Raw genomic sequence first — 61,057 nt, forward strand, 5'->3', positions numbered from 1 at the left:
AAATGACTAGAGGACGAGTAATCATCAACAGAAAGATAACTGGCAACTGAACCCACCATGGCTTTCATTTTGTTTCCCCACCACCATTTTGGCCTGTGGATCACGTGGCTCCATTCAGTGTCATGTGGATCTGTTGCTAAAAATGTTCTCCAACAAGGTTTCTGATTTGTCCTGAGGTTCATCTAATTGTTATTCTCTTTAATTAATCTTATAAGATTTTCTTGCATATCACTATTACCTCCTCCATATGACTTCTATCCTTGCCTATTTGTCTTTTCTAGGTCTGATTCCTGGCTCAGATTGCCCCTTAGAAAGGAGTCTTCCCTCCACCTGAACTATCTTTCAAAACGTTTTAACTTTGGCCTTCCACATCATCATGATTTAGATGACAGTCGAACTTGGAAGGCATCTTTGCCCCTCCGCTAGTGCTTTTCTACTTCCTGGCTGTCACAAGTTGGTTTTCACACCACTTGTGGTCTAGGAAAGCTCTCACGTGCTCCTTTGGGTCAGGCCGCAGTCCCACTCATCTTTGTAGCTACTCTGTTCCCTTCCTCACCCTGCATTCAAACTGTACAGAACTGTCTAGGATACCCTTGGCAAAGTGGACTGCTTTGTGGTTCCATGCCTGTATTCTGGCTGTTCTCTTGGCTGAGAATACCTTATACCCCTGTCTACATGGCGGATATCTACTCAACTGTTGAGGAACATCTTCACTCTCTCACTGTTTCAGGCACTTGGAAACAGTGAACAAAACAGATTTCTGCCCTGCAGAGCTCACGTTCTAGTGTGTGAATGTAGGGGGTGGAGACAGAAAAGAAACAGACAAGAAGATACAAAACATGTCAAATAGTGGTAAGTGCTTTGGAGAAAAATAAAGCTGGTCAGGAGGATGGGGGGTGCAGGAGGCTCAGTTAGCCCTACTGTAGCCAATCTTTGCATGCCCATTATTAAGCAGCCTTTTCTCATTTGAGCATTTTCTGATGTTATTATGTATTCATTACAACCACAATCCTTCCCACAACTTCATCAGTACTGTTATTATCTTTATCATATTGGTAAACAAACTGTGTCTTAGAGATGTAAATCATACGGTTAGGAGGGGCAGAGCTAGGATTCAAACCTTGACCTGTCTGACCACAAAACCTGTACTCATAACCTCGAAGCCACTGTGCCCCCAGTAAGCCTTGCAACAACTCTCTGAGATTGGAATTAGTATACCTATTTTATAGTTGAGGAAGCTGAGGTTCAGAGAGGAGAATGGATTCACCCATGGTTGTACAGCAAATAAACAGATTTGAACCAGATCTGTTTAAGACTCAAAGTTAGGCCCTTCTACCAACGTTGAGGCCTAGGGACCTATGGACTTGCCTGCTTCTATGTTTATGTGGCCCATACAAGGTACCAGTTGAGGCCATTAGCCCTTTCCCCTTCTCTCACCACTTGTAGCTCATATGGAACCTTGAGATGTATATGGATATCCCAGCCCACATCCAAGCCCTGACTATTTTCCTTTCCCATTGGCCACCCTAGCAGATGGACCTGGATAATAAGACCACACAATTCCTGCAAGTCAGCTCAAGAAATAAAGACAGGGAATTCTGGGTTCTGAGTACCTGCGTGAAGTCTAGAAGGGAAAAGGCCAGAGATCCTAATGGGCATATTCTGTTGCCCCACAGACCGTTTACCTCACAGGAAGGGGCCTCTAAAGTGTGATATCCAGTGTAGGAGCGTCTGTTTCCCAGTACAGCTTATGATATTGCAATTTGTAATAAGCCGAACTCCATGATCCTCCTTTGGCTTCCTGAACTAGGTCCTGCTTTGCAGTGGGGGCAGGGACTGGGCCTTCTGTGTCTCTGGTCAGTGAAGGCCAAAGCCTTCCTGGGTCCTCTTCACAATATTTTATTCATGAGTATCTCAGGATTCTTACCTTCATTTCTTAGGAAATTTTAAAAAATTATGCATTTAATACATTCTTCCATTTGAAAATTTAGAAAAGTAGAGGAGAAAAACATTATCCATAATTACAACACACAGAGGCAGCTACTCTGGACATTTGATGTATTTCCTTTATTCTCTGAATTCTTTTCATATGCTTGAAATAATACAGCAGGTGTAATTTTTTCTTGCTTTGTTCATTTGAACATTTCCCCATGTAATTGCATATTCTTTAGAAGCATCATTTTTAATGGCAACTGATATACCATAATGTACTTAACCATCCTCTCAATGTAGGGCATAGACACTGGGCCTGTTTTTTTCACTGGTTTAAATCAACTGCAGTAGGCATCTTTGCACGTAACAGCTTTTAGGGAACTTAGAGCTTTTAGGGAACTGGTCTTGTATAGGAACAATTATGTTCAGCTTATTTCCCTTTCTAGATGGTCCCTCTGGCTAGGTCTGATTCATACTTATAGTCATTTATTTATTCATTCATTCCATCCCCACATATTTACTGTGTACCCCCGTGGATCAGACCCTGGGAACTGGGGAACAGGCATGACTAAGACATGGCCCAGACTGCCAGGAGATCCCAGTAAGCAGGGAGAGCCAGGCTTGGAAACGGACACTTTCAAAACAGTTCGATCAGGGCTGTGATAGAGGCAAGAAAAGGATCTTGTGGGAGAACAGAGGAGGGGTTCCTCATCCAGGAGGGGATATTAAGATAAGCTTCCTGGAGAAGGTCTTGCCTAAATGAGTCACGGAGGATGAATAAGAGTTGGCTGGAATAAGAAGGGGAGCTTCCTGTTAAATACAACAAGTTGAATAAACTTATTTATCTCTGCTGCTTTCACAAATTCCACTGAAATATGAGTAAAGGAATAAAAAAGGTAGAAACATGAAGTCTGGGATGCTAACCAGAAGTAAACTATTCCATGCAATGAGCCCCAGAAATGCTTGGGGATCAGAGGTACCATGAAGCATGGAAAGTAGGATGAGGCATAGAACCAAAAACAGGGAGAATATTGAAAGACTGTGAACAGACCATGTTGGCTCCTCCCCAACCCCATTCAGTCAGGGGCACCCCCTGCCTCCACTGGCTCCAGTCTCTGCAGATGGAGGGTGATTCTTTGGCAAAATTGAAGTTATGAGCCTCTGGGGGTGAAACAGGGCTGCAAGCAAAGTGACCTGCACCCCCAAAACAGTGGAACCCCAAACTCTTTCCATTTACCTACTTCAGGACACCAAAGTCAGGAGCACACAAGAGAAAAGGATTCTTCTCTGGGGAAACTGAAAGACCCCAGGCAAAGGCCTCTTAAAGATGATATTTGGGAGTCTTCCATTAAAGAATAGGCTCTTAGTCCATTAACTCTCTAGTAAAGCCCATCACCTGGCCAGCTCCACCTACACACAGAGATTGTTAGTGTCATTGGAACTGATCACCAGGGCTCACCAGCTGAGGACCCTTAAAATAGGTATATTTCATTTTATGTAAATTAAACCTTAATGTAACTGACATTTAAAAAAAAGGCTTAGGTAGCCAGAGATGATCAGGTAGTACAGAGCTTTTTGAGGAAGACCATCAACCTGCAAGAATGACCCAAAAAGTAAACAAACCAAAAAAGCTTGGAGCAGAGGTAATGAAGGGAGAAGATACCTGGGAAATTTAAGATAACAAGAGCCAACTCAAAATTTTAGCCGAAGGGTTAGAAAATAAAAGTTGAGGAAGTATCTGAGGAAGCAGAAAAACAGGATGAAGAGATGGACAACAGAAAAGATGAAAGCATGGAAGGATCAGCTGAGGAACTCCAACATCCAACAATAAGAGTTCTGGAAATAGAGTATGGAGGGAACAGCAGGAAGGAAAGGATCAAAGAACATGTCTCAGAACCAAAGGAGTGAAAATCCCACCGAGTAACCAGCAAAATAAATGACAAAAAGACCCTCACCAAGGTACATCACTGCACAATTTTGGAATAGCAGAATAAAGAGAAGATTCTGAAAGTTTCCAAGGGACTCTAAGCGTCCCTTGGACAGCAAGGAGATAAACCAGTCAATTCTAAAGGAAATCAACCCTGAATATTAATTGGAAGGACTGATGCTGAAGTTCCAATACTTTGGCCACCTGATGCAAAGAGCCAACTCATTGGAATAGACCCTGATGCTGGGAAAGATTGAGGGCAAAAGGAGAAGGGAGCAGCAGAGGATGAGATGGTTGGATGATGTCACCAACTCAATGGACATGAGTTTGAGCTAACTCCAGGAGATAGTGAAGGACAGGGAAGCCTGGCGAACAGCAATAGCAACTAAAAGCTTCCAGAGAAAAAACATATCATGTACTAAGGATCAGGAAAAAGAAGGGTATTGGACTTCTCAATAGCAGCACTGGAAGCTGGGAGACAATGGAGCAACATTCTCAAAATTCTGTAGGACCATAATTTCCAACCTAGAAGCCTGTACAGAGTTGAATTATCAATCAAGGGTGAGAGCATAATAAAGACATTTTCAGACAGGAGATCTAAAGATTTTATGTCCTAGGTCTCCTTTCTCAGGAAGCACTGGAGAATGTGCTCCAGCAAAATGCAAGCATAAACTCAGAAAAAAAAGGCCAAGAAATTGAGGAAGCAAAAAATTAACACAGAAGAGAATTGAAGGGAATCCCAAAGTGATGGAGGAGATCTTAGTGCAACTTTGTGCAGGCCTGGAGAGCAACCAGTCTGGATTGCAGTAAGGACGATGTCTCAAAGGAAAAAAAAAGTCTGATGGCTTATGGGATGTGTCAGATTGCATTGAGAGGAGAAATGCACTTCTCACAGAGTTTAGGGAGAATTGATCATACAACTGAAAAAAACTGGGCTTCCCAGGTGGCCCTAGTGGGAAAGAACCCGCCTGCCAATGTAGGAGACGTAGGAGACTCAGGTTCAATCCCTGGGTTGGGAAGATCCCCTGGAGGAGGGCACGTCAACCCACTGCAGTATTCTTGCCTGGAGAATCCAATGGACAGAGGATCCTGGCGGTCAACGGTCCATGGAGTTGAAAAGAGTTGGACATGACTGAAGCAACTTAGCACACATGCATGATTTGTGCTTGAGAAATGTTCCTTTGGCAGCCAGTGAGAGAACGTTGTTGTCCATTGAAGAGACTTGCAGTTAGACAAGTTGATGTTTGGGAGATGAGGTCTCTGGTTGTGCCAAGCCAGGTTCTTAGCTTTTAGAGATGCTTCTCTGGACCAGGGCACACCCCTTCTCCTCAGGATGCTTCCGGGAAGAGCCCTATACACAGTAGGTCTTCAAGTCTCCTTTGAAAATATGTACCTTCTCTTTGTGTCCAATCTCCTTTCTGTTGGACAGCTGATCTTGTAGACATGTTGCCCAAATGCTGTTAAGAAACCATCTCTTTCAGGTAACTGCATATCTCGTTTCTGATGCATTTCTCATAGCTCTCAGAGGACAGCCTTGTTTATATAATTGTGGGTTGTTGGGAGAGAGGCACCTTATTTCCTCCCCAGGTACTTTTTATAGATGACTTGGAGGAGCAAGATGAGAGGCAGGGGATCCAAGAGGCGAGAGCAGAAACCCCAGTATGGCATTTCAAAGGCTTATATTCTTTTCAGTTATTCTGCCCTGCTGTCCCTATACATCCCCCAAAGGTTCAAGACTGTCAATATTTTGCCATTTATTCTCCCATCTGCCAGATTGCCCCTTGTACCTGGAAGCAGCAATGTCAAAATCCTTGTTCTCATTACATGCCTGAGTTTTAGGTTCAGTAGAGATTCCCTGGTGGCTCAGACAGTAAAGAGTCTGCCTGGAATGTGGGAGACCTGGGTTCGATCCCTGGGTCTGCAAGATCCCCTGGAGAAGGCAATGGCACCCACTCCAGTACTCTTGCCTGGAGAATCCCATGGATGGAGGAGCCTGGCAGGCTACAGTCCATGGGGTCGCAAAGAATCAGACACGACTGAGCGACTTCACTTTCTTAGGTTCAAAAAGTATGGTCACTATACTCACAGACTTCAGTCAGTTACTGTTTATTGAGCATCACTCTTGAGGATGGGAGTTAGTATAGCCAAGCCTTTTGAGAACTCTGGGGTCCAGGCCAGGCCCCCCTACTTGTGTGCTATGGGGCAACTCATTTCAACTTCTGTGAGTCTCCGTTTCATCATCTTAGAAGTGGATGAGTAATTCCCACTTTGCAGGATCAAAGGAGATCATGTATCAAAAGAGCCCACCACCTTGCCTGGTACATAGTAGGTGCTCAGTGATTGTTCACACGTCAGTGCAGGTTACTATATATGTGGCTTATGCCCTAAAGTAGATCGAGGCAGGGGGCCGGTCTGTGAGCAACTTGAGGGCTTGTATTCCTGACTTGGGGCCTGTTATATAGTAGATTGAATACATGTGTGCTGGAGATTTTGGGGTGGAGTGGTGAGGAGACCAGCCTGCCCAGAGTAGAGGGTTCGTGTTAGGGAGAGACACTGAGGGGCTTAGCCTCCATTCTGTCGACAGCTGGGGAGTCATTGAATTAGGCCTATCCAATCTGGTACCTGCAAATGATTGAGCCAGGCCTCAGAAGCAATCTTGTTGTGGCAGGGTGAGATGGAAGTTTTAATAAACGTGAAAAGGTGCTCCGTGGCCCTAATCCTCTGTCCCTTTAGAGGGCTGCAGAGGCTAAAGATTGGACCTACTGTTGTCTACTGTGCCAGGCTGAACCTCACAGCCACCCCACCCTCCTGCCCCCCTCCCTTCCCCTGTCATGTCATTTTACAAGTGAGAAAGCTGAGGCGGGACATCGACAGTGCCTTCCCCGGGATTATGTGGCTAGTAAGTAGCAGAACTGGAAGCACTGGCCTCACCCACTGTCTGTGCTCCTGCAACCAGATGCTTGCCTGCCCTCCCTGGCCGGTGGGTGCTCCATTCACTCTGCAGCAGATACTCACGCTGAGCTGCATCTCCCTTCCCGCGTGTCCCTCTCACTTTACACCCAGCATAGATGACTCTCCCCTGACTCAGGGCCTCACTCGGTGTGCTTCTCGCTTTCAGTTCTCTCACCTGAGGACAGAGCCTGTGATGTGTTCATCTCTGTCTCCTCCGAAGTGGAGGTGGGAGGGGGGGTGGGGAGGGAGGGGAGAAAAGGAGGAAGAGGACAGAGAGGGGACAAGGAGGTCGCTTCACACACTCTCTTCTTCCTAGCACCCTGGTTCTTCTTCCTCCTCCTCCCCACCCCTAATGACAGCCCCAGTGTCCCTCCCCTACACACACACACACAGACACACAGACACAGACACACACACACACACACACACACACACACACACACACACACACACACACACACTCTCTCTTTTAGGGAGGAGTAGCCGGAGGGGTGTGGTTCCGATTTCACTCTTTCTCTCAGTCCCCTCGGCGCTGTGTCCCCAATGCTATTCTCTTCTCTTGTCCTTCCTTTGCCTCCGAGGGGGCCTCACAATGAAGAAGGCAGACCAGTGTAGTAGAAAGGAGCCCAGCAGCTGACTCACTCACCCTCTCAGCCTCATTTTCTTCATCCGGAAAATAAGCAGGTTGGACCAGGCAATTGGCAAAGCCTTTTCTGTGTTGTTAATAATACCTGGCATTTGTCTGCTGGGTTCCAAAGGGCTTAATCATCCTACCAGCCCTTCGGGGATTGGCCTCGTGTTACAAGTGGGGAGACTGAGGCTCAGATTCCAAGCAAGGGGGTGATTTGCCCAGGTCACAGGGCTGTTAAGTGGCAGAGCCAGTATCTGAGGCTCCATCTCTCTGGATTTAAACCTCAGACTCTGCCCCTGCCCGCAGCCACTCCAAGGAAGGCTCCTCACCATGACCCAGTAGGCTAGAACATTGTTGGTCCCTGGCACTTCCTTGACCTCAGCTCCAACCACTCTTCCCCTCACTCACTCCACCCTTGCCACACTTTCCTCCTCCTTATCCCAACAACTGGCCAGCCCCTCCTCCATCTCATGGCCTCTGCACTGGCTATTCTCTCTGCATGAAATGCCCCACCCCTCATTTTCATGATGTATAAAAGGTGTCAAGGCCACTGTGTAGAGCAGAGAGAGGAAAGGAGTAGAGCATATACTGACTGTTGTTGGTTTTTTTTCTGTGTTTCTCTTTCAGATCTGATGGTGAGAATTCCAGAACAGTCAGGTCAGTACCTCCTTTCTTTAGCAGTAGTTGGGAGATGGGGCAAGAACTGGGGTGGGGGCAGGGACTGGGGTGGGGGCCTCTGGTTTGTCATTTCGGGATTCATGGGAAGGGCGGGGGCCAACTCCAGGGGTTTTGTCCCATTAGTATTAGGGGTGGGGATGGAATGGAGTGGGAGGGCCAGGGTGAATGTGGCAAGCATGGGGAGGGGGTTGAAAACTCTTCCTTAGTCTTTCTGACCCTCACTGACTTGGGGGCTTGGCTGAACACTGGAGCGGCCCATGTGGGAAAGCTGGACCAGGAACCTTCTCCCTCTCTCCTCCCAGGAGAAGGGGACACAAGGGAAATGGAGCTTCCCTTGTCTGGCGTTTGTGCTGCACCCTGGCCTGCACTAGCCCTGAGTAGTGGGGTTTGGATGGACTTTTTGATGTGACACAATCTAGACATTAGAAATATACCTTATGGTAACCAGTGGATTTTTTTTTTTGCATGCTTGGTGAAAAAGGCTTACAAGCATCACTGAGTTTTCAGGGTGTGATCAATTTGCCATTTGAGGAGGTGGGGGTCAAACTGGGATAGAGACAAGAACTATTAGTACATTTCCCAGGCCTTAACCCATCAGAAGCTTCATGAAAACACAAGTGTCAAGGAGAGGAACCATGTGGGAATGATAGGGGACTCAGGATATGGCCCAGTTAGGCAGCATCCAGGCCAGGGGTGGGCCTCTGAAAGGAGATGGGTCCCAGCAGCAGAGGCATGAGATGGGTCATTCCGTTCCAGTCAGGGCTGCGGCTAACATACACAGCACCTATGTGAAGAGTGGAATCCACTGAGTGGATCAGTTGGAGGAATGTTCCCGTTCCACTGGGCTCCTGCAGCCCCTCACCAGGGTTCCTGGCTCAGTGAGCAGAGCACAGGTTGAATTTCAGCCCAAACTCATGCCCTCTTGGTTGTAAAGCTTTGTGCAAGGCACAGCTTGTCCAACCATATGCAGCAGCCCAGGTCCTGGCATCCAGGCAGTGGATATGGGAGAGGCAGAGGATCCCAGCATTCAAACGGAGGTGCATTAATGAGACACGCTGTGTCCTAGCATCCCAGGCAGGGGGTACGGGATGAGCATACTGGTGCCCTGTGCCAAGGTACGGGCTGTGGGATGGGAGCACACTTGGGCCAACAGGGAAGTGGGAAGCGTGATGGATGCAGTCAGGCCCAGTGTCTAGGCAAGGGGTATATGATGAGACACAATTAGTCCTGGCCTGCAGCCAAAGAATATGGCCTTAGTACAACCTGTCCTAGCATTTAGGAAGGCACTGGTCTAGCAAAGAACACTGATTCCAGTGTCCCACTGTGGGTTTGGAAGAAGACAACTTGGGCTGACTCTGAGCAAGGCCCCTAGGCAGCCCCATTGATATGCCTGCGACTTGTCAAGGAACCCGATGGAAGGCGTCTCTAGCTCTTCCCGGCACGGGTGTTCCAAGGACCTATAGCTCAGGGCATTTAATAGCATAATCATATATCATATGATAGTGTACGTTGGCCCTTTACAACTCACAGAAGTTGTCAGGGGCTTTCTTTCGTTTGATCCTCCCAGTGACACTGTAAGTGGAAGCTGGGTTGGCCTTATCATCATTCTTTTACAGTTGAGGAAACTGAGGCTCAGGCTGGTTATAGGTTTTGCCCACAGCCATGCAGCCAATTTATGGCTGAGCCACCACGGCAGGAGCTCTCAACAGCCTTGCAGATAATAATAGCCATCTCATCCTCATCCTAGTATTAGTAGTCATAGCAGCTATCATTTGCTCCTCACCTACTAAGAACTCTGAACATGATCTTATTTAATACTCACAACAGTCCCATTAGGCACGGATTGTTACAGATGAAGAAAACGGGGTTCCCCAGATGGTCAGCGCCTTGCCCAAGGAAATAAGAGCAATGGGCGGGGCAGCATCACTCTGACTCACACTCTGGGCTGCCTGCTTCCAAAGCTGGCATTTGTTTTACTAAGATGTGCTTCCGGACATCCACACTGGACCTACAGTCAAGGAGACTACAGGGACCTTGAGGACTCAGCAACTGTGGAAGCAAGGGTTAAACTTGGACTGTGGAAGGGGCTGGCCTGAAATAGCACTTGTGGGGCAAAATCTTGTAAACATGGTGGGACGATCCTTTAACTTGGAACCTGGGCTGGCTGGGATCAGCTGAGGATGCTCTCAGGCCCCACGTGTAAATTCTTGAGCTCACTTCACTTAGGCATCAGGGAAAGCTTCCTGGAGAAGGTGGTGTCTGAGCTGGGTCATAGAGGACTGACACACGGATTTTGTGTAAGGAGGGCATCCTTGGAAAAGAAACCAGCAGGCATCAGAGGTGAGGGGGGCTGGGTGGGGGCAGTCGGTCAGACTAAAACAGATCTGGGCAGGAAAGGAGATGTTAAAAGCTCCTTAACAAAGGACTAGTTTGGTTGGGGCTGGGTCACAGACACCTTCTTTCATCAGTGAGAGCCAGAGGAGGTTAGAGGAGGGAGGCTGGGATCTGCAACATAAGAGCAGCAACTGGATCTGAGCAAAGGGTTCCATTTATGGCCAGGTCGCCTTCTAGTTACATGACTTTGAACAGATCTATTTCCCCCCCAGGAGCCCCAGGGTCCTACCTCATCTAATAAACATTGTGTATGTGGAGGGGAAACGTTAGGAGGGAAGAAGGAAAACATCAAGGAAAGGAGTTAGACCTTGGCTGTTGTGAAAGTGAAACAGGAAGGAGTGAGTAGGGTCAGTGGATTGAAAACCCACTATGGCAAGGCCCCAGGCATAAGGGCTTTCAAGTATGGGGTGCCAGAGGAAGTGTGGAGTCTAATTAGAGCTGAACAGCTGGTGTTGTGAGAGGGCTGTGGGCAGAAGAAGGTGCCTGGACTTCCTGTGGATCCATGAGAAGTTGTCAGACCTAGAGATACCTTAAATCCAGGTCCAGAAAGGGATAGACAATGGCTCAAGGTCACAAACTAGTGCTCAGCAGAGCCTGCCTCTTAGCTGTGTGTTGTTTGCAAAGTCACTTACAGCTTCTCTGATCCTTACTTTCCTCATCTGTAAAATGAGGTCAATAATTCTGACTTCTTTGGGTTAATGAGAGAACTTAAAACAATGCTCAGCATAAAATGGTGGTACAACACATTGTAGTGCCCTTAGCCAACGCCTAACCCAGTCCATTGTCATTTATGGGGTATTCAAGCTTGAGAAATGTGGAGCGTAGAACTTGAAAACAGAGGGGCAGGAGGAACTGATACCCCTGCTACCCAGAAGGGGAGGAAGCCCAGGCCTAGAGGCACCGCCACTGCAGTGAGGGTGAAGCTGCAACTTGGGGGCCCTGGGCACCAGGCTGGGGTTGCCAGGCAAGCAAGGATGAGAGCCAGAGGAGGTGGCCTGTTGCTAGGGAAGGAGGGAGCGGGTGGGGGAGCTGTTGACACCCGCAGAGCCAGGGACGTCCCCATGGCAACGGAGCCACTGCTGTTGGGAGGAGAAGTGGGAGGAGGAGCCAGCGCTGGCTCTGTTCCCAGAGGAGGCCTCCCACTCTGGGCCTCAGTGCCCCCATCTATCCAACCGGAGCTTGGATTAGATAATTTCTGAAAGATTCTTCCTTGTTTTGACCTCCTGGCAATCTGGGGTGGCTGAGACCTCACAGACCTTCCATGGCTCCCCCACATGCCCAAGACACCACCAGACACCAGAGCTGCCTCAGCTGCTTCCAAAATCTTCCCTCCATGCGGCCTCCTGTTCAGTGCAGCCTGGTCGCTGGCCCCGCCCAGCTCTTTGTTGATACCACTTCCTTTGCCTGGAACCTTGTCACTTACCGCCTGCTCAGTGCTCTCAGGTTCTGGTGGGCCCAACTCCAGCCCTGTGCACTCTGGAGAGCCTTCCCTGGCTGCCCTAGCCTGCTCAGGCTGCTTCCTCCCTCCTGGGTTCCTTTGGCCCTACAGGTCTATGCTTCTCCTGTTCTCCTTGGTAATTTGCTGCTGCATTGCATTGAGCTACTTCTGAGAGCTTGGGCTCCCCATGACAGATTCAGATCTTTTCTGTAAATTTATGATGTCATATTGCAAATCCCCATTTTATATATGAGCCAGTGCTCTGAGAACTTATGTGGCTTGTCTGAGCTCCCCAGGTCCTATGTGGTGGAGCCAGGCTTGGAACTTAGCTCTGTGTAATTGCTGCTGCCCCAGGCCTAAGGTAGGTTATGATTTATCAGCTGCAGCAGTGCTTGTTAGGTGATAGGTAAAGTCCGTATACGCTGGCCACCATGCTGGTCACTTAACCTGTGTTTTCTTATTTCATCTTCACAATAATCCTATAGAGTATATATTCTAGTCACTTTACAGGTGAGAAAACTAAGGCTTAGAAAGTTAAAATAATCTATTCCCCCCCCCCCCCCATAGAACTCAAATACAAATTCAGAGTTGTGGTCACCACGCTATACCAGAGTTAACCCAGTTGTATTCCAGAAGCACGTACAGAGTATTCCCTATGTACCAGTCTTGTGTTGGGAGATCCATGGTGGAGATGGAAGTGGGCTACAGACACAGATGAACCAGCTCTGGCAAGCTAAAATGGGAGTTTGTTGATGAGAAGCCAGTTCTAAGGACAAGAGGCTGGAAGAGGTAGCACTTGACTGATAGTGGGATGGAGGAAGAGGGTAGGGGTGGGGAGGGAGATGGGTAATTTTCCCAAAGAACATACCTTTTCCCAGGAAGCTCACAAGGAGAAAGAAGAGGTAACGGGGGTTCTCCCTCTCCTTCCTGTTTATGTTCCCCTGCCCCCTCTTGGCCCAGCCCCAGGAAGTGGGTGACCCCTAAGCTGGCTGCATGCCTGGTTGGCACCAAAATAAACTTGCCTTCTCTCTCTTCCCCTCCCCTTGTCTCCGTCCCCTCTGTCCTGGCTTTAATTAGCAGCCCTGGGGATGAGTCACTTGGCAGCTGGGGAGGGAGGCTGCTGAGAGCCCAGTTGAGCCTGAGTTCCTGGCCCTCACCTCGCAGGCAGCACTGCTGTGTTCTTGGTGTGGCTCCACGTCTGTGCGGGTGTGAGGAGTACAGGGACAGTGCTGCGTAGCAGGCTGTCTGTATAGAAGCAGATCTGGTTGCTGCTGTATTTGTCTCGGTGTCCCCTGAATGTTGATGTGTGTGTGTGCGCGGCTGTAGGACATATCTGTGGTCACAAGTGTCAGGAAATGAGGGAGCGTTTGGGTGAACAAATGCAAACGCTTTGTAATTGTATTCACCCCTCCCTACCTAAGTGTTCTTTATGCGTTTTTGCTTATGCAAGCCCTGCACTTATATCCCTGATTTTTCCCTTGTCTTAGTCTGGGTACACTTTGTTGCAGGGAACTGAAACCCACTCAGACATGCTCAAGAATAAAGGGTGGGGAGGGGGAGACCGTTGTGAGGCTACATCTCACAGAATCTAAGAGCAGTAAATGACATATAGCCCGGCCTCATGCCAACTGGAAATAGGACCAAGAAGTGAAGGAGCAAGACTGCCCGCCACCCCAGCTCCCCCTCTCTCTGCATCTCCCTGGCCCGTGCCTGTCTCTCTCCGTCTTTCATGACTTGCCTGGTCCCTGTCATCTTTTTGTCACTGACTTCTCTCTCTGGAGTGCCTTCCTCTGCTCTCAGGTGGGCTGATGTGGCCATCAACCTTGAAGTTATATGACCTTCCAGCTCTGAGGCCCACCCCCAGGTGACTGCAGCGTTTTTGTCCATCCTATGGTAAATTGAGGCAACAAGGGGTTGTAGGTGGGAATGGATTCTCCTAGAGGTGGGTGAGTGTGTGCCCGTGCGTGCTCAGTTGTGTCCAACTCTTTGCAACCCTATGGACTGTAGCCCGCCAGGCTCCTCTGCCCACGGGATTTTACAGGCAGAAATACTGGAGTGGGTTGCTATTCCCTCCTCCAGGGGGTCTTCCTGACCCAGGGATCAAACCTGAATTTCCCATGTCTCCTGCATTGGCAGGCAGATTCTTTACCACTGAGCCACCTGGGAAGCCCAGGAGTGGGTGAGGGTAGAGGTCAAATACTAAGGACTTGGTGTTTCTTCTATAGTGCCCACAGCTTTTATGTGTTCACAAGCGAGGTCAGAGCCTGGGGAGCAATCTACTCAGAGGCCTACTATTGTCAGCTTGCTCATCCATCAAGGTTGTGGTTCATACTCTAATGCAAGTCGACCTTTGCTCACTATGCTTTCAAGTTCCACGCTCTTGAATCAGAACATGCTATTTTATCTAAAAATTTCCCCTTATTTTGTGCCAAAACAGCCTTTAAGTGCATGGTGGGTATTACCATTACTCCCAGTGTACGGTGATTTTCATAGCCTCAGAACAACTGGCATACTACTACTCATGATACAACTATTCTCAAGTTCTTCGTTGTTTCAGGAATTTGCACATTTTATTAGTACAGCGACTGAATTTATAGTTATCTGAAGTATATAACTACAAGCACACATTATCAATATTATCAGCTTGACGCTTAAGCTTACTTTTCCATTAATACAAACCCTGCTGTTTTTACATTAATTACAGAGGGAATTAATGACCCCTTAGACAGGTTTTCATCTATGAGTAAGGAGTTTGGAACCAGCTGTGTGCATAATGACTGTTCTCCAGAAGCAGGCACAATTCCCATGACTCTGACCTCGGCCCTGGCCTCCCATCCTCTGGCTGAGACTGGAGGCTGCCCCCTACCTCCTTGGGGAGTGCCTACTTCAGGTCTGGCACATATCAGGTGCTCTTGTTATTTTTTAATAAAAATGATAGTTTTCTTATTGTTAAAGCTATCTTCCACACATAGATGGTAAACCTGAGTAGGAGAGATCATTCCAGGCTCAGGACAAAGCCTCTTTCAACCTAACAAATGCTTTGATTTAGAAAATGTGTACTATGTATCGGGCACTGTTAGGGAGCATTCCACACACCTTTATCTTTAATCTTCCTGGCAGCTCTACCAAGTAGGGGTGATTGGATCCACTTTACAGAGGGGGGAAACCAAAATCTTCAGAGGTAAGATGACTTGCCCGCGGTCATCCATCCATCTGCCTATCCATCCATCCATCCATCCATTTAGTCATTCATTGACTCAAAGATAATTTCTTGAGTACCTACAACATGCTAGTTTAGTTTCGCATACAGAATGTGTGAAACTAAATGCGGTTGATACAGTGATGAATAGTAGAATCCTCCTGTGAGGAAACTCACCCTCTCTTAGGAAAACAGAGAAGGAAACAGACAATTAACAGAGGAAGTATAGGGTGCTGTGGGAGACCCTCAGAAGTATACCTAACCCAGCCTGAGGGTCAAGGAGTCTTCTCCAAACTGACCTCTAAACTGAGACTTGGTGAATGAGTTGAAGTTAGCCTGGTTTTTCCAGTGGTCATGTATGGATGTGAGAGTTGGACTATAAAGAGAGCTGAGTGCTGAAGAATTGATGCTTTCGAACTACGGTGTTGGAGAACTCTTGAGAGTCCCTTGGACTTCAAGGAGATCCAACCAGTAAAGCTTAAAGGAAATCAACCCTGAATATTCATTGGAAGGACTGATGCTGAAGCTCCAATACTTTGTCCACCTGATGTGAAGAACTAACTCATTGGAAAAGACCCTGATGCTGGAAAAGATTGAAGGCAGGAGGAAAAGGGGATGACAAAGGATAAGATGGTTGGATGGCATCACCAACTCGATGGACATGAGTTTGAGCAGGCCCCAGGAGTGGGTGATGGACAGGGAGGCCTGGCTTGCTGCAGTCCATGGGGTCTCAGAGTCGGACACAGCTGAGCAACTGAACTGGTGAGGGATGGAGGTGGGGTGAGGTGAAGTGGAGCATTTTGCAGGCAGAGCAAAAAAGTGTGCCAAGGCTGTGGGAGCAGTATTTGGTACCTGCATTTGTGAAGAACTATAGCTGTATCTGTGGGATCCCCAGGTGGCTCAAGTGGTAAAGAATCTACCTGCCAATGCAGGTGACGCAGGCTCGATTCGATTCCTGAGTCAGGAAGATGCTCTGGAGGAGAAAATGGCAACCCACTCAAGTATTCTCGCCTGGGAAGTCCCATGGACAGAGGAGCCTGGAGGCTTACAGTCCCTGGGGTCAGAAAGAATTGGACATGACTTAGCAACTGAGCACACAGCTGTATCTGTAGTGGGATGGGGCTATCATGAGAAATAGTTTGAAAAGGGGGTAGAAGGTATATTGGGAGACTGGGGTCGGGACCCTGGTCAGTCAGACCCAGAGCCAAGGAGCTGCAGGACCCAGGAGTAGAGTTTCCATGATTCCCTGCTTGCCTCTTCCCAGCACCAGCCTGGGTGGGCCTGGCCAGTGCCAGCAGCAGGCCAGGATTCCAGTGGCCACAGTGCCCTCTAGTGTCCAACAGCCTGTCTTGCAGTTTCCACCTCTGTGTGGTTTGTCTGTCTCCCAATACCAGCTGACCTTTGTGACTAGGTGCCTGTGCCGGATGCTGGAAACACTGGGATGAATAAGACACGGCCCCTGTCCCCACCAAGCTCCTGGCCAGAAGGGGAAACAGCATGTGAACAGACAGCGCTGGAGAAACGCAGGGTGGGAAGGACGCAGGGGAGTCAGGTTCCCAGAGGGCACCACTTCTGAGCAGACTCCATCTCTCACGAGGTGGAGAGATGGCAGTGGGGGCAGGGTGGTGGGGAAGAGTCTTCTGAACAGAGGCAAAGGTGAGGACAGAGAGCAGAGTGTGGCAGACAATTGCAGGCACTTTTGTCTGGGTGGAGCACAGGTTGAAGATATGAGGGGAGGCTGAGACCACCTGGAGGTCAGGTGGAGGGGGGGCAGCTCACAGAAGGTCCTGGGATGCCTGACAGGCAGTTAGTGAATGGAATCATATAAGGAGCTTCCCTGCCCTTTTGGGATCACAGACCCATCTGAGGATCTGATAAAAACAATGTTCTCCCAAGAAATGCACTCATACTCATGTTTTTCATACAACTTAAGGGACTTCAGAGACACTCTGCACTCCAGGTCTATCCACGAACCACAGGCTTCGAAATTCCTCTTAGTATAAATACTGAAACCTTACCATGGCTTCTGGACTCTGCGTGATTGGGCCCCCGCCTATATCCCTAATCTCCCCTTTGCTTTTTTCCAGTCAACAATGTTGGCCTCCTTGAAGTTCCTGGAAATACCACCTCAGGTCTTTTGCCCAGGTTGTTTCCTCTTCCTGGAACACTCTCCCCCTGCTACCTCCAATTTTGCCCAGTTTAATTCCACTAGTGGTTGAATAATGTCTGTCTCCTCTCACTTGGATATGAGCTCCGTGAGATCAGGACCTTGACTGCCCTTAGTCACTGCCATATCCATTCCCCTGCCAGTGCCCTGTGGTTGGGTTAGGCTCCTCACCCTTAATTCCTTCCCTTCAACCCCTAGAGGATTATCACATGAGTTGCGCCAACAGGCTCAGATATGTCTGAATTTCAAGAGTGGCCCAAATGAAAAGGTATCTTCCTAGAAATCTTCCCCTGCCTCAAACAAACAGGTTTCCCAAGAGCCTCCCCTACCTCCCTGGCAGAAGGACCATGCTCTCTCAGGCTCCAACTGAGACTTTTCAGCATGTGCCTATCTGTCTTACTGAAACTTCACAAAAACCTGTGAGAGAGGAGTTGCCACTCACCTTTTACAGATGAACAAACCGAGCCTCAGAGGGGTTACCCAGTGGAAAAGTAGTAGAGCCAGGATTTGTACCCAGCTCTGCCAGGCACCAAAGTGTAAGCTCTTTGCCTCACCAGAGAGGGGAAGGGGCTTGGCCAAGGTCACACAGCATCGGCCTTAGGGCCAGAACTAGAATTTATGTCTCTTGACTTCTGCCAGGCCAAGATGAATGTTTGGGCCACAGATGCCACTTTTAAGACAGTAACTGAAAATGGGCACAAGGTGTGGCTGCCACAGGGGCCAAGAGAGTTGCTGAGGGAGAGAGTGAGAAAAAAAAGCAGGGGCTGAGACCAGAGCCTAAGGACCATGGGGCTTTAGGGGGTGGGCTGAGGAAGAAGAGGCCACGAAGGGCCCACGGATGCCAACTTTGTGGTGGTCTGGAGGGCCAGTCTCTCTCAGCAGCTTTGGCTTTCTTGAGAGGAACCAGCTGCCCCAGCAGGAAGGCAGGAAGACTGGCCTGTGGCCTGTCAGCTCCTATTCCTTCTAGATCACTGGCCCCCTGGCCCCTCCCAGGGCCGCCTTCTGCTCAGAACAGCCAGGGGCCTGGGCTCTGGGGCTATGAAAGGACAGGAGCCCTCTGAGCTGGATCTGGAATACTCTTCAGGAACCTCACACCCTTCAGATCCTCCAAATTCTCTCCTTTCTCCAGCCCCCACATAAGGAGGAGAGAGAGGTTACTGTGATAGGTCAGTGGGGAGTCAGGCTACCTGGATTCTAGTCTGACAGGCGGTATGAACTTCAGTAAGACTCTTCCCTTCTCCAGGCCTCAATTTCCCCCTCTGTAAAGTCAGGAGGGGCAGTTTCCTTAGAACAGCCTCTAGATTGTGAATGGCATTTCTTCTGATTTTTGCTTTTCTGTTCAGGGAGCATTTCTCTTAGCCAGTCCAGAAAACAATGCAGAAGACAGTGAGAGCTTATTGCAATGGTCAAGAATATTGGCTAGGGCCTCATCTTGATTTCCCAAAATGGGTGATTTGAATTTTACTTGATCTGGAACATCCTAGCATAACCACCACACAGAGTCTCTTTAAATCTGTGGAAGATGAGAATGTTTGTGAAAAGCTTCTATGGAAAGGTTTCTGTATTTACAGGGCAACCATATGGCCAAGGGGATGGAGTCCTGATTTGGGAATGGCGAAAACAGATCCTGACCTTGGGGTTCCGCTACTTACTAGCTCTATGACCTGTGCCGAGTTACTTAGATGTTTCTGTGTCTCATTTTACTCTTCAGGAAAATACGGCTAATAACATATACTTGACAGGGTACTTGGGGAGGTTCCAACAGAGGTGCACGTAGTGAGACCAGCCTGAGGTTTGGCCCAGGGGAGTCTCTTCAAGCTCTCAAAGCTGCTTCCTCTTACTAGGAGTTCCCAGCCCTCCTGGGGGAGCAGGGGAAGGAGCAAAGTTTCCAGTTGCAGTCTGGCCCCAAGCCCAGCCGGCCTGGCCCCGCCTCCTTGGTTCCTCCTTCTAGGGAAGGGCTGGGGAGGAGGGGGTGGTGACACAGTGGAGGCACCGCCCTGGCCAGGGGGCCTGCCCTCGGGACAGGTCCAGACCCATGGAGCCCCCCGGGAGGAGTAGCAGGTAGGAACCTGGCCCCCAGCCTCAGCCCTGCAGCCTGACCCCCTCCCTTCCTGCCCAGGCCTCGACCTGGTCCCTGGGCTGCTGATTCAGCAGCCTCCTGGCTTCCTGGTTCCTGGCTCCCCTCTTGGACTCTTGGAGGCCTTTGGCTTGGGGGAGGGAGGCAGCTCGAGTGGGTGAGCCCAGGGACATTTGGGTGCCCAGCTCTGTGAGGACCCTGGAGCCCTGAGCAGCACAGTCTGTGACCCAGGAGGGGTGTGATTGGTGGCTGCCCGGGCACCTAGCCTGACGCTGTGGGGCTGTCTATAGCAGCTGAGACTCTAATACCAACATTCCAGCAGCCTGTGGGTCTCTGAGTCTCAGGTTTAATGAGTCAAGGACTTGGGCCGGTAACTGGCACCTAAATGCTCCTGGAGAAACAGTCATTCTGCTGCTGCTGATTATTCCAGAGTCTCTGATAAGAGTATCAGATTCCAGGATTCTCTGTAAGGTTCTAAGATTTAGGCATCCTCTAATTTGCAGCAAGCAAGATAGTGGGCAGCTGGCCTGGCCTGCAGCTGCATCTCCTGGCCTTTACTTGGGCTCTTGAATGGCCAGGCCCTGACCAAAACCAGCCTTCAGGGGCTCGTGGGGGACAGGGGCTGGCTGACTGGGGACTCACTCCCAGCATCTGCCCTGCACTGGGGAGGCCAGGGACTGGGCCCTTGGCCTCACTACCCTGCTGTCTCTCCTCCTCCTTCCCATTCACTGGACTTTTCATCTTGGGAAGCAGGAGGCAGAGGGGCCTTTGGACCCCGCTCTAGGGGTAGGGGACAGCGCTGGGGGTGGGGCTTGGGCCTTGCCCCAGGCTGGGGGTGCAGCACTGGCCTTGGAAGCAAAGAACCCCCTATCCCCTGGCTCGCTGGGCCCCATCCTCCCGCTCAGTCCTATCCTGTCACCAGGACCACTGAGACCTTGTCAGCTCTCCTCCGCCCTCACCTCTCCTGTCCTTTGCTCTGGCACTCTGCCTCTGCCCCGTCTTCTTTCTGTGTCTTTTGTCTTGCCCTTTCACTGTCTTCCTCCTCTGTCTCTCCTTTTCTGTCTCACCCTTTTCTTGTCTCTTTCAGTTTCTCTCTGTCTCTTTTCCTCTCCTCCTCCAGTGTCTCCCACACCCTCCCCCGCCCTGCCCCAGCCTGGGTTCTTCACCCTCTTTGGACCCAGAGCCTCTTTTCTCCCCATCCTTCCCTCCCTTCTTGTGAGGGCTCTTCCATAAGGGGGAACAACCCCCTCCCCACACACCTTTTCCCTTTCTCTTTCACCCACCCGTCCCCCTCCCTCTTCCATCCCCGTGTGGCATCTGGTGCGAGGAGGGCCCCCTCCCCCTTCCCTACTGTGGTGTCCCAGTGTCTCCGTGGCTGAGGTCCCCACGGAGTCACCTGGAACACAGGAGGCCCAGCCCAGCTCTTTCGTCTCTGCTGCCCCCTGTTGTCGTTGTGTTCTGTTTGTGGTTCGAGTGCCGTCCTCTCTTTCTTGACTTTGTGGTTTTTTCTTTTTTTCTTCCTTCCTTCCTTCCTTCCCTCCCTCCCTCCCTGCCTCCCACCCCTCCTCCTCCACCACCCATTCCTCCCAGTCTTCCCCTTTCCCATACCCCACTCGCTTTCACCTCCTTGTCCCCATTCCCCACCCTGCCTCTCCCCTCCCTCCCTGTCTCTCTCTCTGTATCTCTTTCTCTCTCTGTCTCTCGCTGTCTCTCAGGTCCACAGCGTCTCATACTCTACACCAGTATTGCTGTCCTACTCAGGTCCTTGACTCCATGAAGCTTACCCCCTCAGGCAGGCTGGCAGAGAGCAGGTAAGAGCTAGACCCACCCCTCCCCCAACCCCTCACCCCTCCAGACAAATATGAATATCATTGCCAGCCCCTCCCCATCTTCCTCCAGCCCCTGGAGTGATTGTGGAATGGGTGTCTGAGCGGGTGAGGAGAGCGACTGGGGGACCAGGCCAGGAGACCAAAGAGGACATTCACAGCCTGTTTGTACCTTGTCCTTCCTTAAAAATCCTTCTCTAGATACTTTCCCCCCAAAGTGGGAGTGGTTGGTCCTAGAATATGTAATATTTGAGCTGTTTTGTAGGATGAGTAAGAGTCTGCCAGTTGGATAGGATAGGTTAGGGTGTTTAGGCAGAGGAAACCATCTGCCTACACTTTTGTAGAAGGAGATTATTTCCAAGATAATTTGAAATAAATACATTTTACATTTTCTGATTATAATGTATAAAATGAAATCTTAATAGCAATGGCAAAAAAAGGCTAGGCCCATTTGAAAGTTTGAAAATACTTGTGTTAAAGAGGAAACAAGAATGGAATTTATGGACTGTTTCGAGTAGATGTCAATTGAGAATATTATAGAACAAAACCTATGGGACATGACCAAGGGGGTTCCCAGAAGAAAGCTTGTAGTCTTAAGTGCTTTTATTAGAGGACAAGACAGCTTAAATGAACTAGCTATTCCAATCAAGACTCTAGACAACCAAAAGAAAGTAGAATTACGTAATTACTCTAGATAAAACCAGAAATTGGGCTTCCCGCATGGTCCAGTGGTTAAGAATCATCCCTGCTCCAGGAAGATCCCACATGCAGTGGGGCATCTAAGCCTGTGTGTAGCAATTACTGCAGCCTGAATGTCCTAGAGTCTATGCTCTGCAAAAAGAGAAGCCCACGCGCCACAACTAGAGAGTAGCCTCCACTTGCTGCAACTAGAGAAAGCCTTGGCACAGCAACGGTGACCCAGTGCAGCCAAAGTAAGCAGATAAATATCTTTAAAAAGACCGAAATTAATGAAATAGAAAACAAAAGGTTTGATAAACTAAGAGATGTTTTTCGAAAAGACCAGTAAACTAGACAGACCGTGCTCTGGCAGATATGATTGAGAGAAAGGCAAGGAAACATGAAGTGCGATGAAGGGAATGTAACCGCAGATTCAGGAAATATTGAAAAGTCATGAGAAAGTGCTTTGTGCAATTTTATACCAAAAAATGTGAAAATCCAGATGAAACGAGTGGTTTTCTAGGAAAATATAAATTGCCAAAATCACTAAAAGAGTGGCAGAAAACCTGAATAGAATAGAACTGTATAGAAGAAGTTTAAAAGATGGTCAAAGTTTTCTCCTCAGACATGGTAGTTCAGGTATGATGGAGGTGCTATCCAATCTTGATGATCAGCTAATAGGAAAAGATGGACAGCTTCCTATTTCATTCTAGTATCACTGGGCACATTAAAAAAAAAAAGAAAACTATATAGCCTAACCTCACATATTAATAGAGAAACACATATTTTAAATTACAGATTCTCCAATTGAACCCATCAGTGTATTAAAAGAAGGCTGTATCATGACAGGTGAAGGTCTGTCCCAGGAGTGCAGGGGTTGTTCAACATTAGGAAAGCTGTTATTATAATTGATTATACTAATAGTTATACAATCTTTTCTTTTTACTCTGTCTACATAAATGCTGAAAAAATAATCTGACAAAATTACACATCCATTCTTGACTTAAAAACCCTTAGTGCCTTAGTTATCTCTTGCTGCATTAGGACAATTTGTCAAATAACAATAGATAACTAGTACAGTAAGCTAAGAATGAGTGAAAACCTTCACTTGGTAAGAATTTTTATCAGAGACCAAAATCAATCATCAAATGTAACAATGAAGTGCTAGATAAATTTCCATTCAATTCAAGAACAAAATAAGGATGACTCCTATCACTGTCACTAACCAGTATTTTTCTGGAAGTTTTAATCATTGGGATTAAAAAATAGAAGTGATATAAATATCAGAAAGAGAATTAGCATTATTGGAAGATGATATGGTTGTCTACTTAGATAATCAAAGAGAATAAAAGGAGAAATTATTAGAACTAATAAGAAAATTCAGTGAGGTGGGTAGATACAAGATAAATATACACCCAAACCATTAGCTTCTCTGAATACCATCAATAACTAATTAGAAGACATAATAGAAGAAGATTCCATTCATAATAGCAAAGAAAAAAAAATACCCACAAATTTATAAGAAATTTAAAATACTTCTTTGTAGAAAACTATAAAATTTCATCAAAGGCTGTAAGGCTTGAATAAATTGAGAGTCATATCCTATTCTTGGATGGGAAGAATTTAATATGGTTTAAAATGACACACACACCCCCAATTTGGTCAAAAGGTTCAGTGTATTTCTCATTAAAATTTTAGTGGTATTTTCTTTGGGGATCAGGCAGTTGGATTTTAAAGTTCATTTGGAAGAGTAAATGCCCATGAATCACTAAGAAAAATTTGAAAGAGAAGAACAATGAGGAGAGACTTGCCCTATTAGATTACAAACTTACCATAAATCTACAGAAATTAAAAATATATCATAAATAGAGGAATCCATAAATTGAACAAAATAGATAATTTAGAAGCAAACTCACATATTCATATGAGAATTCAATTTATGACAAAGAATACATTTTAAATCAGTGGGAAGTCAGTGAATGGGATAGGATTTGGAAAAAAATCCTACCATTTGGAAAAAATTTAAGGAACTTCCCTGGTGGTCCAGTAGTTAAGACTGCACTTCCTGTGCAGCGGGCATGGGTTCAATCCCTTGTCTGGAAACTAAAATCCTGTACGCCCACAGCACGGCCAAAAAAATAGAAGAGAAAAATTTAAGATAAATCCCTACCTTGCAAAAAAACAAATGCAAAAAATAAAGCTGTAAAAGTACCAGAGCAAAATCCAGAATATTTTTATAATAGAGCGGAGAAGTCTTCCTGAGCAGGACTTAAAAACTCAGGAGCCATAAAGTTAAGAGCAATAGTTTCAGCTACAATTAAAGTTAAGAACTTCTGTGTGGAAAAGATACTATACACAAAGTTAAAACAGAAATAACAGGGTAGAGGAAAGTATTTGCTACATAGATATTAGGCAAAGGTTAGTAACACTGTATCTATATAACCTCCTGGAAATCAATAAGAAAAAGGTGCACAACTCATTTAAAGTGGAGAAATAACATGATTTGACAGTTCAGAGAAGTAGGCAGCTAATGAATGAGAAAGGATATTGAAGCTTACAAGTAACTAAAAAATGTAACTAAAACAACAACAAAGTACTAACTTTCAAGTACCAAAATTTAGAAGATTAAAACAGTTGTGAAGAAACAAAATTGTGTATTCTTTGATTAGAGTACAAATTGGTTCCATTTTCTTGTGGGACCAATTTATTAGGTTCCCCCCCCAATTTAAATTTACATATACTTCCAAGCTGAGAACTATGTTTCAGAGCTAGATTTCTCTAGAGTTTCACTATTAGATAGACCCCAACGTGGCCAGCTAGAGGCCTTTTCTAAATACCCCAACCCCAGCTGCAAACATAAGCCACACTGTGCAGCTCTTTATCACATGCCCTTTTGTAGGATAGCATTCGCAGCCAACTCGTAATGAAAAGGTTGCTTGATGTATGCTTCTTATATGAAGACAGGATTATGTGAGTAGGAATAATCTTTATTTTTAGCTGGTCTATAAAAATGTTAAAGCTACGGAAATAACTTTTATCTACATTTTAAACAAAATGTGCATTCTTTGCCCAGCAATTCACCTTTTAGAAATCCTTCAAAACTACTTTCAGATATATGCAAAGATGTTCATTGCAGCATTGCTTATAATAGCAAACAATTAAAATAACCTACCTGTCCATCAGTAGGATTTCTTTCATGATCCACCCATACTCTGTAGCAGATCAAAAGAAAAAGATGTATCTCTATATACTCACCTGAAAAGACCTCCAAGACTGATTATTCTATGAAAAAGCAAATTGCAGAACAGAGCTTATAGTATGATCCATTTTTGTAAGGAAAAGAAAACCCTCTTGAAACAATGAAAAAATGTTATGCATACCCTGTCACAATTTTTAAATTACTGGCCTTTTTCTTGGTCCCAATTCCTTGCCTTTACTAACTTGTTTCCTTCCTCCTCCATGCCTTTCCCCTGTATCCACCTGTTCAGATGTTATTTTTCCTTGTAATAACTTGCTCAAATGCCACCTCATTCATTCAGCAAGCATTTGTCCTGCATGCTCTCAGACAGGCCTTGTGCTGAACCTTGGTGAGACATGGGGATGAGTTGTGTCTGATCCTACAGTCAGAGAGCTCAAGTCTAGAAGGGAGAGAGACCCATAGACAATGATAGGTTCAGAGTGCTGCCAGAGGAGGGGTACCTCACCTCACCTGTCCCCTACAGGAGTGGATGTGTACCAAGTCTTGAAGGAGTAATAGCTTTCCTTTATCCCCCAATCCTGCCAGAAATGGTTGCCTACTTTTTGCCTTTTCTAAGTAGGATGACCTAATGGGGGAATATAGTTGGGTCAGTACCTTTATTCAAGTCCAAATTCTGCTACTTACCAGCTTGACTCTTGGCAAGCCTCTAAGCTTCTGTTTCCTCATCTGTGCAATGAGGATAATGCCTATTTACCTCTCAGGGCTGATTTTAGGATTGGAGATGGTACATGTAAAACTCCTGGATGACTATCAACTCATGAAGAGCAGGGGCTACCCATGTCTTGTTTTCCTCATAGACAGTGTATAGCCTTGGATTGGATTGGATTTAAAAGCTGTACATGTCTGGGGATGGTTCTGGGCAAAGGATGGACCTGACCATAGTGGGGTTTTGAGATGAGGAGGCTGAATGTAGTACATGGGAAGGGACCAGGGGTTGCACTATAAAAAGTGAGACCAGGGAATTTGCCAGCAGTCCAGTGATCAGGACTTGGTGTTTTCACTGCTAGAGCTTGGGTTCAGTCCCTGGTCAAAGAACTAAGATCCTGCAAGCTGTGTGGCATGTCCAAAAAAAAAAAAAAAAAAGGAAGAAGAAGAGGAAGAAGGAAAAAGAAGAGAGAGAGAGCCAGGTCTCTATTCTTGGCATGAAGGTGACACAGGGGGGAAAATAAATGTAGATGGCCCTGGGGAATGGAGCCCAGGCAGAGCATTCTGGCCCTAATTCATGGTCCTATTCCACTACTGATGCCGTCTCACAGTACGGGCAGGGAAGCATGGTGGGCCAATACTTGCAATGGTCTCAAATTTCAGTTCCACCTCTGGCACCCACTAACTGGGTGACTTTAATGAACCGACTTTACATCTCTGAGCCTAGTTCCTTATCTGTCAAAAAGAACCACCAGATTCATGGGGTTTATTTATTGAGGAGTAGAAGAGATCATGGGCTTCCCTTGTGGCTCAGCCGGTAAAGAATCCCCCTGCAATTTGGGAGACCAGAGTTCCATCCCTGGGTTGGGAAGATCCCCTGGAGAAGGAAAAGGCTACCCACTCCAGTATTCTGCCCTGGAGAATTCCATGGACTGTATAGTCCATGGGGTCGTAAAGAGAAGAGATCATAAGTAGAATTCACCTTGTTGAGTGCCTGGCACATAATGAGTGCTCAAGAAAAAGGGTAGCTATTATTAATGTTCATTTCAGTAGACACTTAGGGAGTTCTGCTGTGGCCAGGGCCTATGCTGGGTAATGGTTCTTGCCTTCCACAAATTCCCAGTCAGTTGGGGAGACTGAAGAGGGCTATGACAAAGGAGAGCACAGCGTGGGAGGTGCTGTGGAGTGGCTTCCGCAGCAGTGAGAGATCTAGCCCTACCTAGGGCTGGTGCAGGTCATCTCAGCCTGAGAGCTGAGTCTTAGAGGATGACTCAGAGGCAGCCAGGGGAAAGGGTGAAGTGTGCCAGAATATTCCAGGCAGAAGGAATAGCATACGCACAAGAACCTGGATGTTGTTGGGTAGAGCCAGAGGTTTGTTTAGAGCCTGGGTTGCACGGGTCCCAAATGGCTTCAGGTGGCCTGGGAACCTCCTGAAATTGAATGCAAAATGTTGTGTTTGTCTGGTTGTGTGCATTTGCTGTTGGGGAGATGATTCCTGGCTTTCATTAAATGCATATAGAGTTTTGTGTTCCTCCAGGAAAAGTTAAGAACCAGTGTTGCTAGTGATGAAGTGTCATGTGAATGGATACAAGATAGAAAAATTAGGTAAAATTTGTGTTTTAGAAACATCACATTAGCAGTCAGTATGAAAAATGGATCATATGCATGGAGGCCAGCTGGAAGGCCTAACCTGGGGTGTTGGCATTGAAGAAATGACTTGGAGCAGTGCTACTCTGTTGCTTTACTCCAGTGGACACTGTTCACCAAGAAGCATTTTAATTTCACCTTATGGAATCTAAATCCTTTGAGAGTTATTAATGAGATAGATCCAACAGCAGGTGAGAGAAAGGGAGAAGGCAAGGGTGAGTCAGTGTTAGCAGAGGGGCCCAGGGATGTGAATCCAGGGTAATAGTGCAGGAGGCAAAGGGAACCTTTGTTAATGCTCGCCCAGCACCCAAAGTCCATGGTCTCAGATGTAACTGCCAACTACCGTCCTGGTTCTTGGAGATCCTGAGTGACACTGGAGGCACTTATTTCTCTATGCATATTGGAGAGGAATTACTTCTGGTTTGTGAGTCACATATTTATTTTCCTGAAGAAAGTAGTGTTTGAGCCAATCATCCAAGGTCTGTAAAGATTTTGAGTGATGGAGGTGGGAGAAGATGCTCTGATAGTGAGTGCTGAGGCCTGGAGGTGAGAAACAGTAAGGCTGTACACTGAGGCAGGGATTAGATACACCTTAGACAGCCGTTTGCAGAGTCCAGGCTCCTTTGTCATGGTAGGCAGCTGGAGAGATACGAGAGCAGCTCTTGAAGAGGGAAAGAAACATGATCAAGTTAGCATTTTAGAAAGAAGGGAAACGAGGGTGGAGTCTGTTCCAATAATCCAAGAGAGGTAAGCTAAGGTAGGGCTTCCCGGGTAGCTCAGCTGGTGAAGAAACTGCCTGCAATGCACGAGACCCTGGTTCAATTCCTAGGTCGGAAAGTTCCCCTGGAGAAGGGATAGGCTATACCCACTCCAGTATTCTTGGGCTTGCTTGCCTTGTGGCTCAGAGGGTAAAGAATCTGCCTGCAATGTGGGAGACCTGGGTTTGATCCCTGGGTTGGGAAGATCCCCTGGAGGAGGAAATGGCGACCCACTCCAATATTCTTGCCTGGAGAATCCCCATGGACAGAGGAGCCTGGTGGGCTACAGTCTGCGGAGTCACAGAGTCGAACAAGACTGAGCAACTAAGCACAACACAAGCACAACGAGCTAAGGTAGTGGCCGTGGGGAGGGAGCAGAGGAAGTGGATTTGAGAGATGATTGGGAGGAAGAGAGAACTGGAGTCAGAGGCTGAGCAGATAGTGGGGGCAGAGATGACCAAGGTTGGAGTTCAGGTCTGGCAGTGGATTCATCCATTTAAAAAATATTTATTGAGTGCTAGACAGTGTGTTGGGCATTAGAGATATAGCAGTAAACAAAATAGATGCCTGCCCTGATGGATCTTACAGTGGATGAGACGGATAATAAATAAGCAACTAAATATATATTAATAGCTTGTGTCTGGTGCCACACCTACCCGGGGAATGATGTTTGAGTGAGTGCAAAGGCCCTGAGGCAGGAGTGGGCTTGTTATGTTTGAGGGATGGCAGGGAGACCAGTATGATTGGAGAAAGAGTGAGTGAGGGGCAAGAGGAGTCGATGATGAGTTAGCAAGAGCCAGATCATGTGTAGTCTTTTAGAGCTATTTAGGGCGGTAGACGGAGAAGGCAATGGCAACCCACTCCAGTACTCTTGCCTGGAGAACCCCATGGACAGAGGAGCCTGGTAGGCTACAGTCCATGGGGTCGCTAAGAGTTGGACATGACTGAGCGACTTCACTTTCACTTTTCATTTTCATGCATTGGAGAAGGAAATGGCAACCCACTCCAGTATTCTTGCCTGGAGAATCCCAGGGACAGAGGAGCCTGTTGGGCTGCCGTCTATGGGGTCGCACAGAGTCGGACACGACTGATGCGACTTAGCAGCAGCAGCAGCAGCAGGAGGGTAGAATCAGCAGAACTTGGTGGCTGACTTGCTGAAGGGCTTCCCTGACAGCTCAGTTGGTAAAGAATCTGCCTGCAATGCAGGAGACCCTGGTTTGATTCCTGGGTTAGAATGATTCCCTGGAGAAGGGATAGGCTACCCACTCCAGTATTCTTGGGCTTGCCTTGTGGCTCAGCTGGTAAAGAATCTGCCTGCAATGCGGGAGACCTGGGTTCGATCCCTGGGTTGGGAAGATCCCCTGGAGAAGGGAAAGGCTACCCACTCCAGTATTCTGGCCTAGAGAATTCCATGGACTGTATAGTCGGTGGAGTCGCAAAGAGATGGACACAATTGAGTGACTTTCACTTCACTTGCTAAAGGAGCAGGAAGAATCTAGGCTTGGGCCACTGGGTGGTGGCGCCCCTTCATGAAGGTGGGAAATGCAGGAGGATGGGTTTGCAGTGGTAAGATGCTGAAGGCCCTAAGGGCCATCTTGGTGGAGATTCCAGCAAGCATTAGGCTTGGTGGGACCCAGGAGAGAGGTCAGTGCTAGAGAGAGAGAGATGTGGGCGTCCTCAGCCATACCTGAAATTATGGAATGGAATGAGATCCCTGGACAGTGAGTGTGGAGTGAAAGAGAAGAGGACCAGAGCAGAACTGGAGAAGAGGTACCAACATATAAGGAATGGGGAGAGGAAGAGGAGCTGGGGGTGGTCCTGAGAAGTAGGAGGAAAACCAGCAGGGAGTGGGCTCATGGAAGCAGAGGAAGGGAAGAGCCGTCTGCACACAGGAGGGGCTTGTTGAGAGTGGCAAATGTTATAGCTGGGAGAAGATGAGGGTGGGAGAAAGTCTATTGGCTTTAACCAGTGGGAGGTCCTGGGCGACCTTACTAAGAAGAGTTTCTGTGGCTTGGTGGGCACATGAGGCAGATTGCAGTGGGTTGAAGAACCCGTGGGAGGTACTGAAGTGGAGATGGCCAGTGTAGACGAATTTCTCAAGAAGCTTAGCTGTGAAGAGGAGAGAGGGACAGTGATTGCTTGAGGGAGATGTGGGGGCAGATAGAGGGTTTTTATTCCCAGATGGGAGAGACTTGAGCTTCTATAAATGTTGGTAGGAAGGAGGCAACAGAGAGGGAGAGGTTGAAATACTGGAGGGAGAGGGGATGATTGTTATGGAGGAGGTAGCAGGGGTGGGCTCCAGAGCCTGGGTGGAGAGACTGGCCTTAAATAGTATAAGTGTCCTCTCTTTCCCACAGGGAAGGAAAGCAGAGATAGTGGTGGTAGGGGGAATACAAGGGCATTGAGGGGATTGGTGAAAGAAATGCCGTGGAAAAGTTCAAAGCAACAACATGGAGAGCATGGATGCTGGAGCTAGGAAGAAGCAAAGAATATTTCTGGTTGGAAGTCAGGGAGGACTTCTTGCAAGAAGCAGCAATTGAGCGGGGTTGTGAAGTTTAGATAGGATTTCAAAGGGCAAAGCTCTGTGCAGGAGAAAGAAACAGAGTCAGCAAAAGCATAGAGGCATGAAACGGCTGGTTCATGTTGACAGAGTAACGGACAAGCTAGTTTCATGAAGGCTGGGCTGGAGTGAGCAGGGTAACATTGATGCCACTGATGCTGACAGTCACAATAATAGTTACCATGTGTGAGGCACCAAACCTACCCTGTGGCAGGTGCTTTACATACTTGAATTCACTTGCTCCCACCATAACCTACAGAATAGGTGTTTTCTCATTTTGCAGATAAGGAAAGTAAGTCCTAGAGAGGTGAAGAAATGGACTCAAGGTTACCTAGATAGTAGATGGTGGGGCTGATACTTAAACCCAGGTCTGTCTAATTCTAAAGCCTATGCTTCTTCCACCTGACAGGTGAGGCCATAGGGTGGGGGAGCTTTGAATGTCAGGTTGAGGAATCTGAACTTAGTGCAGGAAGCAAAGGGGAACCGAGATGGGTGTCTGAGCAGGAGATTCACACTCAAAGGTGGGATATAGGAAGCCTAAAGTGGTCCAGGGGAGTAGAGAGAGAAAATCAGATGACCGCAGTGTCAGGTGAAGGGTAGCAGGGGCCTGGCTCGGATAGGAGGGGAGCGAGCCGGGGGACTGGAAGATCATTTGTTACCCGTGATAGCCTTGAGAAGTGTGGAGTTTCTGTCTCCTTTTATAGATGAGGAATGGGAGACTCTGAAAGGAGGAGCTGTTTGCCCAGGACTGGAGCCCTGGCTCATGTGGTTTTGCTGACTCAGTGAGTCTGTGGAACAATGTGTCAGAGGGAGCTCTGAGTATGAGGAGGGTGTGTGTGTGTGTGTGTGTGTGTGTGTGTGTGTGTGTGTGTGTGAGTGTGTGTACGTGCATGCGGGCACCCGTGCACCCTTGTCTGTCACGTGGACAGTAGTGCCTTCCCTTTGCCTATCCGCTTTCCTTCCCCTGTCTTCCCGATCCTCCAGCACCCTGGATTCCATATTTCCTTCATCCTCCAAGCCACGGGGTCTGGGAGCGGGGTAAGACTGTTTCATTCACTAGCCCTAGGAGATCTGTCACCGTTTTCACTCCCAAGACACCTGGGCCTGCCCCAGCTCCCATGCCTGTCCATCCGCCCCATGAAACTGTAGTCCAGCTCCAGTGACTGGTCCCTGGTACTGTTCTGCAAGACCTGAGAAATGTGTGCTTGTTCCTGCAATGATTCCTCCCACCACTGTGGTGCTTCTGTGTGGCAAAGGGCCACTTTGTTAATTAGGTTCAGTTCCTGTACAGTTCACCACCATCACCATGTTCTTATCGCTCTTGTTTGCCAGGCACTTGACATGTATTCCGGTCCTTGCAACAATCCTGTGAGGTTGACACCATAAGCCCCATTTTTACAGATGAAGCAACCAAGGCTCCAAGAGGGGCATTAACATGCCTGGGGCCACAGCCTAGAAGCACTTGTAGAGCTGGTCTCGGAACCCAGGTCTGTTTGCTTCCAAAGCTGTGGACTTCACACACTCCATTTCTAAGCATCTCCCACATTCCAAACCCTGAAGCCTTCAGGAGATACAAATCTTTGTCCTTCAAGGGCAGGATGGATTTCTGGAGATAGTACCAAGTCTATCCAAAGGACCTGCTGGGCAGGGCCTAAGACTTGGAGCTCCAAGAACTTCCAAGTTTAAATCTTGACTCTACCACTCATCCAGCTGTGTGACCTTGGGCAGTTATCTAATCTCTCTGAGCTTCAATTCCTTCATCTTTAAAATGTTGCAGAGTTGTTGCAGGGGTTAAATGAGATGATACATGCAAAGTGCCAGCACAGAGCTGGTTGCTACTATTTATATTAAAATGAAGGTTGGGCACCAGTCTGATCAGAAAAGGAGTTTACTTACTCTGGGTGTAACCTTAAGTTGGAGCCCAGCCTGAGTGCGGGGGAGGGCCAGTCCCAGAGGGGGATGAGCAACAGGCTCCTGGGAGACTGATGGGTGTGGCCCTGTTGGTCACGCTGGCCTTCCCATTCCAACTCCCATCCTAGCCCCATCTCCCTGGTTCCAGCCCTTCTTGTATCTCCCCTGCTCTGCAAACTAATGCCTCTGCCTCTCTCTGTCACCCGCCGCCTGTGGCCTCTACCCTGCCCTTCCTGGCCCCAGGGAAGAGGAGGAGGAGGAGGAGACTGAGGAAGAGGAAGAGGAAGACGCTCATCAGTTCTGCTGTCCGGCCTCCGAGTGCAGTAGTCCCTCCTCTCGGTAACTGAGAGGACAAGGGTCATTTTCTATGCAGAAGCAAAAGCCTTAACCAGCTCCCACCCCCGCGATCCCCCATGGGACCCCGTCCCTGCTTCAGGAACCAGATGGGCAAGCATCCTGCCCCATCTTTGTCCACTCCCTTCTTGGAATTCCCACCCCTGCTGCTGTCTCCCCTGGACTCCAGCCCCCGAATTATAAAGGCTGGAGCCCTTGGTCTGACTAAAATGTGGGAGCAGCAGAGCTTGGAGCTTGAAACCTGGACCCTCCCGTACCCGCACCCCACTTCCCAGGCACCCTGGAGCCTGCCACTCCTGGAGAGGTCTCCAAATGACATCCCAAGGACCTACCTCTGTCCTCTGTGAGCACAAACAGAGATGCAGGGTGCCTAGGGCTTAGAGGACCAGAAGGGGTTGGGACCCAGCCTGCTCGTTCCCTCGCTGTGGCCATTGCTGCCATCTCTTCTGCTTGACGGCCTCATCCTGTGCCCCCTGCCGCTCCCATAGTGCTCTGTAAATATGATCAGGAGGAAAAGGCCTTTCAGAGTGCGTGTCGCTGTGTACAAAAGAATTTCCATCAATAAAAGCTGATCTCTTCTCTCTGTCTGATGTATATTCCACCCTACCCACTTCCCTCTCCCCATTTCCACCAGGGCCTTACCCTCTTTCCTATCCATGGCTGGGAACAGGGGCTGGGAAAGAGAGTAGGGTTTGATTCCTGGTATTGTCAACGCCCAGAAGGCACTCAATAAATGAATGAATGGTGCTGCGCTCTTGCCATGGGCAAGCCTAGAGCCTTCTTCAGCCTGAGGTGGCATGAACTGGTCAACTTGGGGCACATGGCTTGGCCTCTCTGCTACCCAGTTTCCCCATGTGTAAAAGGAGGAGGGGGAGTTGGACCAGAGGATCTCCAAGGGCTCCTCCAGCTCTGACATTCTGTGAATCTGAGATGGTACAATTTTAAGAAACTATGATTACATGAATTTAAGAGAGGATAATTCAGTGACACATTCCATGCGTTTCTGTTTCTATGATGCTGTGATTTGGGGATTCTATAATACGGTGGTTTTAAGATTTCATGATTCTACCATTTTAAAAATTCTGATGGTATGCTTTTAACATTCTGTGATGTTACGAGTCCTTGATTTTGTACTTTCAAGGTTCCTATTCAACAGCTTTAGGGATCTTCGAGTCTGAGGGAAAGCCGCTGCCTCCAGATGCAATGACCCTAAATATTTCCTGCACCTGCCAGAGGCTGGTTCTAAGAATCCCCAGAGGCTGTTGGCAGGAAGGCAGAAGGTGTCGTCTGTGAGCTGTAGGACCTACACCTTCCATGATGAGTCTGTGTTAGGAGACAGACTCCTAACACAAAGCCAGGAGACTCCCAAGTGGGCTCGTTGCCCCTGCTTTCCCTTTCTGAGCCTTTTTTTTTTTTTTTTAAGACAAATCTGAGTTTACCTTGTGTTCTGCCACTTACTCTCTGTATAACTTTGGGCAAATATTTTCTTCTCCTTAAGCTTCATTTTCTTCCTGAGTATAGTGAGAATAGATCTTCCTCTGTGGGTTGTCATGAAGATTAGCAAGAAGAAACGCAAGGGGCTCAGCATAGGGTCTAATGCATGGTTGGCAACTGCACAGTGATTGGTGGCTCCTGTTTTGATTAAGGCCCAGGTGAGAGTCTCTCCTCTCCTTTCTTTCCCTCCTCCCTTCAACATACCCTTCACATGCTCCAGTAGTTTTCCAGAGGCTCGCCTCACTCTTCACTCATTGCTTAACTGACTTAGGCACTCAACTCAGCTCCTCACTCACTCATTCAAATTCTCATTTATTTCTCCCCTCCCTCTGCCCCTCCCTCTCTCTTCCTCTCTCCTTTATTTAGTCTTCCAGAAGACATTGCTCAAATACCTACTGTGTGCAAGGCTTCAAGCTAAATACCACGAGAGACCGAAAGTAAGACAGTGACTGTGTTCCCCTTAAGTTCTCCATCTCTCAGGGGAGATGAAAATTCCTTTGGGAAAGTAGGCAGGGTACTTTCCTGAAGGGCGGAAGTGATTGTGCAGATATGGCCTCAGTGATGAGCAAAATACGTTCCTGGCCCAAAGAGGAGGGAGATGTCAGGATCATTTGTGGGGGGAGGTGTCCAAGGATTGCTGGAGGAAGAGGGGCACGAGTGGAAGGCTGGGAAGGGTTTGAATAGATGGTTTGAGAGGTGAGGAGGCATTAGAGAGTCAGGTACAGCATGGACCAAAACCTGGTGGAGAGCTCCAGGGTTGTATTGGGGAATGGTACGTAGATTGCTCTGTTCAAGCTGGTTGTGTGAGTCTAGGTGACCTTTGGCTGTGGAGGGAGAGACCACTTTACCCTTCATTTGATTGGAGATGAAAGTTGAGGGGCACAGGGGCTCAACTGAAGATCAGATGGCTATCATGGGAGATATGGGGGTATAGACTCCTGTGTAGGCAACTGAAGTGGGTGAGGGCCTATGGTATGGGAATGGGGAAGGTTTCTATCAATTGTAAGGGGAAAGTGTGTGCCTGTGCACATGTATGCATGAGGCCAGCAGGTGAGAGAAGGATGAGAGGTTGTACACTGTTGTGTATCTGAGGGAATGTGATTGTATGAGGCTGGGTGTGAGGGATTCTGAGTGTGTGAGGTGGCAAATTTCTGTGCCTGCATACTCTCTGTGTGTCCCAGGTGGAGATAATCATAAGAATATGTTTCAGTGGCTTTTGAGCATGTGGGGCTGTGGCTTTTAGGTTGGCAGTTGTCAAGCTAGATGGTCACACACACATGGCTGCCTGCTCTGGTCTTAGGGGACGAAGGTAGCTGGGGGGCATTGGCCTGGGCATAGGGAGGGTCCACAGCAGTAAATCACACCAGGCCACTGCCCATGGGAAGCAGGAGCAGTGTAGGCAATGAACACTTCAACAGAGAATCTCAAGTTAGCCAGTGACAAACATGGCCTGTGACATGAGTGTGCACAAAACATAAAGGGATGGTGTCTGATCCTGTCAGGGTCTGTGGGGAGTGGGAGTGAGTCAGAACCAACTTCCCAGTGGGGCTGGCCTGCTCAGGGCGCCACAGGATGAGATGAGCTCAGCCAGATCAGCGAAGGTTGCAGATGGAGGAGAGAGGGAGGACACCATGGGCAGAAGAAGCTAAGAGACTGGGCGCAGGCATGGCACTATGGATCAGCTCGCTGTAGCCTGGGAAGTGCAAGGGGCCTGCTGTCGCCAACATCTAGGAGCTTCACGGGGCTGGGGGTGGGGTGGGAACTAGACGGATTCAGCTAAAAAGCTGCAAGTGGGACGCTGGCCCAGAAGATAGGGAATTGGGGTTCTCATCCTGTGTGACCCTGAGCAAGCAAGTCACTTTGACTTTGTGAGCCTTAATTTGGATCTCTGGAATTAGACAGTTCAAAAAGTCCATGCCAGTTCTGAGCATCTTCTACCCTTGGCCAGGCAAACCAGTGAGTCATTGCTCTCAAAGGCATTTCTTCCATTTAATCTCAGTCTTTCCTGCTTTCTGCTGGGTCACTTTCTCACTCAAACACTCCACAAATATTTACTCAGCGTCTGGCCCTCTGTGTGCCACTGTGTGAAAGCACAGGATGCTGGAGAATGGCTCCAGAGGGGCTGCTCAGTGCTGGGCTGGTGGGTACAGGCATGACTGATGATTTGACTCCTGGCTCCTGCACTGCTGACCATTGAGACTTTGGGCAAATGACTTCATCTCTCTGCATCTCAGTTTCTTCATCTCTATTATCCCCTTCCAGGGAAACAACCCAGACCTTGCGGAGTTGCTGGGCCTAGCTAAAAGTAGGTCCTCAGTAAATGACAGCTATTATTTTTAGGGCTGCAAAGGAAGCAGAGCTGAAATTCAAACCTGATCTCTGTGCTCCCAAGCCTACGTTGCCTGCTGGGTACCCAATGAGCCCTTGCGATGGCTTCTCCCTTCCCTGCAAGTCCCTGTACCAAGCCGGGCTGGCCTCAGGTTTGGAGTCTCCATGGCGCTGGGATTGGGCAGCAGAAACAGCTTGCTGAAAAGCTGTCAGGGGAGAGGGAGGTGACTGCAGTCCCTCCGCCCCTCTGCCCCCAGCCCCTGCTGGGTCTGGTCTCCTTGCCCAGTCTTCCTCCAGAGCCCAGCGTTTCTTTCCTCATCTAGGTGTGCTGACCTCCTTGTCTTGTTTTCTTGTCTCTAACTTCCGGTCCCCCACTTCAGCCCAAGTTGTCATGGGGATAGTCCTCAGCATCCCTAGCTTCCTCTTACCCTCATCTTATGGTATCCATAGCAACAGCCCCCATTCATTTCCATGGCAACTGCATCCTGATTCCATCCCTGCTGGCTGCCTGGCTCTGGGCAGTGCCAATAAAGAGAAGGAGGGAGAGAGACCTCCCATTAGGGGCAGCAGCCAGAGTGGGTCAGTGCCCCTGCCATGGGCATGTTACCCCGAATCCCTACAGCCCATCCTGCCGCACTTCTCCCCATCATAGTGCCTTGGCTCCCAGGGTCCTTCATGCCTCATCTCTACCGACTCCTTCTAGGCAAGGCCCTATTCCGTAGCTCCCCCACTCCACCCACCTCAGGAAGCCTTCAAGGCAGCAGGGGAACTAGCAAAGGCTCTGGGCTCTGAATTCCTGTTCTGCCACTTGCTAGTCCTGAGACCTTTGGCCTAAATTTCCCCCTCGGAGCCTTCTCCTCACCCGCAAAATCGAAATCCTAATTCTTCTTTCCCATTTGCCATGCAGTTAAAATACATGCAGAAAATGCCTGACACAGGGAAGTTGCACTGTAAGTGAGAGTTTATTTTTATTCTGCTTAGCCCCTGGCCCCCTCCCCAGCAAGAAAAATTTCTCCTGAGCTCCCCCAGCACTTCCTTCGTTCCCCAGCCCTGAGAACTTGCAGCTTTATACTGTGGTTGTTTGTGTAATGCACAAGTATATGTGTGTGTGTGTTTCCTTTGCTCCTGCTCCTGGCTGGGAGGAATCTGGGGAGAGGTACATCTCCCATAGCCTTTCTGAAGTCCAGGAATCCAAAGAGGGAATAGCATTTTGAGCTCCACGAAGATGAGAAACTGAGGTGCATAGAGATAAAGAGACACCCAGGCTCACACAGCGGGTGGATGGCCATCAGGACCTGAACCTAGGTCCACCCAGCTTCTTACTGCACAACATGTTCTGTGTGTGTATGTGTGTGTGTGTGCGTGTGCATATGTGTGTGTGAGTGAGAGACACACAGAGAGAATATGAGTCTGGGTAAGAGAGATTTCTCCACATTATTAGCATGTTCCTTGGTGTTCTGGGGGTTCTGAGTTAAGGGATCCCACATCCCCAGGTCCCACTCCATCAGCAATCTGTAAGATGCCTTCAATCTCTGTCCTTTTTAGGAGGCTGTGTTGACAGCTTGACCTCCCTGTCACTATTACCTTTGCAACCAAAGCAGAAGAGAGAGCTCTCGAGGGGAGAACTGCCACTGAGTTGAAAGCCAGGGGCAGCGCGGGGCCCGAAGTAGGGAGAGGCAACATGATGTCATGAGAAGGCAGCCCGGGCTCTGGATTTGCATCCTGTGTGACCTCGAGCAAGTTTACGTGACCTCTTGCCTCAGTGTTCTCCTCTATAAAATGGGGCTACTGGTGCCTGCCTCAGTAAATTGTAAGCTTTCAAGGGGCTTCCCAGGTGGCACTAATGGTAAAGAACCCACCTGCCAGTGCAGAAGACAAAAGAGATGCAGGTTTGATCCCTGGGTCAGGAAGATCCCCTGGAGGAGGGCATGGCAACCCACCCCAGAATTCTTGCTTGGGAAATCCCATGGACAGAGGAGCCTGGTGGGCTACAGCCCATGGGGTTGCAAAGAGTTGGATATGATTAAGCACACACCCACACAATGAGCCAGTTAATGCCCTTGCTCTAGGGATATAGTTGACTATAGGGCCCTATGGCAGCACAGAAGAGGGGCCTGTAAGCCATCCTGCGTGAAGGGCTCAGGAAGACATGGAAGGTCACACCTTAGCTAAATGTTGAAGAGAGCAGGAGGTCGCCAGGTTGGGGTAAAGGGGCAGAGGGTGTGTGAGGCAGAGGTCTGGTCAGGAGAACCATCCATGGTCATGGTGAGGAAGGAGGAAGGTGGGGTTATGGTGAGGTGAGGAAGCTAGAGGTTATCCTATGGATGATGATTCCTGTAAAACATAAGTTAGATCATGTCCCTTCTCTGCTCATCGCAATCATAGCAAATACCAATGTCTTTATCGTAGGTTCAGTGCCCTTCACTTTTTGGCTCCCGTTGCCTCTCTGATCTCATTTCCCCTTGTTGACTCTGCCCTAGCTACACCGGCCTTCTGGCTGTTCCTCAAACATGCCAGGCACAGTGCTACCTCAGGGCCTTGGCACTGGCTCTACCCTCTGTCTGGACTGCTCTTTCCTCAGATAACCACACAGCTCGCTCTCTCACTTCTCTGATTATAAGCCATTTATTCAAAAAGCCCTTCTCTGACTACCACATCTAAAACAGCACCTTTTATCACCCTGCTGTATTTTCCTTCCTAGCACTTCTCCCTGCCTGAAATGATAGTATATATTTATATCTTCTTCTCCCACTAGAATGTCACCTCCCTGAGGGAACAAAACTCACACGTCTTGCTTATGATTATATTTCCAGCACCTAGCGCTGTTCCTGGCATGTAGAAAAGGCTCAATTGTCATTTGTTGAATGAGTTATGAGAAGCCATGGAAGGGTTTTAGGGGAGCAACATGGTCAGATGTCTACTTTGGAAAGCTCTCTCTAGCCACAGAATGGAGAATGGATTGGGAAGAGGAGACTGGAGTTGAGGTCAGAGATCAGGTGAGAGGATTTATTAGCCCAGCCACCAGAGCTCATTTACTGACTTCCTCCCTCCAGAAGCTTTTACTGAGCACCTACTCTGTTCCAGGCCTCATGCTCTCTCCTAGCAGGGAGATTACCAAACTCTCTTCCTGTGCTGGGATTCTGGGAGTCAGGAACACAAATAGCTGTCACGCTTTGCCAAAGCTAACCTGCTACATAAAAAGAAGGACAGACATGTGCTGTGTGTGGGAGCCCTGAACAGGATCAGCCATCATTTCTGGCTGGAGGCAGGCTTCAGGAGGGCTTCTTAGTGGTGGCATATGACCTAACTTTTGATGGAACTAGGGTGTGTAGGGGGGGTTCTCAGATTGCAGGTGGCAGAAGATGATAGGGACAGCATTCCAGGTGGAAAGTACTGTATGAGCAGTTGGGAAGGTGGAAAGGACAATGGGAGTATTGGGGAGAAACAGGATTTGGGCAAGGTTGGAGGGAAGAGTGGATGGGGTGGGGGGCTGGTAGCCAACTCTGCAGTGTGGCTTAATGTTTAAGAGTGTGAATTCTGGAGTCAGACTGCCTGGATTTGAATCCTGACTCTATCATTAATAGCTGTGTGACCATAGATATGTTATTAACCTTTCTGGGCCTCAGTTTTTTTATGTATAAAATGAAGATGATTAATAATACCTACCTCATAGGGTTGTTTTGAAGAGTAAGCAAGTTATTAAGTGTGAAGCAGTAAGAATAGTAGCCTTGGTGGCTCAGACGGTAAAGAATTTGCCTGCAATGTGGGAGACCTGGGTTCGATCCCTGGCTGGGGCAGATCTCCTGGAGGAGGAAATGGCAACCCACTCCAGTATACTTGCCTGGAGAATCCCATGGAGAGAGGAGCCTGGCGGGCTACAGTCCATAGCATTGCAAAGAGTCAGACACGACTGAGTGACTAAGCACAAGAATAGTGCCTTACTAAACAACAGAGGATGAGATGGTTGGATGGCATCACCGACTCAATGAAAATGAGTTTGAGCAAAGTCTGGGAAATAGTGAAGGACAGGGAAGCCTGGTGTGCTGCAGTCCATGGGATCGCAAAAAGTTGGGCACGACTGAGCAACGGAACAACAACAAAACATTAGCTACTGTGTCTTGGAGCCTCAAACGCCACAACAAGGACTTGGGTTATCTCTCTCTCTCTCTTTTAAATTGGAGGAATGCAAGTGGGAACCATGGATGGTTCGTGAACAAAGTTGATCAAAACTGGGAGGCATGTGCTGAGAGGGGAGAGGTTTGAGACGCTGGTGGGTGGGATCCTGCAGTCCTGAGGGGGAGAGAGGTGCATCTTAGATGCCTGGGGGGCACTGGGCTGGCTCTGACCCATGAAGGGGGACTTCACAGGCCCCAGAGGCCCGGGAGGAGAGAGCATTTGGGGTTCAGGGCAGCCGCTCAGTCTGTTTCCACTTTGCTCCTGACAGTGTTGAAGATTAACAGTTGGAAGGGTCAGGGATGAGCAGAGGGCAGGAACCCTCATTAGCGCTGAGCCAGCACCAACGTTGTACCCCACCGCCCCCAGCCCCTAAGCCCCCAGCCCAAAGTGTTCTTCTGTCAGGCTGGCGAGACCATTGTAGCTCTAACTCCTGAAATGGCTGGGAGCCTCCCAACACCCACCCCAGCTTGCCCCCCATTCTGGTCCTGTGCCCTGCCCTCTGTCAGGTAGGGGCCAGGGAGTGGCCCCTTAACCCTTTCGCTGGTCAAGAGCTCCAGTGCCTGCCCAAACCAGACCACTCTCTGGGCCTCAGCCATACCCATTCCCCCCACAACCCCCTCCATGCCTCTCCTTGCCTGTCCCCCCTCCCAAACCCCCTCCATTGTTCCCATCTCTGTGGCTTCTCACCGTGCCTGCCTGGGCTCAGGGCACTGGGCTCTGTCGCCACCTGAGTTCCCTGGCAGCCTGGTTGCCATGGCACCGTGGGAGCAGGTCTGGCAGAACAACAGCTCTGGGTAACCAGGGCAGGCAAGACCCAGTGCCCCGCTCCTACCACTCTTCGCCCTTGTTCCCCTCCCCTGAGCTGAGCAGAGGAGGCCATGAGGAGAAGAAGGAAGTTGCCCCGCAGGGCAGCTCTTTACCTGTGAGAATGCTGGTGGGAGGCGCCTCCCACTGCCACTGAGCCCTCAGCCTGGCAGCCAGGGAACGCTGAAAACTGGCCAGGCCTGGAGCCTGGCCTCTGGGGGCAGAGGTGGGGCTGTCTGGGGCAGGGCTGGGTGAGCAGGGGAGAGGAGTAGGCTCAGGTCTAGGGACAGAGCTGATCTGGGATGGTGCTGGGGATCAGGCTGGGAGGGGAAGAGGTCTGAGGGGGTGGGGATATAAGGGAACTGGTCCCTCAGGGGAGGAGGGATTTGGGGACAGAGCTGTTAGGGGCTAAGATGATTAGAAAAAGGAACTTGAGGGGTAGGAGTGGAAGGAAACGGGTCTGAGGATAAAGCTGTGAGGGGACCTGGCCATGAAGGGACCAGGCTCTAAGGGTAGAGTAGGACTTGGGACAAGACAGTGAGAAGACCCGGCTGGAGGGAAAGGAGTCTGAAAGGATGGAGGTGTGATGGGGTGGGGGTCTGTGAGGGGGGAGAGGGCATTTGAGGATGGAGCTGTGAGGGGACAGGGCTGAAGGGGAAGGGATAGGACTATGAGGGGAATAAGAACACTTTGGGGGTAGGGCTCTCCTCTGGCCTTTAAGTACTGGGGTCTCTGTATCTGTGAGGCTGGGGAGGATGGTGCTGTGGGAAGGGATCTGGTCCACCCACTCTCAGTCTGGCCCAGCAGGCCTGTCTCCTGTTCCCACATCCTGGCTCATCTTATCTCATCCCCACAGTGTGGAGGGTGATGCCCCAGGCAGTGACCTGAGCACAGCGGTTGATAGTCCTGGGAGCCAACCCCCCTACCGGCTGAGCCAGCTTCCCCCCACCAGCAGCCACATGGGGGGCCCCCCTGCTGGGGTGGGCCTTCCCTGGGCTCAGCGGGCGCGCCTCCAGCCAGCCAGCGTTGCCCTGAGGAAGCAGGAGGAGGAGGAGATAAAGCGTTCAAAGGCCCTGTCGGACAGCTATGAACTCTCCACAGACCTGCAGGACAAGAAGGTACCCAAGAGATGCTCTGGTCAGGGGTGGGGGTGCCGGTGGGGATGGGGGGGTGAGAGGACCAGGGGAGAGATTGGAATGTGGTGCTCAAAGGTGGTGTCCAGGGAGGGATGGTGAGACTGGAATGGAAGAAGAACCCTTCACCTGACTGGGACCTCACTGACCCATTCACCATCCATTCACTGACTCTGATATTAACTCAGCAAACATTTAGTGAGCTCCATGCTGGGCACTGGAGAAGTGGAGAAAAAAGGCCAAGTCCTCAATAATCTAAGTGTAAGGGAAGAAACACACATGTAAGTTGACAAATTCACAACTCTGTTTTCCAGTACATCACATGTATCACACAAGAGATTGTTTAGCCAAAAGGGGGGCACAAAATACTCTGTACAGAAGTAAGAAAACTGGAAAGATATATCCCAAAATGTAATTATGATTATGCCTGGGTGTTGGGAGTTTAGGTGAAGCAACTTTCTTTCCTTCCTCCCTTCCTTCCCTCCTTCCCTTTTTCCCTTCCTTCCTCTCTCTTTCTCTCTCTTCTTTTTCTCCTTCTTGCCTTCAATTTATGTCTTCGTTTCTTTCCTGTTTTAGCTTCTCTGTTTCTTTTCTTTTTAAATAGTGAACACCTACTTTTTGTAAATAAAAAAAAAAGAAAACCACAATTCAGTCCCGTGTGACATGTGCTATCTGATTTTAAAGTGAGAACACCACACAGACCCCAGCCTGGTGCGTCCAGGCAGCTGTAAGCAGTTAGCTATGACTCGGTTGGTGGTGCGGCTGAGGCCCAGGGAGATAAGGAGGCTGTTGTGAGTTTCTGACTTTGTTCCCCTCCACCTTCCCCTGCCAGGTGGAAATGCTGGAGAGGAAGTATGGGGGCTCCTTCCTGAGCCGCAGGGCCGCCAGGACCATCCAGACGGCCTTCCGCCAGTACCGCATGAACAAGAACTTTGAGCGGCTCCGCAGCTCAGCTTCAGAGAGTCGCATGTCCCGCCGCATCATCCTTTCCAACATGCGAATGCAGTTCTCCTTTGAGGAGTATGAGAAGGCACAGAACCCTGCGTACTTCGAGGGCAAGCCTGCCTCGCTGGACGAGGGTGCCATGGCTGGGGCCCGGAGCCACCGGCTTGAACGGGGGCTCCCATATGGCGGCTCCTGCGGAGGGGGCATCGATGGTGGGGGAAGCTCCGTCACCACATCTGGAGAGTTTTCTAACGACATCACGGAGCTTGAGGACTCCTTCTCCAAACAGGTCAGCATCCCTGAAAAGGGCCTTTCCTCTCCATCTCCATGCTCTGGCTACTACTACAACCTTTTACCTGTACTTCAAGGAAGTTGCCCAACAAGTTGTTGTTTTGAGAACAATAAACAGCTACCATCTGAGTAGGGACCGTGAGGGTGATGAGAAAGGATTGGCAAGAGAAAAATTATATTGTTCAAACAAGCAAGTTCTCAGTCTGGAACATGAGCCACTATCAGATCAAGGCCTAACTAACAGCTCCTACTTTATATCAGGTCCTCTATATGCCTCAAAATGGCCTTCGAGACTGGGGGTGCTATCCTGGTTTTACAGAGGAGGAAATTGAGGCTCCACAACCCTGAGAGGTGAAGTGACTTTTCCAAATTGGATCAGGACTCAGCTCTGTCTGGTTCCAAAGCTTTCCCTTACACCACACGATCATGGACCAGGCTCTGTGCTGGGCACTGTGGGGGAGACAGGTGAATTGGCCAGGATTCTTTTTCTCAAGAATCTCCCCAAGCAAGCAGGAAATAGCAGGCACATGTGCACAGGACTGTTTCCTGAAAGAGTGTGCTCAGAGCCGTGAGAAGAGATCCCATATAGTGCTGTGGGAACCCAGAGGAGGGAGAGGAAATTTTCTTCTGGGAGGACGAGAGCAGGCTTCTTTGAGAAAACAGCACTGGAGCTGGGCCTAAGCAGGCAGCGAAGAGTTAGCAAGTTAGAGATAGTCAGAAGGGTGTTTCTTGCATAAGCATTGCATCAGGAAAAGCAGGGAAGGGTGGGAATGTAAGTGGCAGTGATAGTGGTGGGAGATCATTCTAGGCTTGGAGTGTGTCAGCGCAGCTGATCAGGTACAAATCCCAGTTCTGGCATTTCCCAGCTATGTGACCATGGGTAAACTGTTTAACTCCACTGAAACATGATCAATAACATGAAGCTAAAACCATCTTTTTAGAGCTGTTTGGAAGGTTGAGTTCAACTCGATAATATATCTGAAAGCACCTAGTATATGGCATTGCTAAGTACATGTTAGTTTCCTTCCTAAAACCAAAAAGATATTTGGTAAAAATTGTTGAATGAATAAATGAAAGTGTATAAGAGAAGAAATCATTCTGCTCTAACCTCTGTGATCTGGCCCTGCCCTAAGCTTGGTCATGCTTCCCTGGAGTTAGTGATGGGGTTGGGAGAGGAGGCAGGTAGAAGACAGGAAAGAAGTATTAAAGAGAAGATCTAAATCACTCATTTATGCATTCATATGACACATTTCATTGAACACCTCTTCTGTGTCAATCAGTGTGTCAAGCTGAGCTAAAAAGAGAGAAAGCCAGCCTGGACCCATCCCTCAAGTACTGGCCTCATAGTCTGGTGGGGAGATTCAGGATCCAGGCCTGGGCCCACCTCTCAGTGCTATTCAAGTCTAATGGGGAAGTATCTATTGCTGCATAGCAAATGATCCCAAAATTTAGTAGCTTAAAACTGAATGTAAAGACTGAGCTTAAACAACAAACAGCTATCATCCCATATAGTTTCTGAGGGCCAGGAGTCTTGGGGTGGCTTGACTGGTGGCTCTCGCATAGGGTCTCTCATGAGGCTGTGATCAAGTTATAGGGTGGGACTGTAGTCTCTAAAGGCTTGACCAGGGTTGATGGGTCTACTTCCAAGCTCACTCGTTTGGCTCTTGGCAGGAAGACTCAGGGCCTTACCACATGGACCTCTCTATAGGACTGCTCACAGTGTGGCTTCCCCCAGAGCGAGGGATCTGAGAGAGGGAGCATAAGCGAGTGAGAGTACTCAGGATAGAAGCTGCAGTCTTTCCTAACCTAATCTCAGAAGTGACATCCCATCACATTTGCCAGATGCTGCCGGTCCAACAGACCGACCCTGGGACACTATGGTACATGAGGGTGTGAATAGCAGGAGGTGGGGATCATTAGGGACCAGTTGGGAGGCTAGATACCAGAGTGAGGCCAGCTTCGGTCCAGATTCTCAAGGCTAAATATCATGGATTTCCTAAGAGAACCAGACAGAGGGCTTTGGGAGCCCAGAGGCAGCTGGGATTTTGGTTTACCCTAAGGGAAGGCAGAGGCAGGAATGTGGCTTGGGATTAGTGAGGAGGCGGCATTTGGCTTGGGTCTATATGGACGTGAAGAAGGTATTGGGATGTCTGAGAAGGGAACTTGTGGGCATAAGTTCCAGTTCCTGTGAGCTCACAATGGCTCCCTGGGAGTTATGTCCTGCAGAGAATCTGGGGAGGTAGGGGAGGGGAAGCACTTTTCTGGCTGCCCCACCAGGAAGATCCCCCCGCCCCTTTTTTTCCCCTCCCTCCCTCCCTCATTCCCACCCTTTCACCATCCCACTGTCCTTCATCTTTCCCTCCTTTTTCTCCTTTCCCCTCCTCCCCCTTCCCCTCCACCTCAGGTAAAGTCTCTGGCTGAATCCATTGACGAGGCCTTGAACTGCCACCCATCGGGGCCCATGTCTGAGGAACCAGGGTCAGCCCAGCTGGAGAAGCGAGAGTCAAAGGAACAGCAAGAGGACAGCTCGGCCACATCCTTCAGTGACCTTCCCCTCTACTTGGATGACCCAGTTCCCCCACCATCCCCTGAACGACTGCCTAGCACAGAGCCCCCTGCCCAGGGCAGACCTGAGTTCTGGGCACCAGCCCCTCTCCCTCCAGTTCCTCCACCAGTGCCAGCAGGGTCCCGGGAAGATGGTAGCCGTGAGGAAGGCACTCGCAGGGGTCCTGGGTGCTTGGAATGTCGGGATTTCCGGCTGCGGGCTGCCCACCTGCCCCTGCTTACCATTGAACCTCCCAGTGACAGCTCCGTGGACCTGAGTGACCGCTCAGATCGCGGCTCTGTCCACCGTCAGCTCGTGTATGAGGCTGATGGCTGTAGCCCCCATGGGACCCTGAAGCACAAGGGGCCACCAGGCAGGGCCCCAATCCCACACCGCCACTACCCGGCCCCAGAGGGCCCAGCCCCAGCCCCGCCAGGGCCCCTACCACCAGCCCCCAACAGTGGCACTGGGCCCAGTGGTGTGGCTGGGGGTCGGAGGTTGGGGAAGTGCGAGGCAGCAGGCGAGAACTCTGATGGTGGAGATAACGAGAGCCTTGAGAGCTCCAGCAATTCCAACGAGACCATCAACTGCAGCTCTGGCTCCTCTTCGCGGGACAGCCTGAGGGAGCCTCCAGCCACCGGCCTGTGCAAGCAGACCTACCAGCGGGAGACCAGGCACAGCTGGGACTCGCCAGCCTTCAACAACGATGTGGTGCAGAGGCGGCACTACCGAATTGGCCTCAACCTGTTCAATAAGTACGTGTTCCCATTCCCACCTTGTCGCCCCTACCGACCCTGCTGCAGGCACTTAGACTCCTGGAAGCAGCGATCCTGCTGCCGCCATTTTGTGGATGGCATTTCTCTCTAGCTGTTCAGGGAATAGAATTGGCAATAGGGTGACAAGAATGGAAAGCTGCCCCTACACCCATGAGAGGCAGTTGCGGTCCTGGTTCTGCTTCTGACTGTGTCGTCTTGTGTGAGATGCTTTCCTCTCTGGCCCTAGTTCTCTCTATATAGGATGGATTCTGAACCTTGGGTCTCCCACCTTCCCTCTTTGGTTAGGCTATCCCTTTGGGATAGCCAATGTTGTATATGAAGAACCCTGCTCTCAGAAACAGGAGACTTGGGCCAGACTCACTGGGTAGCTCTGAGCCAGGTGTGTCCCTTCCTTGGGCTTCAGTGTCTCTGTCAATTAACTAGCAGTGTATGGATGTTTGAGGTGTTGGGGGTAGGGTGCTGTGCTGGACTAGTCAGTGACCAGAACTGAGTTCTTTCTAGGTACCTGGTCTTGGGCCAGCTGCTTAGCAGTGGAATGCGAGTGTGACATTTGATTAGAAAACAAATGCCTTACATCTTTATAGCCTATTAAACATGGCCATCTGTATTTAGATAACTCAGCAAGGTGGGTAGTTGTGTCCCTATCTTATAGAGAAGGAACTGAGGCTTGGAGAACTAAAGGGAATTGTTCCAGTTCATACATGGTAAGTAATGGATCTGAGACTCCATCTGTGGCACCAAAGTCTCCCAAATTCTAGCCTCATGAGGTCCTAAGGCTCTGGGGTTCTGAATATGGGATAGCTCAGACCCAGATATGGAAAGTAGGGAGCAACTGATCTATAGAAACACTCACAGAGGCTTGGTGGTGCCTCCTGAGTGGGATGTGGAAAAAGTAATCTTTTTACTACTTTCCTACTCCAAGGGTCTGTGACTCGGAGAGAAGGACTTAGCCTGGAACTCAGGCCTTCTCCCAGGACTCCTCAGTGCCTGTGGAGAATATTAAAGCTCCTGGCACAGAACAGGCTCTCATGAGATCTTAATTTTCTTTCAACTGGAATGTGGCTCCAGTGAAGGAGGAAGTTGAGTTGAAGATACCTTGGAATTTCTGAAGCTTTGTGAAATGGGAAAGTGGCTTCTTTCCCTTGGGCCTCAGTTTTCTTATGTGTACCATGAAGTGAGTGGACCACATGAAGGGAGTGGACCTTCTTGGCTCTCTGAGGCCATGGTTGGGCCCAAAATTAGCTCAAGATACAGGGCAGGGGACAGAGTTCCAGGAGGATTGTCATCTCATCTTCCTCCCCTCTTTCTGCAGGAAGCCAGAGAAGGGTATCCAGTATCTGATTGAGCGGGGCTTCCTGTCAGACACGCCGGTGGGAGTGGCTCACTTCATCCTGGAACGGAAAGGCCTGAGCCGGCAGATGATAGGGGAATTCCTAGGGAACCGGCAGAAGCAGTTCAACAGAGATGTGTTGGAGTGAGGACCCCAGGCTGGGGCAGACTAGGCCAGGGGTTCCTGGAAAAGGAGGGCAGGAGGGGGATAAACTTTGCAAAACAGGATGAATAGACCTTCCTGCTCCCATACCTCTCCACCCTAAAGAGATCTGATCTCTCTTGGCGAGGAGAGTCCTAACGTCTTCTGGGTGGCCCCAGGCAAGGCATGATTGTCCTATGACCTGCTTTGAGCCTCAGTTTTCCCATCCCTGATATCAGTGGGTTGATGGAACAGACCCTTAGCAACCATGTATCTTGCCTGGATTTTCTGAGATGGGTTCCTTTTCAAACATTCTATCCTCATTTGGGCTTCCCTGGTGGCTCAGCTGGTAAAGAATCTGCCTGCAATGTGGGAGACCTGGGTTCGATCCTTGGGTTGGGAAGATCCCCTGGAGAAGGGGACAACTACCCACTCCAGTATTCTGGCCTGGAGAATTCCATGGATGTATAGTCCATGGGGTCGCAAAGAGTCAGACATGACTGAGCGACTTCCGCTTTCGTCCTCATAAGTACTTGCTTGGGCCACAGGTTCAGATTTTGGAAGTCTATCAGTGGGGGATTTGGTTCATTGGAGCAGGTCAGGGTGGGTCAGAGGTTCTTTGCAGAGGAATTGAGAGTGCCACACCCCCTTTTCTGCTCCTCAGCTGTGTGGTGGATGAAATGGACTTCTCCTCCATGGATTTGGATGACGCACTCCGGAAGTTCCAATCCCACATCCGGGTTCAGGGTGAGGCCCAGAAAGTGGAACGACTCATCGAAGCCTTCAGGTGTGCCCACTTCCCAGTACTAAAGCTGCCTTTCTCTGCTTTGGGGGCCAGTGTAGGATGGGTCTATGAGTCATCTCTCTGAGCCTCATACTTTCTGAACTAGAAACTGGAAATTATAAATCCTATATTGCAAGGCAGTTGGATGATCAGAGGTAATGTGCCTAAAGTATCCAGCTTAGCATCTGGGACATGGGCATCTAATAAGTGACAACAGCATCAGCAACAACAACTCATGTTCCCTAAGTGGATACCATACTCATCAGGTATTGATTGGGTTACTGAGCTGGACACTTTACATGATTATTTCAGTGAATATTCCCAACAACCTGGTGAGGTAGGTGCTTCTCTTATTATTCTCACTTTGCAGATGAGAAATCAGAAGTTTAGTGAGGCTGAGTAACTTGCCCAGAGTCATATGGTGAATAAGCAGTGGAACCAGAATTTCAACTCATGTGTCTGATTCCATGACCCATGCTCTTAACTATTATCTTCCTCCATGAATGCTGCAGGGACCAGGCATCAGACCTGGTTGTAAGCCCTGACTCCACCACTTTGGGGGTATTTAGAAGAGAAATAGAAGAGTTACTGGGAACTTGTTTTCTAACATGGGAGGATTTGCTTTGTAGTCAGAAAGATCTGGATTTTCACCCTGGTTTCACCATTGATCAGCTCTATTATCCTAGACACTGAAGGCTGCTTTGGGCTTCAGTCACTTCATCTGTAAAATGGGGCTGCAAAACTATGATGGGATTACAGGAGATGACATACATAAATCCCCTGGCAAAGCTCCATGAAAGGTAGCTGTTGTGATTTTTATATGCTAATCTTGAGGAAAGTCTGAAGAAAGAGGAGAGACCCAAAGGGTTTGGGAGTATGTCTTGGAGGAGAGAATTGGTGGTCCCAGATGGGAGGATGGTGGGTAGGTGGAAATTACTGGTGCCTGACCCTGGTCTTGACCCCTCCTGCCCTGCAGCCAGAGGTACTGTGTGTGTAACCCAGCCCTCGTGCGCCAGTTCCGGAATCCAGACACCATTTTCATCCTTGCTTTTGCCATCATCCTCCTCAATACTGACATGTACAGTCCCAGCGTCAAGGCTGAACGCAAGATGAAACTAGATGACTTCATCAAGAACCTGAGAGGTGACCCCAGAGCTTCCCATCAGCTTTTCCTGTCTTTCACCTGGGAAGGGAAAGTGGGCCAGGTGGCAGGGGTGGGAAGGAAGAGGGAGATCACATCTACTCCCTGAAAATTTAACCTCACTTTCTGCCAAGGCTAGCTGTTCCCACAGCATTTTCTTATTAAATCACTCAAATGGTCATTTGTCTGTCCATTCATTCCCACACTGAATATTGACTAAACAGGAGGTCCTGAATGGGAGGTAAAATCCATGACTTTTATGGAACTTACACTAATTCACTCATTGCTCCCTGTTTCCCTCCCTTGTTTGCCCGTAAAGACTTATTTATTTTAGGTGCCCTTTCCTCCACTCAGCATTCATTTATTCATTCATCAATCAGCCAGCCAGGCAGTTGACACTGAGTGCCTCATGTGTGCCAGTCCCTGTGATAGGTGCTAAGGACCATGGAGGGGCATCTGCCACAGTCCCTGCCCCAAGAGGGCTCCCAGTTTGTGCGCGAGAAACTGACTTGTAGTACCAGATACCCAGCACAAGATGGGAAACAAACTGTGATGTCAGACAGGCCAAAAGTATATTCAGAGCTCAGGGAAGAGGGATAATATGACCAAACAGTGATAGAGGAGGCTTACCTAGCAGTAAGAATAACAGGCACAGAGGTAGGAAAACAAAGTTGTTTGGAGAACAATCGAGAGGAGGTGGACAATCTAGTTAGGAAGGTCAGTTAGAACCAGTTTCCAGGGGCCTTGATGTGCCAGATGAAAGGTGTCCCCTTGACTTTTTTTTCTTGGTTTATTGTATTGATGTCAAGCCCTGCCTCTCACCAAAGAGCAGCCTGCTAGAAATGGCACAGATGTTAGGATTATTTAAACAGAAACGAAAGAGGGAAGTATAATTGAGGAAAAACAAACAGACAAGACAGATTTGCTGACTTAGGCGTTTGCATCTTTGGGCTCTTAAGCTGTCTGATTGCTGAGGTAAAAAGGCGGTGTGACGAAGGCTGTTCATTTAGTACCTGGTGTCCAGGGAGGAAGCTTGGCATTTCCTAAGGAGAAAACATTTTCTGTAGCAGAAGATTTTTGTTAGAGGAGTGAGTGGGTTTTGCTCAGCAGACAATCAGAAGGATGGTAGACTTCAAAGGAGGGAGTTAGACAGACCAGAGGCCATCTGGAGCTCTCTGCCAGGATCCTGCCATTAGTCATTTGTTCGTTCGTTCACTCATTTCATCCATTCTCCCTCTCCCCTCCTTGTCTGTGTGTATGTGTATATGTGTGTATATGTACGTGTGTATACATATTTTATATGTGTACACATATATTGTATATGTACAATGTATATATTTATATATGTACACATATTGTATATGTACAATGTATATATTTATATCTGTACATATATTGTACATTACACATATATTGTATATGTGTATATCTTCACCCTCAAATTATTAAACAAATAAGCAAATGAGAATTCCTGTTCATTCCAAAAATTTTAGAAATATAGAAGTTATTAAAAATTTTAACCATCCAAAATTCTGTCCCCTAGAGGCAACCATGGTTGATATTTTGGTGTATTCTAGTCTTTTTATCCCATGCACATGTAACTATGGGCTCCCCCAGTGGCTCAGTGGAAAAGAATCTGCCTGTAATGCAGGAGATTCAGGTTTGATCACTGAGTTGGGAAGATCATCTGGAGAAGGAACTGGCAACACACTCCAGTATTCTTGCTTGGAGAACCCCACGGACAGAGGAACCTGGTGGGCTACAGTCCATGGAGTTGTGAAAGAATGAGACACAACTTAGAGAATTAACAGTAACAGCAACAACAATTCATGAAAATGGAATATCTCTCCATTTATTTGACTTAGTGACTAAACAGGGAGAAGGCAATGGCACCCCACTCCAGTACTCTTGCCTGGCAAATCCCATGGACCGAGGAGCCTGGTAGGCTGCAGTCCATGGGGTCGCTAAGAGTCGGACACGACTGAGCGACTTCACTTTCACTTTTCACTTTCATGCACTGGAGAAGGAAATGGCAACCCACTCTGGTGTTCTTGCCTGGAGAATCCCAGGAACGGGGGAGCCTGGTGGGCTGCTGTCTATGGGGTTGCACAGAGTCGGACACAACTGAAGCGACTTAGCAGCAGCAGCAGCAGTGACTAAACAACAGCAACAAGTGTAACTATACAGTTAAGATCAGGTTGTACAAGCAATTTATTATCTTGCTTTTTTTTCACTTGCTATAGGAATTTTCTTATGATTTTTTAAAATAAATATCAAATTTTTAACAGCTATAAATTATTTTATGAAATGGATATATTCAGCTTTATTTCAGTATTCCTTGGCTGTTAGAACTTAGATTGTTTGAAAATTTTATCATAAGCTGTACTTATACATATATCTTTGCACATATTTCTGAGTAATTCCTTACAGTGGGTTCCTAGAAGAGGAATCACTGAATAGTTAGGCTTGCCAAATTACCCTCCAAAACAGTTATGTTAGTATATATGCCTGCTTCCATGAACTCTTACTAACACTGGATATTATCATTTAACATTATTTTTGTTAGTTAGAAAGGCCAAAAAGAGTGTCATTGTTTTAATCACACTGTGCTCTGAGTTGTTAGACAAAATTCCCATCCTGGGGAAGAAAGCAACTGACTCTGCTGGCCTGATCCTGGCCAAGGGACCAAGGGTGGCTGTTCCCTCCAGTCCTGGCCATTGTTACAGCCCACGCCTGGGTATGGAGGGTTGTGGAGAATCCTTGCCACCCACTCCCCACATGTATACTATATATTCCCGTGTATTCCTTCCACCAGGGGTTGACAACGGTGAAGACATCCCCCGAGACCTCCTAGTGGGCATTTACCAGCGCATCCAGGGACGCGAACTGCGGACCAACGATGACCATGTGTCCCAGGTGCAGGCTGTGGAACGCATGATTGTAGGCAAGAAACCGGTAAGTGCCTTGGGAGGCTGAAGAAGGGACAAGGTTGGGGAGGTGAGTCCATGCCCCTCTGAGCCCCAGGCTCCCCTCAACTGCCGAATGGAGTGGGTGGTGATGTATTCCTCAGGAGTGGTGGGGCAGCTTGAGTGGGATGCTCTGTGGGAATGGATCTGGTGCATGGCAAGGCACATCGTGGATGCTGTGTAAATATTAAATGCTTCTCACCTCTGGTTTGGCTGGTCCATCCCAAGTGAGCAGTCAAGATAATAGTTAGCTGATGACCGAAGCCACATTTTCAGCCCAGTGAGATTAGGAATGGCTTTTTGGAAAAGAGAACACTGGAACTGGGGTTTGGAGGAGTGGTAGAATGTGGCCATAGGGAGCTGAGCAAGGAAAGCATTCCAGACAGAGGGAGCTGCAGGGACAAAGATAAGCCTTGGCTTAGTTGCTTAGATTCCTTGTATCAGAGTGACAGTGATATATACCAGAAGTGAACTTACTCTTGCAGTTAATGTTAAGATGCCTGAAGCTGGTGGGCTGGCCTTGCGGACACCTATTTCTTCATCCCTATTTAGGTCCTATCTCTTCCTCACCGTCGACTGGTTTGCTGCTGCCAGCTCTATGAGGTGCCAGATCCAAACCGCCCACAGAGGCTAGGGTTGCATCAGCGGGAGGTCTTCCTCTTCAACGATCTCCTTGTGGTATGCGCATTGAGGGGAGGAGAAGGAGGGAAGTGGTGAGCTTGGACTCTGGGTGGGGTATAAACCATTACCATTGGTGGGTGGAGGTGTGGTGGGTAAGTAGTTCTGCCATGTGATCTGGGTGCCTCTGCCCCTCCTTTACTTCACCATTTGGAGGATCCATTTGGAGGTAGTGACAGCCACAGGCGGACAGAAAAGATGAGGACCAAGGCAGATAACAGGCTTACAATCTGGGAAGTGGTAGAAAAAGTCCACGCCCACCTTAATAGCTCAGTAGGTTGGTGGTTGGGATGCTTGAAGTAATTCTTAAAACTGAGCTTATCACCAGTGTAGACATATGTCTTTTAGAACTGGGACTCTTAGGACTCTGCAGATGGGAAGGAGACTTCAGGGTCCTGTCCAACCTCTTGTCCCAGGCAAGAGCCAGATTCCCGCGTGGTCTTCTGCTTGCATGAGTGCGGCGAAGAAGGCTGTCTTTCTCCAAGGGAGCCAGTTTTCTGTTTGGACAGCTCTGACTGCTAGAATCTGTCTCCCAATGGGTTTCCTACAATAATCTTGACTCAACCCTCGGGATCCCAGAGAATGAATGTTCTCCCCCTACTCTTAGACAGCTCCTCAGGGGTTTGAGGACAGTGACCTGTCCTCCCTTGATGTTCTCTCTTTTAGAGCAGGTCTCTCAGCCTCGGGACTATTGACATCTGGGGTGGATGTGGGATGCTCTGTGTGAGAGCTGTCCTGTGCGTTGTAGCATGTTTAGCGGCACCCCTGGTTTCTACCTACTAGATAGCAGTAGCACTCAAACTAAAAATGTCCTCCAGGGGGCAAAGTCACCTCTAGTTGAGAATTGCTGCTTTAGATGAAGCTCCTCCGGTACCCTCTCTGAGGTTTTATTTCCTCTTCTGTGAAGTGGAGCTAATCCCCAGCTCAGGGTTGTCATGGGGGTGAAATAACACGTCAGATGTGGACTAGCCTAACCCAGAGGAGGGCCTCGCCCACATGGGTATTGAGTAAATGTTTCACCATCCATCGTGCACTGACACCTGTGGATGCCCAGCCCCATACTAGGCACTGGGTTCCCAGAGATGAGGGAGACTCAGTCCTTGTTCTCTCACAATCCAAAGGGCTAAAAAGATGCTTTGCATAAGTGTGTACCGTAACCATCCTGAAATCAAATAATGTGCTTTTAAATGCCACTTGCAGATGGTCTGAGATGTTTCCAACTCATGTTAGCTGAGTCTAGAACACCCGAGTACTTGATAAAGACCTTGGGTTGTTGAGAAGAAGACTCATTAACTCTGCACATTGGTTTATTGAAGATTTCCAATGTGCACTGGGTCTGGCCCAGGTGGGCAAGATAGACGAGAACCAGACTCCTCTTGGTGTTTCCAGTCCAGCAATCACACACTCATAGCACTTTCAAGCCTAATGGCGAAAGGCACTGAACTAGCACTCTAGAAGCTCAGAAAATGGTGGGAGGGGGACTCTATGTGCGGTATTAGAAGAGGCTTCCTGGGGAGAGCAGCATTCAGTTAGTTCCTATAAAAATTGTGAATGCCTGTTGCACATCGTGATTATATCAGGAACTTGCATTTTTCTCCCGTCTCCCCTGTTCTGCTCCACCAAGCTTCAGTTCTCCCCAGCTCGCGGGTATGTGTGTTTGTGTGTGTATGTCTGTTAGTGGTGGTATGGGGGGTATGGGATAGGCAGTAACAAGCAATAGGTGCCATGGGAAATTCCCCACCCCAAACCCTGCCTCTTGTCTTTTTCCCACCCCTGCCAAAGGTCACCAAAATTTTCCAGAAGAAGAAGATCTTGGTGACATACAGTTTCCGTCAGTCCTTTCCCCTCGTGGAAATGCAGATGCAGCTCTTCCAGAATTCATGTGAGTCCCTTCTTGGATCCCAGCATCCCAAGAGTCTTTGCCATGGCCCTCATGCTCATCCTTCCTCCACACCAGCCTCCAGTTTGGGGAATCCTTTACAACAAGGCTGAGGTCTCCAAAGCACTTCCTTGGTCCCAGGATGGAAGGCAGGCCAGGGTGGAGTATGACTTGGGTCTGTGCCCTGGGGAGCTCATAATCTTGCAGAGAACTGCAGCATGTATGTTTTCTGATGGGCTTAAGTGATGGTGATCACGCCACACATTGAATGACTAAGCCAGAGGAGCTTTGATGGGTGGCTTCTGGGCAGCAGAAGCAATGTGAGTAGTGCCAGAGGGGTGAAGGAAGGGGTTCTAGAGAACAGCCAGAGTTCAGCCTGGCTTTCCATCCTGGGGCATAGGGAGTACCATGACTACCAGGAGTCTGGGGGCTTTGAAGCAAAGGGGGCCCGCTGATGATGCTCATGCAGAGAAGAGGCGGGGTCAGAGATGGACATGAGAAAAGTTATTTCACCTATGAGCCACCTTGCCTCAGAGTTGCCTGACCTTCCCCTTCCCCACAGATTACCAGTTTGGGATCAAGTTGCTGTCTGCAGTACCTGGTGGGGAGCGCAAAGTCCTCATCATCTTCAATGCCCCCAGCCTCCAGGACCGGCTGCGCTTCACATCTGACCTCCGAGAATCCATCGCTGAGGTGCAGGAGATGGAGAAATACCGTGTGGAGTGTGAGTAACCCAGCCACATCTCCTTCCCCGACTCCTAATACATTGCCTTGCAGACACTAAGAATCTTATCTTCTGAGAAACTCAGAGTTGGGGGTTAGCTTGTCCAAACTTCCTACCCTCATTCCAGGAACCCTTCAGCCTCTGCTTGAATACCTTCAGTGACAAGAGGCTCATTACCTCTCAACCTCATTATTATTTCAAGCCCTAATTATGAGCCAGCACTTCCTTCTATTGAAAGGCAGCAGGGAGAAGAAGCAGGGTATTGGAGGTAGGACTCTAGTTTCAGATGCCAGGTATGCTACTTATTATCTGGGTAAACTGGGGAAAGGTACCTGACTCTCTGAGCCCCAGTTTCTTCATACATGAAATTGGGGTGGTGAAATCGTCACAGAGTTGTGTAGATTCAATGAGATAAGGCGGAGGATGTGTCCTACATGTTCACAGGACATGAGTGTTGAATATTGTTAGTGTCCAACTGATGTTACTCCCCTTCCCAGCCTCTCCTTTCCTCTCCCCACATTCTCGTTCCTGAACTGAGTCCTGATGACCCATCCTCCTGGCCTTCAGGGGCCACATCAAGTCATTCTGATCATATATAATAGAAAATAGTGATTGCATCTCATTCCTCCCAATGTCCTCTAAGTTCTTTTCTCCAGGTTAAGTAATATGGTGTTAATGAGAAAGGCAGGCAGATAGACAAACAGACAGAGAAAGAGATGTGGTGGACAGCTCCTCAGTGAGGCCTTCACAGTTCTGGGGTCTTCTGTTCTTTTCAGCAAGGCAAGGTCATTCATTCAGCTCACCAGATCCTTGAGACCCTGGGGACATTCAGAGAGAGGGTGAGCATGCCAGGAGGAGGGATGGGTGATCGACAGAAGTCTCCGTGACCTCCGCAGGGAGGTGGGAGTGTAAGGCCGGAGAACATGGACTCTGGACTCAGGCAGACCTGCTTCCAGAATGTCAGCAACCTCACTTCCATACTTGCCCTAGGCAAGCTCTGTGACTTCTCGGATTCTCTGTGGCTGCTAATACGTACCTCTGAACTGGTATAAGGATTGAGAGAGATTGAGTAAGCATAGCACCCAGCACACGGCTGGCACATAATAGAGAATTTGATTTCCGTTGGTTTCCTACTCCTGTCCCTCCAGGAGCCCTCTGCTCTGGAGCAAGGTATCTGAGAATGGAGTGGGCTCTGGGATGAGTGTCCTTCGCCATAGGCTCGAAGGGCCTTCCTGCCCCTCCTGGGAACACAGCAGCCACTGTAAAGCTCTGTTTGGAAAGGTGGGGGTGGTTTGGGAGACCAGACAGGGGAGGGAGAAACAAGGGAAGAGGAGCCAGAGATGGTGCGAGACGGGCTGGGCGCTAAAGCACTGAGGAGATGTAGCTGAGGTACGGCTGTCCAGGGGGCGAAGCAGGAGGCCTGAGGACAGAGCAGGTGAGGAAGGGGAAGGCCCATAGAGGGCTGGGGTCAGTCAGCTGGCCTCTCACTCCTGTCCCTGACCTTTGCCCCCTGTCTCCCCCACCGCCACCCAGCGGAGCTGGAAAAGCAGAAAGGTATGATGCGGCCTAACACCTCACAGCCCGGAGGGGCCAAGGACTCGGTGAATGGCACACTGGCCCGAAGCAGCCTGGAGGACACTTATGGGGCAGGCGATGGGCTCAAGCGGGGTGCACTCAGCAGTTCCCTGCGAGACCTCTCAGATGCAGGCAAGTCTCCTGGGGCCCCTGCCCTGGCTGGGGAGCTGTGGGACTGGGTGTCCTCTTCGCTTCCTATCACTGACTGCCAGCCTTCCTTGCACTCACCACACGTGCACGCATCCTGCCTTCATCCAGAGTCCTAGGTGCCATGCCACAGGGGACCTGGGAGCTGGGTCAGCACAGGCGGAGCCCAGGGTTTGGGCCAGGGAGTGCGAATGGGGCCACAGTCTCAGCCCTTCTCTTTTGCTGCTCCACCTCTCCTCTCTTTCCTCTTCTGTCTCTCAGGCACCACCTTTCCTCCTCCTCCTCCATCTTTTCCTCCTCTCACTCCTCCTTCTCTACCTCTCCTCCTCCCGACCTCCCCCTCTCCAACGGGGGAAAGGGAATAGGGGTGTCTGTCCCTGGGAGGGGCCCAGACCTGGTGCCCAGCTCTGGAGCCCAGCCGGGTGGGGAGGGGGGGTTGCTGCTCTGACGCTGGGCTCCTTGCTTGTGGGCGCAGGGAAGCGGGGGCGGCGTAACAGCGTGGGATCGCTGGACAGCACCATCGAAGTAAGTGCCAGCTCCTGCCCCACTCTCTGCATGAGCCCTGCCCTGCCACCCTGGCGCCCCAGAGGAGGAGGGGACCTGTTGCTTTCCCCTCTTCCCTGCCGAGAACCCTGCGGCTGCCTCTCCCAGCCAACCACTCTCTCAATCTGTCCTCAACTCTGTCTGTCCTCACTCTGCCTGTCTCTCAGTCTGTCTTCCACTCTCCCGAGCCCCCTCTCAACCCCAGGGCCGACTCCAAGTAGTGATGCTCTTGGAGTTGGGCCGAGAGAAGCTCTTACTTCCAAGTCCTGCTCTTTGAGCCTGACCAAGTCACTCTGTCTCTCTGGGCCTAACATGCTCCCTGCCTGCAAAATGGGGATGAGGAGGAGGTACTGCTAAATCTTCCTCTCCCAGCTGAAGCTCAGATGAGATAGTGGATGTGACAGCAGAGCTCTGCAAGCTGGGGGCGCTCCATGTACAAGTACAGGACTGTGACTTGGTTTCCATTATGCCATGGAGGGGGGTCCTGTCTCTCCAGCCCCCAGGGATCAGGGGGTTGGGGCTTAGGGTTGGGGGTTTAGGACATCTAGACCGGCCTGACTTCCACCCCTCCCCCCTTCCAGGGGTCTGTTATTAGCAGTCCACGCCCTCACCAGAGGATGCCACCTCCACCCCCACCCCCGCCGCCAGAGGAGTACAAGAGCCAGAGGCCCGTCTCCAACTCCTCATCCTTCCTGGGCTCCCTATTTGGAAGCAAGCGTGGCAAGGGGCCCTTCCAGATGCCACCGCCACCAACAGGCCAGGCCTCTGCCTCCTCTTCATCTGCTTCTTCCACCCACCACCACCACCACCACCACCACCACGGTCACAGCCACGGTGGCCTGGGGGTGCTGCCTGATGGGCAGTCCAAGCTCCAGGCCCTGCATGCCCAGTATTGCCAAGGACCAGGCCCGGCCCCGCCGCCCTACCTGCCACCCCAGCAACCCCCTCTCCCCCCACCGCCTCAGCAGCCCCCGCCCCTGCCGCAGCTGGGCTCCATTCCACCACCTCCCGCTTCAGCTCCTCCTGTGGGGCCGCATCGCCACTTCCATGCCCATGGCCCAGTCCCAGGCCCCCAGCACTATACCTTGGGCCGGCCAGGCAGAGCTCCCCAGACGGGGGGCCGGAGGACACCCTCAGTTTGCTCCACATGGCCGCCACCCCCTGCACCAGCCCACCTCCCCCTTGCCCCTGTACAGTCCTGCCCCCCAGCACCCTCCAGCCCACAAACAGGGCCCCAAGCACTTCATCTTCAGCCACCACCCACAGATGATGCCAGCAGCGGGGGCCACTGGGGGCCCTGGATCTCGGCCACCAGGGGGCTCCTACTCCCACCCCCACCACCCCCAGTCACCATTGTCACCGCACTCACCTATCCCACCCCACCCCTCCTACCCACCCCCTGCCCCCACCCTCACCCCACACCCCACACTCGCCCCTGCCACCCACCTCCCCCCATGGCCCACTGCACGCCTCTGGGCCCCCCCGGCACGGCCAACCCACCCACTGCAAACCCCAAGGCCAAGCCAAGCCGGATCAGCACCGTGGTCTGATGAATGGAGTGTGTGAGCTGGGACTGGGAAGGTCTGGGGAATCTGCAAGAGAGAGACCTCTCTGCTTCCTCAGT

The 61,057-nt window shown here is 49.5% G+C and overlaps 1 protein-coding gene across 2 annotated transcripts; it reads left to right on the forward strand.

The window, feature by feature from the left end:
• Nucleotides 1–18,977: 18,977 nt before the first annotated feature.
• LOC106503831 (IQ motif and SEC7 domain-containing protein 2) lies at nucleotides 18,978–60,249 on the forward strand (the record flags this gene model as incomplete). Of its 2 annotated transcripts, XM_018044470.1 has the most annotated exon segments (15): nucleotides 18,978–19,379; nucleotides 21,111–21,206; nucleotides 42,692–42,953; nucleotides 43,801–44,202; nucleotides 46,609–47,504; nucleotides 48,838–48,999; nucleotides 49,661–49,783; nucleotides 50,757–50,923; nucleotides 53,737–53,876; nucleotides 54,440–54,565; nucleotides 56,348–56,447; nucleotides 57,007–57,168; nucleotides 58,702–58,875; nucleotides 59,366–59,415; nucleotides 60,015–60,249. In XM_018044470.1, coding segments are annotated over 15 exon segments (3,121 nt in total), but the record flags the coding sequence as incomplete, so codon positions are not given.
• Nucleotides 60,250–61,057: the final 808 nt, after the last annotated feature.

The sequence above is a fragment of the Capra hircus genome, unplaced genomic scaffold (assembly GCF_001704415.2).
Source record: "Capra hircus breed San Clemente unplaced genomic scaffold, ASM170441v1, whole genome shotgun sequence".
Taxonomy (NCBI): domain Eukaryota; kingdom Metazoa; phylum Chordata; class Mammalia; order Artiodactyla; family Bovidae; genus Capra; species Capra hircus.